Genomic DNA, 56,132 nt, shown 5'->3' with positions numbered 1-56,132 from the left:
TGAGGCGTCACAAGTGTTGGGGATATGTCATATTGTCATCTATTTGCAAATTAAGGCACAGGAGGCGATGCGTGTGCTCGCCGTCCGCTTGGCGAACTGAAGTAGGGGTCTTTGGAGCCCAAGGGCACGTGTCGTTGGCTAAGTCATCATAGCGGAAAAGCTGTGGTGATCGCCTTGAAGCACAATTTCCATCGAGCGATGGATAGAATTCTGTGCAAACGACTTAAATACACAACGAGATATTGTAAGTGGCAGAGTGATCTTGCTGCCACAATCTACTAAGATTCAGACCTTTATTGCTCTGATTCATCAGGAGAAAAAAAAATAGGCTCACTAATGTAATTAATTCAATTTATGATCTAATGCCTGGGATCAACTTCACAGATCTGAAATACATGTCCAAATGTTACTCCTTTTTCTCATATTTTGATGAGCTTGCTCTTCCCTTGAGGAAGCTGCATGCAGTTTATAAGAATATGTTCCATGAGCTTTCAGCTTTGTTATTGTCAGCAGTCAACAAGCCTTACTTGAGCATAGTACTTTGATTGATATTTATAGTGTTTGTGTTAATACTAGAAGTTGATTGGCCCGTGGCAGCATGGGTCCAACAATATAGAAGTTGTAATTTTTATTTTTGATTAGCTTTGTTTTAATATGTAATTGCAAATAATAAAAAATTGATACACATGGCAAATAATAAAGACGATACTGTATACCAACTGCTGGATATTATTTACATCCATAAAGGACAGATGTTCATTGTTGGTTGTAACGTGGCTCCCGAACGGCATATTCTTTTTCATCTATGGGAGATTAGTTCACTTATATACTATTTGCAGATTTACAAAATGAAGTGCAGCCACCATGTTGTGGTTAGGCTCCAGTCTTGTCTGCCTTCGTCAAAAACATTGGTACCTGTTGTTGTGTTTTTGCTTTAAAGGATGTGAATGGAAAATGGAAGAGGCATCTTTTGGGTTGCACCTTTCCATCTCACTTTTTCTTTGTCTATAAATTTAGAGGCTTGGCCTCATCTTAAGACATGGAAAATCTGAAAATCTTCTCCCATCTTTTCTACATTGTTGCATTATTTTCTAAACATAAGTGTCAAGTGTGATTTTCTCCGTTTGTTGAGTTCGCTGAAGTTATGTGATTTGAAGTGCCGCTATCGCAGAATAGTTATTCCGTTCTATCATGGGAGGAATTAATCCGTGTACCTTGGGCAACAGTGAGGGGATTAAATTCCTTAAGGATATACTGTGAATTCAATGAGCTCGGAATTATTTTACGATTTGTTTATTAAACGAACGTTTGTTTGCTTATCTGATTTTCTGATTTTGAACACCATAATTCCAACATTCTTAAGGAATCTAATTGTATCTTCTGATTGCGTTTTTCAATCATATATAACGCAATGTTGGTGCACTGTTATTGGAAAATGAATTTCAAAGATGGTTTTTGACATTTGATCGTGGCTCTTTAAGTTTGGACTTCTGGTTGATCACATTCTAGTTACTAGAACTCAAGGAAGTCAAGTGAAATTCTCCAAGCATAATTGATGTCGACGGACATGTCAGGGAAGCAAATTAAAATTACATTCCTTACTTCTCTTCTGTGATATCAATTGTTATTTGTTAGTGAACACAACGAATCACCATGTGGGATTAACAATGTTCAAATGGTTGGTGTCTTTGTCTCTTATAGAAGATATTTTTCTGTAACGGTGCATTTAACCGTCCGCACCCATTGAGACCCTCTTCTAATGGGATTAAATCAAGATTCTAGGGGCATGATATTTCTTGCCTTAGAGAACGGTGGTTGTGATTTGCTCTAGAAAAGGTATAATATCACAAACCAACAGAAGGGGGATTTATTTTCCTTTGTGATTTATTAAATTAAGTTTCTATAAATTTGAGGGTAGATCTTTATTACATGATGATCTCATATTAAATATTTGGAGTTATATGCATGCTTTGGAGTAACATATACTTTCTAGTGAAGAACGGTTCGTAACATGCATAAACTAAGTGGAAGATTATTTTCAATGTTGTAAGATATGAATTAGGCTTACATTGATACTTAAAAGTATTTTTGAGATCATGAATGTACGTAATATATATAAAGATTAGAGAAAGTGCTATAATGGTTTAGTTGAAAAACCATGTGGAAAGGGAATTAAAATTCTCATGATTTTCTATACTCTTTATGGAGACTAAAATCTTTGTGGTTTTTCTACTCATGCTTCGAGATCAAAATCTGCATAATTTTTACTCGTTCGTTGAGATTAAAGTCTTTGTGACTTTCTACTCATTTATCGGAAATTAAAGTCTAAGTGACTTTATACTCGTTCTGGAGATTAAAATCTTAGTGATTTTCAACCCCAATTTATTATTCGGTTTGAAGATTAAAAACTTCACCGTTTATGAATTCTGAATGTGTCAGATTGCTTTGAAGATTAAAAACTTCACCATTTATAAATTCTGGCTCTGTCGTGATACAAACAACAGTTCTTATGGTTGGCTCTACAAAGTAAAAGGGCGGTGAATGTGAGTCTTCTTTTGAAAAAATATATTTGGAATATGGTATTATTCATCAAACGACAACCCCTTAGTTACCGCAATCTAGTGGAATTGCAGAAAGAATAAAATGTTAAAGGAGAGGATGAACGCCTTGTTGATAAGTTCTGATTTACCCCAGAACTTGTATGGAGAAAGTTATTCTGACAGATAACCGTATACTCAGTCGAGTTCCTGTAACGGCCTGATCGGTCGTTCTGAGCAATTGCACTTCGCTCGCCAGTTTTCGGGCATGAGTAGCCCCGTATGATGTATTATGACTCATGTAAATCGCCGATTTTGGTTTTCAGGATAATCGGAATTGATATGGAAGAATGATTCTCAGCTTGAAGTTGTAAATTTGAAAGGTTTGACCCAATCTTGACTTTTTAGTATTCGATCTCGGAATTTAACTTTTATGATTTGGTTAGCTCCATTGGGTGATTTTGGACTTAGGAGCATGTTCGGAATATATTTTGGACGTCTGTAGTAGATTTAGGCTTGAATTGGCGAAATTGAAAATTTGACATTTTCCAGTCGGCAATGGAAATCTTGATATCGGAGTTGGAATGGAATTCTGGAAATTGGAGTAGGTCCGTTGTGTCATTTGTGACATGTGTGCAAAATTTTAGGTCATTCGGAAGAGGTTTGATAAGTTTTTACATCGTTTGCGGAACTCGGAAGTTTTGGAATTCTTAGACTTGAATCCGAGGGGGATTTGGTATTTCAGTGTTGTTTTGACTGTTCCGAAGGTTGGAATAAGTTTAAATAGTGGTATGTGACTTGTTCGTATTTTTGGTTGGGGTCCCGAGGGCCTCGGGATAACTTTGGATGGTTTTCGGAAAAGTTTAGACTTGAGGAAATGCAGCTGGTGTGCTGCTTCTGTCAAATCCGCACCTGCGGAATGGGGACCGTAGGTGCGAGCTTCGCAGGAGAAGTCTTGAGGTGCAGGTGCGTAGAGGAACCACAGGTGCAGCTAGGTCCCCGCATCTACGTGACCGCAGGTGCGGTTAAGCGACCACAGAAGCGGAGTTTGGCTGGTTAATGAAAATCCGTAGAAGCGGAGATGTGTTCGCAAGTGCGGACCACAGATGCGACGTTGGTACCGCAGGTGCGGTTTTGCTGGGCAGAAAGTATAAATAAAGGGCTTCGCAAAATTTTAGTTATTTTCACCATTTTTCATCCGGTTTTGGAGCTTCTTGGAGGGTTTTGAAGAGGGATTCAAGGGAAAACTTGTTGAGGTAAGATTTTAGAACCTAATACGTGTATCTATGGTGGATTTCAGTTGATTAAACATGGAAATTGAAGAGAATAGGGGTGAAAACTTGGGAAATTAGGGCTTGAGATTGGAGAGTTTAAATTGAGAATTTGAGGTCCGATTTCAATATTTTTGGTATGTATAGACTCGTGGAAGGATAAGGATTCTAATGATGTGATTTTTATCGAATTTTCGAGACGTGGGCCCGGGGGTCGGGTTTAGCCAATTTAGGGATTTTTGAGTTAATTTGATAATTTTCGCATAGGCTTTGTTCCTTTAGTGTGTATTGATGATAATATACTGATTTTGGTTAGACTCGGAGCTTTTGGATGCCGAATCAAGAGGCAAGGGCATTGCGGGCTAGAGTTTTGGCTTGGTTTGAGGTAAGTAACGCTTCCAAACTTGGTTATGAGGATTCGAAACCCCGAACTATGTGTTCTATGATTACTATTGAGGTGACGCAAATGCCAAGTGGCAGGCGTGTGGGCGTGAGAATTGCGGCCTATATTATTCCATGGCACCGCTTAGTGGCTCTTTCTTGCTGATATCTGTGTTGTGATCATATGACTAAGTTAATGAGCTATAAATCATGCTAAATATCATGTTAAGGCTTCACGTTGATACTGTTAAGACCCGAGAGATCGTTTCTTGCTGTCATATCATTAGTTTCAATGATATTCTGCACTAAGTCCTGTTCATGCATATTATATCATGTCTCAGTCTCGATTATTATTATTTGGCATATCATATCATTGTTTCGGGCTAGTATCACGGCATTTTGAGCCCGTGTGTGTGTGACTGGAGAGTGATGACTAAGTGAGGCCGAGAGCTTGATATTGAGTGACAATATGGGATCGGGCTGCAGGCCGCTACAAGATATTGATTATGCCTTTGTTGGCTTGTTATAGTGCTTGGGCTGGAAGGAGCCCCTCCGGAGTCTTTACACCCCCAGTGAGCGCAGTTGATATTTGTTTACCTCGAAAAACGTGAGTAACAATTAAAGATAATTTGTAGTTTTAAAGATATGAGATATATTTTAATACTAGTGATTAAACAAGTAATATTGAGCTTAAATAAGAAGAAATAATGAACCAAATCAATATTGTCGATACAGTAGGGGCCTCGAGCTCGTCTATCCAGGGACCTCGAGGTCAGCTAAGACCAAAAAAGTATGAACAATAAAGTAAAGGCAATAAAGCTGAAGAGTAATTGCTGAGCACGTTAAACAAGAAAAGGATAAGAATGTTCTATTGTTGTCAATCGTCACTGCACTCAGACCTTATTTACTTTAGTTACTTACTGAGTTGACGTACTTACGTTACTCCCTGCATCTTGTGTGCAGATCTAGGTGCCCGAGCAGCAGAGTAAGGGTCCCTAGCACTCTCAGAGTTTACGGAAAACTGCAAGGTAGCTGCACAACGTTCACAGCCCTACTTTCCTCCTTCCTATTTTAGTTTTATGCATTTTTAGACTTATGACGTATTAGTTAGTCAGATTGGGTTGTATTTAGAGGCTTTTGATTTGTGACACCAGATTGTTAGGCTGTGCTGGTATATTTTGTACTGTTTTCCGCACCTTTCAGTTGATTTAAATATTTCTTATGAGAATTTGAGACTCAACCAGTTTTAGAAAATGGTTTTATAAAAAGAATTCACTGTGGTTACTTGTTTGGTTGGCTTGCCTAGTACTGTGATAGGCGCCATCACGACCGGGGTATTTGGGGTTGTGATAGTAAAGTCAAGAGATAACGTGTCAGATCCACTTACAAAAGGCATATCTAGATAGGCAGTTGAAAGATCATCGAAGGGAATGGGGCTAAGACCTAGGACAAGTCATCATGGCGGTAACTCTACCTAGCAGACTAGAGATCCCAAGAGCTAGGTTCAAAGAGATCAAACAAAGTTATGAATGACGGTTCAATATTGTCAAATAACTCAACCCATTCTTGTGTGAAGACAATATTCAGAAATCAAGGTAAAGTATTAAGGCTTTTGATGAGTCAATAAAGCTTAAAGCTTTTTAATGATTTGCTAAGTCCGGTAGGATATGACCAGATAGTGTGTCTATAGGATTACACGTTTAGAAATCACCTATGTGAGTGTGAAGTATAAGCCGCTTTAAGGGGAATGAAAGTAAAGGCCCATTCTCTAAGCACTCATGAAATCAGGCGGTGTTCATGGCTGAAACGAACACAACCGTGAGAACCAAAAACGGTTAAGGATTGATTGTATGACTTATGATTTTCTAGGTATACACCAAAGCTCGACAGTTTAAAGATATCAAATCTACCGATTGACCGAGTATATCCGACATAAGTTCACTACGGAAAGTTCAAAGGGAAACCTACTTATCCAGATGCGATTAATCCTTACTTGCAAATCACACAGTATTTTCATGCATGTTTTTCACATATGTCCATTCCTCATTCATGTGGGGAATTATTGTGTTTTTGCTCTAAAGGGTGTGAATGAGAAATGGAAGAGGCACCTTTTGGGTTGCACCTCTCCATCTCACCCTTCCTTTGTCTATAAATTTAGAGGGTTGGCTTCATCTTTAAGACATGAAAAATCTGAAATCTTCTCCCCTATTTTCTACATTGTTGCATTATTTTTTAAATAAACATAAGTGTCAAGTGTGATTTGCTCTGTTTGTTGAGTTCACTGAAGTTCTGTGATTTGAAGTGTCGCTTTCACAGAATTGTTATTTCGTTCTATCCTGGAAGGAATTAATCCGTACACCTTTGGCAATAGTGAGGGAATTAAATTCCTTAAGGATACACTGTGAATTCAGTGGGCTCGGAATTATTTTACGATTTGTTTATTGAACGAACGTTTGTTTGCTTATCTGATTTTTTGATTTTGAACCCCGTAATACCAACACATGTAGGGGTTATTTATTAGTCTAGCCCATCTTATTTTTTTCAAAAGTAAATAGAGAAAAGGAATAGAAGCAAGAGAACTAAATTGTTATGCTTCTCTAAATCGTATCTGTATATATCCCTATTTGTGCTTTATTGTACCTTTCAAAAAACCATAGACTCAAATTTAGCATGCTCCAAAAGACTCCAGCAAGTAAACAGAGATGCGAGTACACATGAATACTCCACATAGCTCCACAACATGCATTAAATACCTCATAATCAAAAATCTTCTTCCACTCTAACAAGATTTAGTTCACTAATACAACATAATTATGTCAAAAACACAGAATAATAGGCAGTCGCAGACAAACCCCCATAATTGTAGCAGCCATGAAGGAATTTAAGAGTATTGAGCACATATACGTAATGAATTCAAGGAATTGGCTAATCATGGTTAATCTCTTTCTTTCCATTTTCCAGAAACAAATAAAAGGTTTTTATGGAGCAAGTTACAATGTCAGTAATGTTGAGACACTACTGACATCCAACATTCTACATTGAAAATAATAATCACAGAATATTGTCACCGACTAAAATTCTATTTCATGTCTAAAGGAGTAAACATAGAACGAACCATGTGAAGTTTCATCAGACATTATAGGACGGGAAATTTAGTCTAAGTTGCTAGCTAGATTTCCATCTTTTTATGTATAAGAGTAATGGGGTACATGAGGGACAAGAAGAGGAAAAAACTCATTTACTTAATTAAAAAAAAAAAAGGAAACAAACTCATTTTTTATGGTCAAATTGAACGCAGACTCTAGGTAGTACCTGGTATGTTTCTAGGGAAGCAACACACTGCACAAGTAATGCAAAATAGAATTCAATACGATACATTCTTAAAGGATCATTTGTTCAACAATTCAAATAAAAATTCAGAGGAAAAAAAATGAATTCATGAGATTTTACTAAGTTCCAGCTTTATTATATATATATATATATATATATATATATATATATATATATATATATATATATATATATATATATATATATATATATATGAAGATAAAAGAAGAGAACAAATTTACTGAGCTTATACATAAGATTTTACCACACTGAATTGTCTTGTTTCAATTCTATCAGCGATATAACTATCTCAAATCCTTTACCAAGATACTACAACCTTTAAATGTTCCCTATATTATACAATGTCAAGGCGCATAAACCAATGCCGAGGTTTTCTAAGACACTAATTAAACAGCTTTTGAAGATGGAATATAAATAAATCCACGATTGAGAGATTTGATGGACAATATGGAATGAATGAATTTCAGATGTTTTGAGGATCAAAGAAATTCCATCCAGAGAATAAAATTGAATTTTACATTACTATTTTTATTTTGGTATAAGAGCAACCCTGTTAAATAATTGTTAATCTATACTCTAAATCATAGAGTCCCGGTAAGTTTTTGTCTAGGGGGTTTCTTTTATTTTACCAATCTGGGTATGTTTGCTCTCAATATATGGAACAACCTAAAAAAATATAAATAATTTTACGACCAGAATAATTTAATCGCTATGCATAGCAAGTCATCTTCTATTTGATATTTCGATTTGTGCATCAGTAAAAAAAAACATATTTTTTGAGAAGAGATACTATTAGGTATCTTATATATTCATAAAAAAATTCAGACAACATAAATTGCACAAAATCACCATTCTGATTAACTCGTCCTAATCTCCATCCTTGATAATTACCTTAGCGGATTAATCATATAGTGGCGGTTTCTCTAAGGGATTGTAAAATTTTAATTCAAGTTCCGAAAATCAAAGCATAAGACCTTCGGGTGTGCAGCAACCCAAAAACAATGATGATCCATGCGCTTTTGCCTTGAATGCCGAAACAAAAGTAGCCTGCCAAATACCAAAGTAAGAAGATTCAGTATTAATGAACAATACCCCAATAAAATATTAAAGAAATTTAAAAGAATTTAATCACTTAAAGGACATCAAGGAAAAAGGAATAAGCCGGAAGGGATAATGCCAATAAGTTGCCAGAAAATAGTGATATTTTTTGGGGCATTTCCCCGAATTCCAAAATAAGAACAATTTAGAGAATGGAGAGGAAAGGAGACAATCAAAAAGAAACCCAGCAAGAAAGGACTCAAAAGAACGGAGAAACAAATAGAAAAATTAACACTTCATCAAATACTTATTATGAAGAAACAAAAGGAAGAACAGAGAAATACTCACTAGAACCCAGAAATAAAACGAAGGCCAAGGATTAATTGAAATCCAAATAAAAAATTTGTTGAAAAAAAAAAACACCCCAAAAATGTACAGAGGAGAGAGCAAGAGAAACATAACTCCAGAGCAGAAAATGAAGCTAAAAAAGAAGAAGAAAATCTGCACAAATACAACTACGTATATGTTGGCAGCAAGAAAAAAGCCACGTAAAATCATAGTGATTATCAAAATTGTAACACATGTACACGTAAAAAAACCTAAAAAAATCTAAGAGATGTAATGACTGAACTACCCTCGGCTTTGATTGTAATTCCTTTAAGCACATAGGTCGAAACCTGTTGCTCTTCTATATATATAAATTTCGAGTTCTAATTGATCTATTTTTTGGCACAGGGTGGAATGGTCGATCGGGGAACTTTGAGTTATTATAGCTTAGATTCTTATATTAGACGGAGGATAATCTTAACGTGGTACTTGTCACGGGGCGTTTTTGGTCAGTCCAAAGTCACACCCGCGCGGCAGTCAAGTTGCGCACTTGACTTAGCCTTTCCCAACACTTAGCCAAATTTTCAGCAAGTTTGGCCTTAAATGAATTTTGGCAGCAAATTAAAAAGAACACAATCAAATACGGGGAAATCCTAACCTTTGTAATAATTTCGAAAACTTACAAAGGAACCCTCACTTGACTATGATCACAATTCGACCGCAGCCCCACTTTTGACAAAGAACACAAGTTGTTCTTTAGCCAACACTAAGACATGTCCAATGCCTAGCCTTAGTTCCTTTTGATACACTTAGAAACCCTCACGTTTCATTCTTGTTTCCCACTTAAACGTCACACGAAATTGTACTTAAAATCTGACTAAGTCCAAAGACACCTATTTATAGGACATAGGCAGCCTTTAGGACTTGACAACACATGGATACTTGTTGTCTATAGTTTTTGCCACTTGTCGGGCTAAGACTAGCCTGTTCCTATCTTGTAGTTGACATCCCCAACTACATAGTCCATTTTCTACAGAAATTATAGTGGATACAAGCATAAATCAGACATGGCTAAAGGTGGTTACAAAAAGGAAACCGCCAACTGCTTTGGCATGTGCACTCCATGTGCCTTTTGACTTGGTCAGCCAATGCACGCCCAAGGATGGCATTGCGCCCAGCCTTGGCTCATTTTGACATTGCTCCACACTAGTGCCTTGCCCGCAATCTCCCGCCTATGATTTTCCGCACATGCTCGACGCCACTGCCGCCCGCACATGCCTTGGCCGAGTTTCTGCCTTGCCCATGTCAACCCTTATTTCACTCGTGCCATTGCTTATATTTTCCTTCACATAGCCTTTTCTTAGCTATTGAAAGCCTTTGCCATCATCCCGCACTATTGTACTTTAGCTTAGCCCACACTTGGCGCTGCCACAACCCGAAGTGTTTGTGCCACTGACTTTGGCGCGCATGTCGTGCCATGCTGCCCCAACTTTGCTCACACTACTTTGTCAAGCCTTTGCCAAGCATGTCTTGCCTTCCCCAAGACCTTGGCCAATACTTGCCCGCAACGGCCCACATGAAATTGTCTTGTTCATTGCCTGCATGATCGTTTTGCCCACACATAGGCCAATAGCAAGGCCATCACGCCCAATCCTTGCCACAGCCGCGCCGCACTCGAAGTCAAAGAGTCAGGCCCCTAACAAAACACATGTACCCTTTGAAATCGACGTCGTCGTCGAGCTAACTCAATTAATCAGCCCCAAGTAGTTGTTGACATACAACGCCCCTGTTGATCCATTTGCATCTACCACAATAGCATTTGCCTCCGCCACATGTTCTTGTTTTTTCGCAGGCAGCATAGCATTCACCCTAGCCTGCACCAGACATTCCTTGTGTGCGATCCACCAGAAGTAAAGCAGCCTTTGAACTTGCCGCTTCTTTCCTTGCCATTGGAAGTCTCCACTTGCCTCCCATTCTTGGCAAATCCTTCATCTTCGGAAGCTTGGCCTTTCCCACTTTTCTTCCATTCCTTTGCTTTGTCTTTCATTCTTTCAGACTTTGAATGCGAAGATTCAGCAAGGTCATCACCTATATTGAAGTCAGGCAATGCATCTGTCGCGGCAATAGAAATAAAAAGGCATTGAACATTCTGCCTTCTCAACTCCAATTGCGCCCAGCCCTTCAATCCGCTCATGAAGTAATGCAGCTTGTCTTCCTCTGCCATATTACTTACATTCAACATTAAGGATGAGAATTCCTTGACATACTCCCTCACTGTGCCACTTAGCTTCAAGCAGCGTAGTCCATCTCTTGCAACCCATGACGAGTTGGTTGGAAGGAAGTGAGATTTTAATTCCTTCTTCAATATCTCCCAAGATTCAATCTTAGGCAGTCCAGCACTTTCCACCTTCGCAACTCATGTACGCCACCAAACTTTCGCATTATCAGTCAAATACATAGGTGTAATGATCACATTTTCGTCACTCGGCACATGAACAGCCTCGAAATACTGCTCCATATCCCATAAGAAATTTTTCTATTCTTTTGCACTTCTTAAACCACCATAAGCTTTTGGCTCCATAATTTTCACTTTGGAGCGATCATTGCTTCTACGGGTAGTAGTTTGTGATGCCCTTCGAAATTGAACCACCTCCTAACGCAATTCTTCCTTTTCCTTGCATATCAAGACCGTTTCTGCCATCGTAGTTTCATGCCTCGCTGCATAATCTACCTCCAAACATATCAATCTTGCAAGAACAGAAGAATCATCACCTACTTAAAGAGCCTGCCCAACGAGTGCTTCCAACTGTTCCACCCTTTGGCGTAGTTCAGCATTTGTGCCACCAGCCATTTTCTCAAATAACAACACGAAATCAGCTACTGGTTGTCTTACCACCGCCACGAACCTTGCTCCGCTCTGATACAAGTTGTCACGGTGGCGTTTTTGGTCAGTCCAAAGTCACACCCGCGCGACAGTCAAGTTGCGCACTTGACCTAGCCTTTCCCAACACTTAGTCAAATTTTCAGCAAGTTTGGCTTTAAACGAATTTTGGAAGCAAATTGAAAAGAACACAATCAAATACAGGAAAATCCCAACCTTTGTATTAATTTTGAAAACTTACAAAGGAACCTTAACTTGACTATGATCACAATTCAACCACAAACCCACTTTTGACAAAGAACACAAGTCGTTCTTTAGCCAATACTAAGACCTCCCCAATGCCTAACCTTAGTCCCTTTTGAAACACTTAGAAACCCTCACGTTTCACTCTTGTTTCCCACTTAAACTTCACACGAAGTTGCACTTGAAATCTGACTAAGTCCAAAGGCACATATTTATAGCACATAGGCAGCCTTTAGGACTTGACAGCACATGAACACTTGTTGTCTACAACTTTTGCCACTTGTCGGGCTAAGACTAAGTCTGTTCCTATCTTGTAGTTGACATACCCAACTACATAGGTCATGTTCTACACTAAATGATAGTGGATACAAGCATAAATCAGATATAGGTAAATGTGGTTACGAAAAGGAAACCGCCAACTACTTTGGCATGTGCATTGCATGTGCCCTTTGATTTGGTCAGCTGATGCACGCCCAAAGCTGGCATTGCACCCAGCCTTGGCTCATTTTGACATTGCTCCACACTAATGCTTTGCCCGCAATCTGCCGCCCATGATTTTTCCGTACACGCTCGACGTCACTGCCACCCGCACATGCCTTGGTCGAGTTTCTGTCTTGCCCATGTCAATCCTTATTTTACCCATGCCATTGTTTGTATTTTCCTTCACATAGCCTTGCCTTAGCTATTGAATGCCTTTGCCATCATCCCGCACTGCCGTACTTTAGCTTAGCCCGCACTTGGCGCTGCCACAACCCGAAGTGCCCGTGCCACTGACTTTGGCGCGCATGTTGTGCCATGCCGCCCCAACTTTGCCCATACTGCTTTGTCAAGTCTTTGCCAAGTATGTCTTGTCTGCCCCAAGACCTTGGTCAATACTTGCCCGCAACAATCCACATGATATTGTCTTGTCCATTGCCCGCATGATTGTTTTGCCCTGTATAGACCAATGGCAAGGCCATCACACCCAATCCTTGCCACAGCCGCACCGCGCCCGATGTCAAAGAGTCGGGTCCCTAACAGTACCTATCAGAGAATCATTATATTCGCAAAACATGAACTTTAAAATACAACTGATAAATTTACTCGTGCATATTCAAATTCAAATAGGGAAGAAAAGAAATCTAGGATGCCTAGATCATATTCTGGAACATATTTGTTGTTACGAAGAAAAATGAAGCCCGGCTTGCGCACGGGCCCAACATAATACCGACAGATTTACAGTGTCATTTATATAAATGTATTCAAATCTTTTTTTGAGGTTAACAACAAATTAGTTTGATTCAGTTTAGTTGATTTTATTTTGAAAATATTTTTGGCGTTCCTAGTCATAAACTCCTTTTCCACTTCTAACATCGAATTCTAAAATTAATATATACGGATTTTTTAAAAAAATCTCAATGATGTAAACAAAAAAGTTTTTTCTTTTATAAATATTTTAGTGTTAAATTTTCTTTTTCGTTTCCTTCCGTGAATCATGTGGCTCGTGATTCTTGGAGTAACTTTTTCAGTTTACAGTATTCAAAGAAGATACCAAGTCTACCATAAGATTTAAACAAAAGTATATGTGCCATCACTTATATGCACGTGACAATTTTTCCTTAAAATCGAAAGGGATAATACAGTAAACTCATATGAAAGTTAATAAATCAGCTACGATAAATCATACATGCTAGTCAATGAAAATGCATAGTCTGGAGCAAGACGGCCCAAGAATAGTAAAACTATCAAGTGTTTATTATAAAGTGTCAATATATTACAATTTGATCAATTCAAATAGAAGTATTGTAATATCATTAATAACAAAATTATTTGACTAACACTAATAATTTTACAAAATTATTTCTCTTAACATTACCTATTCATTGGTGGTGCAGTTTTTTTATAAGCATTATCTAATGCCACAGTGTATTTAATGTGTTATTTCAAGTGAAATAATGAATTTTACTTGCAAATTTTTAAAATTTGTTTCTGGTTATTAAATTAATATATAAGTGCAACTTTAACTTTCGAATACTATTTTGTAATTTCTACTTCAAATATTTTATTTTCAGAGTGCCTGCTAAGATTATATAAAATCCAAAGTGATACAAAATTTCGTTAGAAAGTTAATATTATTGAGAATAATTTAGGACTACCAAGTCAAATAGGTTTTCTCGATTAATTTCCAACAAAAAGTTAAAGAGGTAAATCCTATACCTTCCTAATATATTTGACCGGTTGATAATCTATACTATATTAAAAGCACGAAGGCCCTTAGCGAAATGTCGTTCGCCTTTTTTACCCTCTAAAAGTAGATTTTATGTAGGACAAAATTGTAATTTAAGTTTTTCCTAATTTTTAGGAGTTCTAAATCAACTAAAATTTTGGTTTAAAATATATTCCTTATTTGAATATGTAGAAAGTTCTATATTTTGAAATCGATTAAAACTTTACTTTATATAAACACTTCCCTAAGAAGGTAACAAAACTTTCCATGTTTATTTTTTTTAATATTAATTTTCAGAATAAGGAAATAAAGAAAAATAAATGAAAGGGAAAGAAGTAAAGGATTTACGTTTCTTTGCGTTTTTAACTCCTTTTCAAATCGATTCTTCCGCCTAGAGGCTATAGGAATAGAACTTTAGTGGATAAAATTATATTATAGTTAAATATTTAAAATTGGAGATGAACAATATTAATAATTTAAATCAACAAGGAAGTAAATTATTTCCTTTAATGTTGACAATAAATTATTAAATCTTTGAATTAATTAGTTAGCTAAAAATCTAATTCAAATCTTTTCTAAATTATGAATGGTCTTATCAAAATGTTATTCGCCTTTTTTACTTTTTAAAAATAGAGCTCACACCAAACAAAGTAGTCATTTAATATTTTTCCTAATATTTAGGACATTGAAAACTACTAAAAATATAATTATTAAATCTTTTCTTATTAGATAGAAAGTCTAAAATTTGTGGCTTTCAATTAATTAAGATTTTACTTTATAAAAATTCTTTTCTTATAACAAACTATATGAACAACCAATACTCATATAAAGACTTTGAAGTCAATTAAAATATTTATTCAAAAGAAAGTTTGTTTATCATATATTTTATTTTTCTAGCGACACAAGCATTTTTAGACCGAAACTATGGCATATTTGTCTTTAACGATGATATTATTATTTTAAGAGTAAATTCAAAAAGAAATCTGCCAATTATATTTTTAAAAGGCAATAACAATCATAACATGAAAAAATGCACAAAGTTATTCTTAAAATGTGAGTCATAATGCGAATGTTCTTTCAAAATTTGGTCTTTGAATTCCAAAATGAATTTAACTTGTACATAATAAATATGACATTACGATGTAGAGAAAAATTAAATTGAATGCCACAAACGCAAAATGAGAATTACGGCTAAAAATCAACATTCAACATTTTCATGAACATATATTTTTTATTTAATCTTCATTTATAACACAAGCAAATTATTATTTAAGTGATTTTAAAAAAATATATATTTATTAGTATAGAATATACGTGCAACACGCGTACCCTAAGACTAGCATCAAGATAAATTTCAGCATCAAGCACCCAAGACATGTAGCTTTTGCCCGATATATCCAGGGCTACAAATTCAAGTTTAGAAAGATTTGACATTATTTAGGAAAAGAAAGTTCTTACCTCAGATACTTTCAAAATATTTGCTCGAGATGGTAGAGCTTCGTGCTGATAACGTGTTATGAAATAAAGACTATAAAGTAAAGACAAGTATAGAGAGAAACTGATATATTATTCGAATTCAAACTAATGTACATAATGAACTGAAATCTCTTCTATTTATAGAAGAAAGGAAGCTGCTCCGTAAGCTGCTACTACAAGCTGCTGTGTAAGCTGCTACTACAAGCTGCAGTGTAAGCTACTATAAGCTGCTGTGTAAGCTGCTACTACAAGCTGTTGTGTAAGCTGCTACAAGCTGCTGTGTAAGCTGTTGTTGTACCATATATGGATAATCTTCTACTGAGAGCAATATTTATCCATAACGGAGTACTGAATGGATAAGCTTATTATACCCGGTATGGATAATCTTCTACCGGGGGTAATGTTTATCCATAACTGGGTACTGAAAAGATAAGCTTATTATACCCGATATGGATAAACTTCTACTGGGGGTAATGTTTATCCATAACCGGGTACCGAAGTGATAAGCTTCTTCAGGAAGCTTATTTCCAATATAGTACTAAATAGATAAACATATTTACGGTGGAGTCCCATATGGATAAGCTTCTTCAGGAAGCTTATTTACAACGGAGTACTAAATGAACATCCATAATATAATATATTTATAACATTCCCCTTGGATGTTCATTAAAAGATAATGTGCCTTATTAAAACCTTACTAGGAAAAACCACGTGGGAAAAAAAATCCCAGTGAAGGAAAAAGAGTACACATATTTAGTAAGACGCATTGCTAGGTGCCTCATTAAAAACCTTATAAGAAAAACCCCATGGGAAAAACCTTAGTAAGGGAAAAAGAGTGCATCGCGTATTTTACTCCCCCTGATGAAAACCTTGTTTCAAATATTTGAGTCTCCGTGTAGGAGAAGAACTATATCTTGCTAGTAAATTAACAGAAAATGCTATGTCAGGCCTTGTAGCATTAGCAAGATACATTAGTGCACCAATTGCACTGAGATAGGGTACTTCGTGACCAAGGAGTTCCTCGTCCTCTTCTGGAGGTCGGAACAAATCTTTATTCACTTCAAGTGATCGAACAATCATTGGTGTACTCAATGAGTGCGCTTTGTCCATGTAAAAGCGTTTTAAGACTCTTTCTGTATAGGCAGATTGATGGATAAAGATCTCGTCTGCTAAATGTTCAATTTGCAGACCAAGACAAAGTTTTGTCTTTGCAAGATCTTTCATCTCAAATTCTTTCTTAAGATATTCAATTGCCTTTTGGAGCTCTTCTGGAGTTCCAACAAGATTTATGTCATCAACAAAAACAGCAAGTATAATAAATTCTGATGCCATTTTCTTTATAAAAATACATGGACAAATAACATCATTTATGTAACCTTATTTCAGCAAATATTCACTAAGGCGATTATACCACATGCGCCCAAATTGCTTTAAACCGTACAAAGATCTTTATAATTTGATCGAGTACATTTCTCAAGACTTTGAATTATATGCTTCGGGCATTTTCAATCCTTCAAGGATCTTCATATAGATTTAGCCAAATAAGTCATATAGGTTAAGACTTGTATCTAAATGGTACGACATCTTCAAGTGTCTGGACTGCTAGTCCGATCCTCACAATCGTTTACAATATTGTGCACTATATTGTATTAAATGTACCATCGACGATCATTTTGTGTCAGTTCCGAAGCGACATAACTTGTGGAGATCTCATCACTTTCTTTATTTTCAGGTACCTGAACCTTTTCGGGAGTTTCATGAAATGTTATGTCGTGGGCTCTTCTAGAGCTTATTTCCTCCTCATTATGATCATTTCGATCATTAGCTCCTACTATTTTTCAAGGATTGTTACCTTTGGAACCGATTGGTCTACCACGCTTCATGCGTACAGTAAACTCTATCCTTCAGGGACTTTAATTTTAATAGGAGCATTTGCAGCTGAAATATGAATCAACAAATGCTTCTGGCATTCGACTTGAATTATCTTCTAAGTGAGGATCATGATAATTCGATTCATATAACATATTTTTCAACTGTTTATTCCATCCCCTAAATGTTAGAAAAACTAACATATATCCCCAATCATCTTTGGGAAACATATCTTTGTGTATTATGGTAGAGAAATTAATCATATACCACGCAGCAAAAGATAGTAAAAATATTTGGTTTCTGATCCTAAACCAATTGTGAAGGGAGGACTTATCATATATTGTTGATCTGATGCATACGAGTGCTGCTATATGCAATTTAGAAAATCTTAGACCAACACATGAAGTTTTGTTCTTATAAGCAATGGTTTAGACATTAATAGGAGGTATTCAATGCTAAACCAGCTTGGATATAAACTAGCATTATCAAGATGAACTGTCTTGATTTCATAATCTGAAAATTATGCTCTTAATCGAGAAAAGCAATTCCAAATGCCAAACTGCAGGTTGACAATAATTACACATGTAACCATCTCATATATGCACCTATAAGTGGTTCACATGATAGGTGAACGGGCCCATATTCACCTTTTATATATTTCAGAATCAGGGGTCTTAGTCCCAACTTTAGCTGGTATAATCAATTCATTATGAGAACAAGCAACACATGAGAATTCCTGAAGAATCTTCTAGTTCTTTAGTATATGCTTATCTGAATTCTCAAATAGCTCATTTAAAAATGGCAAATGAAAACTTCAAGTTTATCATGTCATGTGCTATCTCTTAGTAAACTTCTGGTTTACTATGGCATAAACTTTTGCTTTAGTAAACTTCTGGTTTACTGTGATACATGATATAGTACAAATTAAAGAATAAGGCAGGTAACTTCTCACATACATATTATTTTACCCCCTATGATTGTGGAAACATGAAGATTATCAATCTTCCAATCATTTGTAGTCTCAATATGATAGCCATTTGTATTAGTAAACTTCAGGTTTACTACAACATATGTTTTGACCATAATCATATAATATGAATGACATATTTGTATATAAGCTCTTCGAGAGCCTTAATTTTTTATCCACAATCTAATATTTATCTGGCACTACTGGTGTCATGTATTCTTTAGGCAAACATTTAGCTCTTCAGGAGTTATTGATACATTTTGTACTATCAAATATTGCTCAGACACTGTTGGTATCATGAGAGAAAATCACAATCAAATAAACAATGTATAACAATTGTTTAAGCACACGAAAACTCTTCTTCATAATATTTTTCCACTTCAGGAGGCAATTTCAACTGTGTTACTTCATCAAGAGCAAATTTAAAATACAAAATATTGAGTATATATTCTCTCAATTATATTAACTCTTCTGGAGGTGAATTGTAATGTATTCACATCAAGAGCGCGTTCATATTTACTCGACTTATTAGTATTGTCATATTCACATCAGGGAATGGATTAATATTATCAAAAGTTCTCATCCTTCAGGAAATCGAACATAATTATCTGAATGCGCATTAATCACATCAAATTGTGATGCCTCAACCTCTTTTAAAATATTTACTACTTCAGGAGCAAATCGAGGCGTGCATTTAATATAGAGAATATTTATGTAGCTTATCTTCAATTGTAACTATAGAAAGCCTAAATTATCACTTCTGGTGATCATAGACATATACCACTTCTGGTGGTTAACAAAATATAATTACAATAAGATGTATGAAATATAACTACTTCTGGTGGTTGTATATTTCTTGCAAACTCTGCTAGAGTTTAAGTTGATCTAATAATATTATCTATATTCTTTAAAATGACATAAATAAGATATATTATAGTAAACATCATTATCAAATCATAATTTTTCTTTATGTACAACAATTACATAACCATACTATCTATTACAAATAACAGAAATTAAAATATTTACATTTCTACAGATTCACCACCGATTACATGACTTGTTTCTCCTTCTGGGAGTGCAAAGTAATCAGCTACATCCAAATGCATGAAGTCTAAATTATCTTCAGAAATAAAATTTGCTTCAGCATTTTTCTCTGTCTTCTTCAGAGAGGCTTGATAAAGCTCAACCAGGTGCTTTGGCGTACGACAGGTACGTGACCAGTGCCCTTTTCCTCCACATCTATAGCATGCATTTTCTACATTTGGCGCTTGCACCGCTTCATGCTTTTGTTCCTTCCTTTTCCACTGCCGGTGGTGAGAAGGCTTCTTTGGTGCATTATTATTACCATGATTAGGGTTTCTTCCCCGACCACGGTCATGACCACGACTGGGGCCACGACCTCTTCCACGTTTAGCTTGGTGGAAGTTCGTCTCATTCACTTCAGGGAATGGACAAGAACCAATAGGTCGGTTTTCATGATTTTTCATTAATAGCCCATTATGTTGCTCTGCTATAAGAAGATGTGAGATAAGTTCAGAATACTTTTTAAATCTCATCTCTCGATATTGCTGCTGCATGAGCATATTCGAGGCATGAAAAGTGGTGAAAGTTTTCTCCAACATATCATGATCAGTAATATTATCACCACATAATTTTAATTGGGAAATAATTCTGAACATAGCAGAATTATACTCACTGATAGATTTAAAATCTTGTAGCCTTAGATGAGTCCAATCATAACGTGCCTGTGGAAGAACGACCATCTTCAGGTGGTCATATCTATCTTTCAAATTATTCTACAGTATGACTGGATCTTTAATAGTGAGATATTCCATTTTCAGACCCTCATCAAGGTGATGGCGTAGGAATATCATTGCTTTGGCACGGTCTTGGTTTGATGCCTGATTTTTATCCTTGATGGTGTCTGCCAGACCCATCGCATCAAGATGAATTTCAGCATCAAGCACCAAAGACATGTAGCTTTTGCCCGATATATCCAGGGCTACAAATTCAAGTTTAGAAAGATTTGACATTATTTAGGAAAAGAAAGTTCTCACCTCAGATACTTTCAAAATATTTGCTCGAGATGGTAGAGCTTCGTGCTGATAACGTGTTATGAAATAAAGACTATAAAGTAAAGACAAGTATAGAGAGAAACTGATATATTATTCAAATTCAAACTAATGTACATAATGAACTGAAATCTCTTCTATTTATAGAAGAAAGGAAGCTGCTCCGTAAGCTGCTACTACAAGCTGCTCCGTAAGCTGCTACTACAAGTTGCAGTGTAAGCTACTACTACAAGTTGCAGTGTAAGCTACTATAAGCTGTTGTGTAAGCTGCTACTACAAGCTGTTGTGTAAGCTGCTACAAGCTGCTGCTGTACCAGATATGGATAATCTTCTACTGAGAGCAATATTTATCCATAACGTAGTACTGAATGGATAAGCTTATTATACCCGGTATGGATAATCTTCTACCGGGGGTAATGTTTATCCATAACTGGGTACTGAAAAGATAAGCTTATTATACCCGATATGGATAAACTTCTATTGGGGTAATATTTATCCATAACCGGGTACCAAAGTGATAAGCTTCTTCAGGAAGCTTATTTCCAATATAGTATTAAATAGATAAACATATTTACGGTGGAGTCTCATATGGATAAGCTTCTTCAGGAAGCTTATTTATAACGGAGTACTAAATGAACATCCATAATATAATATATTTATAACAATACTATCTTTTTCCCAACATAAAATGATCGACCGCTTCCTTTTCTAATGAGTCCAAAAGAAACCTATTTTGTTAGATGAAAACTCTTTCGTTTTACTAACAATTCTAATTTAATATTTGGTTTTGGTTTCTGTGTATTTTCACTTACATGTGATTTCTTGTCTGCTTTCGTTCAGAAATCAAAGCATCACTTTTTAAAGAAAATCCATAGATGAATTGTCACAATGTAGTCTCTCTTTTTAGAAGAGGGAACAATTAATATTTAGGATCAGCAGATAATAACCATTTTAGATGAGCCAGTTAAATACAAATTTATTATAGGCGAGTTAAGCGGGTCATGAAATGTATTTTTGATCGATATTGTTACCACTAATTATGATTACGTGACAGAGATCTGATCAGTCCCCAGAATAATTTCTTCTATTTTTCTTGAATCATCAAGTGCGGGTGTAGAGTAGCGGAGTCGGGTTCATTATTGAACTCGGTGTTTTAATGCGAAACATAAATTTATATATAAAAGTTCACTAAAATTATTATAAATTGTAGGTATGAACACATAAGTTTACAGACACAACGAGTTCAATTCTAAAAACCTTAATGGTTGAACCCATAAAATTTGAATTCTGGATCTGCCTCCGGGATCTAGGTTAATGCATATGATACTCCTCTCTCTAAACCATGTAGAACAATGTTATATTTCTTCAAAACTACTACTTAAATATATGTACATGCACCCGCGCTCAAAGACTCTTATGGTGCAATAATTACTAGATGCACCTCTACAAGTAAAATTGGCAGTTCAAATTTCACTCTAGACAGCCTTATTTTCGACACGGAATATAGATATATTAATGAAAATCACTAAAAATTTAAAAACGATATAATTTCGAACCTATAATTTTAAAAGTGTAGTGAGTTCATGGTAAAGAGACTATAGTTAAATCCGTCAACTATAAATTCTAGATTCGCCTCTTCAAAATAATGCACTCATTCTTTTGAAATCCTGGATCCGCCTCCTTCTGCCTCTGAATCATCACCTTTCGCCCGTAAATTTAATGGGCTACAGAAAGAACAAGCTAAGTGCATGAAATTGTCATCTATGATGCGATCAGAAAAAGTAGAGTTACATTGAGTTTGTTAGACTATACCCCCGAGAAATGCTCTCAGAGGAGCTTAGTGTACATTTTCCATTGTTGTGGTTGCTGGAGATATTCATCGTTCATGTTTAATTTGCTGTAAAACGATATGCAAGAAACAACTTCTCCTTTTTCTTTTTTCTTCTTTTTCCGATAACTCAACTCATTAGTAAAGGTTACATTGAGACGATAACTAGTCTTTCATCCTTAATAAGAGATTTTAAGTTCGAGTTTTTGATATAACTCACCTTTTATTAGAAGGTGTTTTACCTCTAACATTTAGATTTTACATTCAGATTTTTCAGCACGAATTCAAATTTAATCGGTCCAGTATAAGTACCTGACATGAATTAAAAAAAAATAATAGACTCAAGGAAGCTGTATCCTATGGCCACCAGAGTGCCCACGTAGCCTCACATGAGGTCACAACATCGTGGATGACAGAGAATAGAATTGAAGAAGACTGTTATTTTTAGATTTTCGTACTGTCTAGATTCTGCAAGGGGTGGCAAACGGACGGTCGGATCGGAGATGGGACGGTTTAAAGTAGGTAACAAAAAAACGGATAAAGCATCTGACCCGATCCATATTTAATACGGATAAAAAATGGATTAATCGACGGATAATATGGATAACCATAACATATTATCCATGGCTTCTTGAATATGATCACTTTTGGAAGAATTCTTAGTCTCCCAAACTTGAGGAACTTCCAATATGAGGTTTTACAAATATTATTTTTAGTGGATAATATATATGGTTAACTGTTTTCTTTTACCTATTTTGCCACCACTAATTTTGTTGATACTTTCCTTTTAAGAAAGCTATTGTTTCAGATTGAGCCATAAAAGAAAAGAATTTTGTGCGATTTTCACAAATTGGATCATTTGGTACCAAGAAAATTATCTCGTGTTAGAACTTTGAAACATACTGTAAGAATTTTTAGAGTTCGCTATTAGAATTTTGAAGTATATTGTTATAATTTTAAAGTATGTTGTCAGAATTTTAAAATATGATGTCAGATTTCTAATACTTCAAAATTATGGCCCAAGACTATTTTTTCAAGACTTTTCTTAACATATTTAGTTATAAACGATAGTTCTAAAAAAGTTCATCTAGCTTAATTTCTTGAATAACTTTTTCAGTTCAGAGGTTGGATATTTTAGTACTAAATTCGTGTGAGAAGCGTGGCTTTTATAATCTCTTCATCCAACTCCTATTTCTATTTCCCTCCAGATCCCAAGGAAAAGAAAGCAGCTTATAAATTTCTAAATTTCCTTAATTCATTATCTTTTTCTTACAAAAAGTTCCTTATCACTTGAAAAATTAATAAATTAACTCCAAAATGTGGTATATGAAATTTTAAAAATACTCCCTCTGTTCATAGGGATCCGAAGCATGAGTATTAGGTCTCGTTTATTTTTTTCAAGGATTATCACGTCTGAATTTGAATGCACATTTGTATATTAAGATGTGTATTAAAAATAAAACAAATGAATCTATATGCGCATTTGAATATTTAAGATGTGTATTAATATCTGAATACTAATTAAATAATAGGGTGATGGTGGGTGGTAGTAGTCGATAATGATGGGGTTGGAGATGATAATAGTCGATAATGCGGTGACGGCTAAGGTTGGGGATGGAGGTGGTCGGTGGTGGTGTTTGAGTTTGGTGGTAGTCGGTGGTGGTAGTTGACAATGGTTGGCGGTGACGGCGGTTAGTAGTAAATGTGGATAATATCATCTTAACAAAATTAAGTCTTTGTTATAAATCTTAATCATTAAGACCTATTCGTTTTTAATTTGATTATACATGTTATAAATTTATTAAAATAAAAATTATACATTTAAAAATTATAAAAAATACGATAAATCAGCATAATTAATAACTTAAATATTTAAAATTATTTGAAAAATTGCTAACCAAATGAACATACTGTTTTACTCCCAAATAATAATCGGGTTATATAAAAAAGTGACGTTGGAAGTGACATTTTCCGATTCCTGACTAGAAGACGCTTTGTATTGGTCCTGGACGTTTGCCAGCTTAGTTCTTTTGTTTCAGTGTAGCCGCATAATGTGGTCTTGGTACTTTCTTATAGTAAATGACGTAACCAAATATGTACTATATTCCAAAGTCCAATTGTTCAAATTGAAACAAAAACCCGATTTACAAGATAGATATTTTTGAATTTTTCTTTATAATAAATGTATTCTTTCTGTTCAAGTTGACGTGAACCTATTTTTTTTAATCTGTTTCAAAAAGAATGATTCTTTTTTAAATTTGGAAACAATTTAGTTTAAACTTACAATTCTACCCTTGAAAGCTTTTATAACTGCACAAATAATCTGGACCTTTTTTTAACTTGTTTAGGATCATAAATTCTAAAAATCTTCATTTTTTCTAAAATTTCGTACTCGATCAAACAAGTTCAGATGAATTAGAACAGAGAGAGTAAAAACATGACGAAACAAGGCATAATTCCAAAATTGTTCAAATTGGAAAGGAAAAAAATAAAATAAAAAAAATACAAAGCCGAAACTTGTAAATCCTCGAAATTGTGACCAAAATTAACATTATATCAACCCCCTTTCAGGGGCTAGCTTCCTCTTGGCGCCCAGATGCCACGTGGAAATTACCTTTTGGTCCCACGACATATTATAAATAGTCCAATATTTAAATTCAACAAAGGGGAATACAGTCACACACACAGCTACAAAAGCCTTTCTCACCTCCATCCAAAACCACCACCACCATCACTACCACCTCCGCATTCCGCCGTCATGGACGATTATGGTTCCGACGATAAACAGTTGGCTATTTCCCGAGTTTTCTCTGAGCGATTGCGAGGTTTAGAAACGAGTTATGTGAGACTCAGGGAACAATTTAACTTGCTCTTGGAAGAAAAATGTAGTAACGAATCAGATGCCGATAATACGACGTCGTACTGCGGTCCCGGAGTGTTCTACTCGGGGACTCCGTACAGAAATGTGTTGGAGGATATGGGTCATGCACTTTACGTTACCAAAGTTGGTACGGGGGAAATAATTTACTGGTAAGTACTGCTAATTTTCAGCTCCTATTAATGAAATCTTTATCATTTTTATTCTTTAATTGTTCTTGGACGAGCTTAGGCGCAACGGTAGAGTTACTTCAACAGCTTCAAGCACAAAACAATTTTAAGAGCAGCCCAGTGCACGAAGCATTCCGCATTTACGCAGGGTCCGGGGAAGGGTCGCGTCCCTACTGTAGGCACTAAGCAGCTTACCATGATGCAAGCATAAGTGGTTGATTCCACGGCTAAAACTGGTGACCTATAGGTCACAAAGACAACTTTACCATTGCTCCCAGGGGCGGAGCTAGAGTGTCGGAACCGGGTTCCACCGAACCCAGTAGCTTTGGTTCGAACCCTCTATTGACTTAAAAAATCTATTAAATATATATAAATTATTAATTTAGAACCTAGTAACTTAAAATGATTAGAATTCAGAATCCATAAGCTTGAAATCTTGTCTCCGCCCTCTGATTGCTCCAAGGCTTCCATTCCCATCATGGAACAATCTCTTTGCAAAAATACAAGGGATGGCTTCATTCTCTCCTCTGCACTATAAGTCGTTTTGAGGAAATAAATAAATACTAATAAAATGATAGTGTACTTTCTAACCAAGTTCTAAGACAATTCAATATGGTACGAGAGCATGAAAATATCTTGATTTCATGTCTAATTATATTCTTTCGGGAAATTTTCATGGCCAATGAAAAAGGATCTGATTGGAGCTAGACGGATCGTGTTAAGACATCAATAAGTATATAAAGTGTGCGCTTTTCAGATGCTAAGATTAGGTGCAGCAATTGGCTATGAGTCGCGTAGCAATCTTTTCCTACTATTATAGCAAGTAGTGAAGCAAATAGGCATTAGTATCAATTATCGGTTTACTTCTTTGTAGATGCGGATGCTCGGATGTACTACATCCACATTTACTGTAACCAAATCCCCTTTCCATTGACTCATATTGTGACTATAAACTTACTCATTGCTCCATCGCTTATTTTATTAACGGAAGAAAGGAAAAGGGTAAATAATAAAAGGAATAAGAAAATGAAAGAGTCTCGGCTATCTCCCCTCCTGTGAACTTGCACATAACACAAGCGAGTTTTCTGTTGCAGGAATCAAGCTGCTGAGAAACTTTATGGTTATAAAAACTATGAAGTAGTTGAACATAGGTGTACTGAACTGCTTATTTGTGAAGAATATCATGAATTGGCTAGGAATGCCGTGAAAAAATTGAGCTGCGGACAATCATGGTCGGGTCAGTTTCCTTTTAAGAAGAGGACTGGTCAGATCTTTATGGCAATTGTGACAAAGAGCCTATGGTACGAAGACGGTGAGATTTTTGGTGTTATCACTGTCTCAAGTGATGCAGCTTTTTTAAATAAGATAAACTCAGAAAAAACAAGAAGCTCTCAGGCTAATGGACAACCTGGAAAGCAAGGAATAAATTTCAAAAGTATTCAATGGCATCCACCGCCACAAACTGCATCATCTGTTTCCAATCTGGTGCTTATTATTGCTTTATTACTGGCTTATTAACATTTTGAGTTAGTTTCCTGCGTAAGTTATTCATCGTTTGTGTTCTATATTTTCAGGCCTCAAAAGTGTTCCCACTTAAACGTGGAGAGGATGCACGCAATGCATCTGCAAATGTGAGAGACAGGAAGGAGGCTGAACTAGACAAAATAGGAGGGCAATCGCAAAAGCCACCAAAAGCACCTGTAAGTGTTTAGGTTCTAAGGTTCTGTCACGTCCGAACTACCCCTGACGTGACTGGCACCCAGCTAACACCACCTGCCAGGCGAATCCCTTTCTCTAACATTTAACCATTTACACAAACACTGAGAAAAGAAAATGCAAGCCTAACAGTATTATTAATAATTAAAGAGGAAACGATTATCGCACAATACCTTAGTCAATCGATAGAAAAACCAACAATCACTCAAATAATAAAACTCTAGCTCAAATCCCACACTAAAACCATGGAGTATCTAACAGAGTAACATGAGTTTATTGACGGGTATGCAAACCCCAAAGAAAAAGGAAATAACTAACACGAGCTAGGTAAGTCTGAAACGAAAGCCTCCACAAACAATACGGTGGCTCACCTCAGCAATAGGATCCACTCGAACAAACTCGTCGGCCACTAGCTCTATCTCCCGTAATAGTATCTGAATAGAGATGCAGGTAAGGAGTGAATTATACGTAAATATAATTCAGTAAGATCCTCGATCCGCCACTTTAAATACATTTGGAACAAGTGTTGGAAAATACAAAAACACCCAACACGGATGATATAGTAAATATGATAATTATACAATAACTCAATATATGTGTATCAACAGAGATATTAAGAATTAACCAACAAGGATACACACTAAGGACTTATCATAATTGCAGTGAAAGAAATTTACCAACAGACCACGAGTCCACAACGGCACCACAATGCCTCAAATATGTAACAGAGCATACACAATGCACGGGTGATGTACAAAGGCATACACAATACCCCAACATCATGGCGCACAGATGTATCAAACTCAACATCATGGCGCACAGCCGTATAAAACTCAACATCATGGCGCACAGCCGTATCAAACTCAACATTATATCATGGCGCACGGCCGTATCAAACTCAGTATAATGGCGCATAACCGTATCAAACTCAATATGATGGCGCACAGCCGTATCAAACTATAAAACTCAACCTTATGGCGCACAGCTGTATCACACTATCAAACAACTTATAAAATGATTTTTTTTTCATAAAATAATATATTTGCGGCTAGTCTAAGACCACCAACTCTGCCAAGCGCACGTTTGTCCCAACACATGGACCAGGCAGAGAAAACACACTTTCAAAATGGGTTTTAGAAAAAGTATCAAAGCTTAAAATCTCACTTACCTCAAAATCCTTCCTTTTAAATACCTTTGTTGCTCCAGTCCGAAATTCAACTCACCAAACCAATCTCTTGATTTACAAAATCCTAAGTAGAGGAAAACCTTGTTTATTAATATTATTTAATGTTTGTTTGCAACTTTCTTCTCGAACGGCCAACAAAATCAAGGGGTTCAAGAAAATTACATATAGGCTACTCCATATACACTAGAATATATCTTATACACTACAGGTTGAAAACGTACCATGAATTAGGAAGAAGGATTAACATTGTTGTACAAAAGCAAAGTCACTTTGTTCATCTCCAATTAAAGAAACCCATTGGATCAGCTACTCTATAGCGTTTTGTTGGCTCAATAATCAAGCAGTTTCTTGATTCCTCAATCCCTTATGTTTTTTCTTTTTCGAGTAAAGTTACAGTAGCACACGTTTTTTTCTTCTTTTGTAGCGTCTTCATGGTTTTAAGCAGCATGGCTCATGCTGCGCTTTTCTTCGTAAAGTTCATAAGGAGCAATTGCTGACTTTTTCCCTAACACTTTAAAATATATTATTTTAAATATATTTGTTTTCTTGGGCTTCGGCCCATATTATATAATGATTATTATTATTATTATTTTTAAATCAAAGGCAATGTTCTAATGCCTTAATCCACATGAAAGTGAGTCTGCAATTGGAATTTTTACCGTTTGCATATTTCTTCATTTTTATATACCAAATCCAACCTAATTACCTCAACCAATAATATTCTATATGTCCACTAGCTGCTTTAAATAATTCTTCAACTCGTATTTTATATGGTTAATTTATAAAAAAAATAAAATCAACTATTAAGAAATAATCCAACAAAAATCAGTTTAAAAGCAATTTACGACAATTAATTAAGGCAACTCAAACATGAAGATGCATTTAAGTTAACGAAAATTCTACGCGCCGTCACAGGTTCCTTGCTTTTTGTTAATTATTAATGAGATGTATGAGAAATGTTATCAACATTTCAGGCTGCACGGCTGAATTTCAGTTTGCTAGGTAGGAAGATTAGAGCTAATTCAGAAAGCTCAGAGACGGATGAGTCTAAATTTGATATTGCTCAGCCTTCTAAACTAGTACGGTTTCTTCTTCCTTTCATGCATAGGATAATTTTTCTCTAGATATGTCCTGTTCTTGGCCTTCAGCCTACTTTACTGGCTTTCATTAATTTCTTTTAGAGGTGGGATGGCCATTGTTATTCTAGTCTTACCTGTTTTTGTCAATATGGTAGGTGGCAAAGGTTATGTCAAAGCTTCAAATTACAGGATTTGGAAATACTAGGGAAGAAATGTGTGGAAATATTCAACCGAATGGACGCGATAAAACTTCTATTAGTGAGGATGTCACGGGACCTTATTTGCCATCAGCTTCAGAGGGAAAGTATAGTCATGTTCTTGATGCCTATCATGATTTCCAGAATATACTGAAGACATCTTGTTTTACTCGAAGAACGTTTGCACCTGAAAATGCACAAATAGCGCCCACTGATGTTGCAGAGGGTCCAATAGCTAACTGCTCCAGAAAGTTTGATGAATGTTCTAAGGCATTCAGATCTCCTGAACAGTTGCCAAGATCATGTTTCGAAAACAACGATAAATATCTCAAGTCACAGATGGGAAATTCAAAACTTTCAGCGATGGAAGATTCTTCTCGACAACAGTTAGAAAATCAACAGTCACGGAAGTCAGGGGAGAGCACTAGAAGCAGCCAGGGAAATTCACAGAAATATGAGAACGGGATAAGCTTGACAGCACATTGTGAAATATCTTGGGAAGACATCAGCCTAAGGGAAGAAATTGGACGAGGTAAATCTTGAGAATATTGTACCAATGTTATTGACATGGTGCACTTTGGCTATCTGCAGATATGTAATGTCGGTCAAATTTGGTTGAGAAGAAACTCCCTAGCTGTTAGAGATCTATTTGTACATTCATTGCCTCAATTTGTAAAAGCATTAAAAGCTGAATATCTTGTTAATCACTGTCTGTGAGGGAGCTAGAATATTACTCACCATAATATTTCCTTTTTTAGGTGCATATGCCCTTGTGTATCATGGAATCTGGAAAGGATCGGTACTGTCCTAATTCACAATAATCTTTTCACATTCTGATGGTAGACTGAAATGATATCTCATCATCGTGGTATTTGTGTCTTCTCGCCTTTTTGGTCCTTCAGGATGTTGCTGTAAAGGTTTATTTTGGGAACCAATGTGGTGAGACAACTTTGCTTGACTACAAAAAGGAGGTATGTGATGCCATCAAACGGTCATTGACTTATCATATACTTAAAGAGAATTCTAATTGATTTTCAACACTTCTTCAGATTGACATAATGAAAAGACTTAGACATCCAAGCGTGCTATTATTTATGGGAGCAGTATGTTCCCAAGAAAAGCTTGCCATTGTCACAGAGTATTTACCCAGGTAATGAAAGTATGTCATTTCATCAGACATGGTTCTGGTTATGAAAGTTAGCAGTCAAACTAGAGACACAAATGATTAGACACTGCATATAGTAGCTGAATTAAAATTTTCTGTGAAAATGCTGTTTCATCATATGTTTCAGGGGAAGTCTTTTTAAAGCACTTCACAGGAATAATCAGCCGCTAGACCTCAAAAGGCGTCTTAGAATGGCTCTTGACGTGGTCTGTTATCCGCTTGGACTCGTCTATTTGCTTTGAGTAATTAGTTTTTAAGTGTAGCGCATTACCGTAACGAGAACTCATGTTGTTTCTCACACTTCTTCTGTTTGCTTTAGGCTAGGGGTATGAATTACTTGCACCGACGAAACCCTCCAATAGTACATAGAGACCTGAAATCTTCAAACCTGCTTGTGGATAAAAGCTGGACTGTCAAGGTTTTGATTTCTCTGTGGAACCTTAAAATTATTCTTAAATAGTGAAGCCCTTTAACTAGACAAGTTTATTGGTGATTCCCTCCTCAGGTTGCAGATTTTGGCCTTTCAAAACTGAAACATGCTACCTTTTTAACAGCAAATTCTGGACGAGGGACGGTATGCTGCTTAGCCTTTTGTTTTGCTCTTTTTTGTGGTCGCATCAGATGGGCTAATGCTGTTACCTCTCTCTCACAATATTTTACTACATTTTACCATTGCAGCCTCAGTGGATGGCTCCTGAAGTACTTAGAAATGAACCTTCAACAGAGAAGTAAGCTTCACAACCTTTACTTTCTGTATTTTTTTGTTTCTGTTAGTTAACCTTGATGGTGTAATGCAAAACCGATCGTAGAACTTGAGACATTGCTCCTTGTGCCTTTTCTCTAGGAGGAAAGGAGCATATCGGTGGGACCATTCTTTTGTGAGTATTGGGCTAAACCGGCCCAAAGATATTCTTAACATGGGTGTGATATTGTCCGTTTTGGGCCAAACTCGTATGGTTTTCTCCAAAACGTCTCAGACGATTAAGAAATCTTTATACCTTATATGAATGCTACCAATATTTTCAGCTACCAATATGTGATTTTATTCGTACATCCAACAATAGTGAATAAAGTATCGCCTAGTAATGTATTTGCGGACAAATAATGCTGGATTTTTATGCGATGACCATAATCACTGGATTATGTTGTAGTTTTGCAGATGCTTGGTTAATACTATTAAAATTTGGATAAAAAGTGTATAAAGCATGAGAATGCTTAAAATTGGATAAAGATTAATTTGTTTCTAATAATACCATTGACTGATCTTGCATAGTTTATCCTATTTATTCAACTTAATATTTTTACACTCAGACTGGTGGTGTGGTTTAGTTCTCAATTCTCAGAAATACAGTTAAAGATCAACCCCTTAAAATTGCAAAAAAAGGTTTTTAGGCATGTTGTTTCATCCTGCTGCACATTGTACATAATTAGCATCGCTTACATGGGTATCTTGATGAAATTCTTCCACTGTTGTGCAGATCTGATGTCTTTAGTTTCGGTGTGATCTTATGGGAGCTAATGACTGAATCGATTCCGTGGAAAAACCTTAATCCCTTACAGGTACCTCAATGTTTCTTTTCACTATATCGATGTATATGCACGTGTTATGACCAAAATAATTACGTGTCATGCGGCAGCTAGTAAAATAAACCTTAAATGATGATAAATCAGATAACAAGAGAGAAATATACCAAAAAGACATATACCAAAAAGACACAAATATTTAACGTGGTTCGGTCTTTTGACCTATACCCACAAGCGGAGATGAGTAATTCGTTGTATAAAAGACAGTACAAAATATCGAGAGAACGACCTCACATAAAGACAAACACAAGTGGCATGCTAACACTTGTCTCACAAATTCTCCCCGTAAACAAGACTTTCAAATTCTTTAAGGCTACATTGTGGATGCTAAGTTAAGACCTTTTCCTCCCAAAAAAAAAAGGACTAGCCAAATATATATGGAAGAACTAGATTTTCCTTTTAGTAATAGGAAAAAACTAATTATGTTAAATATGTTGTCCTTCTTTAAAGAGATAGGGAGATTAAATATGGTAAGAAAATCAGGACAAACGCCTAAAACACGTGTGTAGTGTGCAAATGCTGATAGCAAGTTAGATTTGTTAGTTTGCTTCTCGATAGTCAGTAGTGGTACCAAAAGGAGTTTGTTTATTTGAAGGTTGTTGGAATTGTTGGCTTCATGGATAGCAGACTGGACATTCCACAAAATCTTGATTCCCGAGTTTCAGCTATTATACATGATTGTTGGCAAAGGTGATTTCCTCTCCTTTTGTTTGATATAAATTCTGATCAAGAAGTATTGTTACTGTAGTTGAATTGAGCCTTTGTTTCTTGACTACAAACAGCAAACCAGAACTTCGTCCATCATTTGAAGACCTGAGCAGAAGAATGACAGAAATAATTCTCTCATTTGGAGGACTGACATCTAGGAAGAACTCAGGGCTTTGATATCAAACACTGTTCGACAGGCAAATCAAGATGAATAACCTATATAAATACACAAGCGGATAAAGTGAATCACGATGGAAAGCGCCTTTCGTTTTAATTTAATGGAGAGTATGGATTCATATAGCGGGCTCCAACTTGTTTCGAATTGGGTGTAATTGTTGTTGTTGTTGTTAAATCTTTCTTTATTGTTTTACATTTCGCTTTAAATTGAAGGAGTGTATTACGAGCATAATGTAGTATCCTTGTACAGGAAGATGCTTTTGCTTAGTTTGCTGTTTTAGAAATAAATATAAATAATTTGAGGCGTTCCTGCGCAAATTGGTTAATTTTCCATATTTTAGTACTCAGAATTGTGTACATTTTGTAGCACTAGTATTAGCACCCGCGCATATGCGCGGACACTAATCATGTTAAATATTTATTTATTTGAATTATGTGTCAATAGTCTTAGAATTTAAACCTTCTTGATAAATATAGATAATTATTGGATATAAATTAAGAAACACTACATGGAAAATATTAACCATTTCTCAAATTTCCTAGTTATAATTCTATTTTCTTTTTTGGTATCATTCTCAGCGGTGTCATTGGATCCTGAAAATAGTCAGGAAGCAAAATAATAACTCATATCTATGGCAAAACAATCAAAGGTTGAGACTATGAAGGATTCTTTGGATACGGCTTGACTCTCGTATTACTACTTGAACTCTTATTTGGTGTATTGATATCTTTCAAAAAATATTTATATTTTAAAATTTCAGTTTCTAAAATTTTATTTTTCAATAATAATTATGTTTATAGTAATGGAAGTAAAAATATTATCCTTAATTCAAAAACTCAGTTTAGTCGGGTCTCTAAAAATTTAAATAATTCTTTAGCCAGTGAATTTATTTTTTCCAGTATGACTCCATTTTGATATTTGACACTAACCATATTAAACATTTGAGTTATTTGAATTATATATAAATAACCTTAAAATTTAAACCTTCTATATAATTATAGATAATCGTTACATATTAATTAAGAAATACTACATGAAAAAAAACTAATATTTTTTCAAATCTCGTATTGATTTTTTTTTGCACCATTCTTATTGGAGTCATTGGAACCTAAAAATAGTCACGAAGCGAAATAATAACTCGTATTTATGGCAAAGCACAAAGGCTGACACACTATGAACGACTTTTTGGTTACGACATGACTCTTTTACTATGACTTGAACTCTTCTTTGGTATGTTGTTATCTTTCAAAAAATATTTTATTTTAAAATTCTAATTTTATTTGGTATATTGTTATCTTTCAATAATGATTAGCTTTATAATGATACAAGTGAAGATATCATCCTTAATTTAAAATCCACTTTAATAGACTATCTAAAAATTTAAATAATTTTTTAGCCAGCGAAACTTTATTTCAGTATGGCTCTATTTTGAGTTTATTGATTCTCTAGCCACAGATTTTAAATTTTGAATATCCTATATATACAAAAAAAATTCTTTGAATCATTAAATGTTAAATTAGTTGATTGTAATTATATAACATTGCACATATTCTCTTAAAATTATCAAGTAGTTTTTTCTCGATACTATACATGGTTAACATCAATGCAAACTTCTCAAATTGCAACTATATTCATATATAAATATCATATGAGTTTATTAGTAATAGTAATTTTTTGAAAACGACACACAAGGTAAATTAGAAAAAAAAATTCTAAGATATCCTTATCTTATAATCTATATATTTGAGTTGAAAAAATATTTTAAATCGATGAGATCAGCTTCCAAATTTCTTATACTCAACAGAGATAAAGAGAAGAAGAAATCCGTTGTCATCTCTATTTTCTGGTTCTTAGGTTTTCCATATATTTTTTCTATATTTATTTTCTTTTATCTTATTTTTTATGTCTTTCTTTCTTTTGTAACAAAAAATTAATTTATTTCGCTATAAAAGGATAATTTTTAATAGAAATTGTCTACATAAGAAATTTATTTATATTTTTAGTCTTTGGTTAACGTTATTTCATATTTTTCTTTTGACTTTATCTAATCAACCTAAATATGTGCTCACTCAACCACTTAAATTAAAAAATTAAAGAATGTGTAATTTATATATAATACGTGTATAATCATGTATCGTCAGTATATCATCTATGTATATCAGCTATAAAAGATCAACGATGAATTTGGTCGGACATTTATGTAAATATTACATAAGATTTCGGTTACTTGATTTCTTCCATGATATGACTTCTATTATAATAATTTTAAAATTCCCTATTAAAATTTAAAAATATCTTATCTTTTTATTTTTAAAAATACATTATATTTTAAAAAATAATCACATTTTGAAATAATTTTTTTACATTTTAAAAAAAAATATTTGGCGTCATACCATTTATTTTCAAAATATTTTTTTTGTTATACTTGAAAATCGATATAGAAACTACCAATTAGAAACCAATATTCCTCTTGTTGAAATTCGAGAAACCTTTCACATAATTTAATGATTCAAAACTAATATTCTTCAACGAAAAAAATATTATACCCCTGCAATGTTGGCTTGACTGCAGCTAAATGAAAAGGTTTCAACTTATACCCTTTAATTCCTAAAAGGTGCTAAATTAAAAGTAATGGTAGCAATTGTACCAATATTTTGTTATTTTTTTTATGTCCATTTATACAATTTGACTCTTCAAAAAAAGAAAGAAAAATAACTTTTTTTGAATATTAACACATTATTGTGATGTTTCTTTCTATACCATGTAGTTTTACTTCATTATATATGAAAGTAAACTTTTATTTGATTTTTAAACTCTTTTTTGTTATTTGAATAAACATAGACATGTACCCTATATATTATATTTATTTTAAAAGAAATCTGCTTTATTCAAATCCAGCTATAGTGTATTAAAGAACTATAATTATAGCGTTTTAGATGTGAAAGAGTTTAGAATTATATGGAGATTGTTTATTTTATTTTTTGCCCCGAGGCAAAGTAATATTTAGATAATTATAAAAAATTAACAAAAGTTCTTAACATTATTGCATATGATCATTAACTGAATTAAGCATGATAACATAATAACAAAAGATAAATTTCTTTTATTTTTATTTTAATTCAAATTTTAAAACTTTATAGAATAAAATTACCATATATTATTAACATTTATTAGCTTGCCACTTGTCTTAACCACAATGTTAATTATATTTGGTAACTTTATTCCTTTAATATATATAGATTTTAAAACTTTATATATAAAATTCAAAATTATCTTTTAATTCAAATTCAATTATGTGTGTGTGTGTATATATATATATATATATATATTTGTATTTAACTAACATAATCAAATATAGAATAAAGTTACCATACATAATTAGTATTTATTAGCTTGTCACTTGGCTTAACCACAATGCTAATTATATTTGGTAACTTTATTACTTTAATATATATTGATAGGTTCCCAAACATATGTAGAGGGAAACTTTTGACATTCTTCTGTAGATCTAAATATAAGAAGCTTAAATAACACATTTTCTAAAATTTATGGTCATTTTTGCAAGTAATGTACAATAATATTCATGCACAAGCATGCCCGTTTGGACATACATAAGATTCCAAATAATTGAGACAATATTTGGAAATAGTTCTCAAGTTTTATGTATCAAAATCCTGTAAACGGAATTGGGCAGAAAAGTGCAGATTGGAAATGGGCTCGCGATCATTACCAATGGCCCATGAGGCCGGCTCTTAATATAAATGAAACCAGTTAGCCACTCTAAAGTCTGAAGTGCTGTTATTTAGGAGTATATCCTGAATTTTAGTGTTTTGTTTAAATTTTCATGACAAAAATATACTGAATTGCCCGAAAGTTACAATATCCTAATTAGTTTAAAATATATGTATAATGGTGTATAATTACTTAATTAGTATATACTCTGTGTATATCGACTATAAAAAATAAACATTAAATTCAATCGCTATTTGTTATAAAGATAGAATAACTTTCGTTCAAACCTTCAATGGTTTTTGTTCTGAAGATAATAAGTAGTACATGATAAGCAATCTACTTGCACGTGATATTTATACCAAATTAATTTATGCAAGTGTAAATAAACTTGTATTAGTTGTTGCCAGCAAGTAATATAGCAGTCTTGAGAGCAGAGGAAGAAAGAGCATGAAAAAGACAGGAGACTATCAAAATGCAACAGCAGTATGCTGTGGGCAGCAAATAGCAAAGACTTTAGCACGTGAATACTGATTGATCAGTCCTTTACTCTTAATAAAATATAGAGATAGATTATGTTTAGTCATTTCATACAGAGGCTAATTTTGCCGTCTAAGACAAGTTAACTAATCAGTACCCACTGACAACATGTACTAATTACTAAACTGCTCATTACAAAAGCCAAAAAGAAATGAAAATGGATACTGCTTTTACCTAATCACAGGGTAGGTGTCTTTTCCAGAACTTGGATACTCTATTATCAACCCCTATAACCTAATATATCACCTCTTTGACTCTTTGTCCCAATGGACATAAAACTCCATTCGCAGTACAAAATCCTTAGATGGAAGAGAATCCACGCTTGTGCATGCATAGAAACAAATACTATTTTTATTTGGTCTTAACAATTATTTTATTATTTCAATAAAATATATATGGCATATTAATATTTGTTTCAAAATTTGGTAATAGTTTATTAAAATAAAGAATTTAAAATAAAATAAAAATATTATGAAAATATTCAAGTGATGAAATAATAATTTTCACTCACAAAATTACAACTTCTTGCAAGTGAATTTTATGTTCAAACACAACAACAAATATTGTCAAACGCCTTTATACCACCATCAGTCTCGAATCAACAGGGGCGGAGGCAGGGTATAATTAACGGGTTCGGCCGAACCCAGTACCTTTTGCATAGGCCCTTGTATTTATATTAGAAAGCGTATTAAGTTTATATTAATATATAATTGTGAACCTAGTACCTAAAACATGCTATGGGTTCGGTGCCAAGTTCAGAACCCGCAAACTTTCAATCTTAGTTCCGCCTATGCGAATCAAACGTACTATAAAACAAATGTGATGATGTCACGACCCCAAACCGGACCCGGTCGTGATGTCGCATCTCGTGAAAAAACAAGGTCAACCGACACGATTTCCAAATCAACCATTCTCCATTAAAAGTGATTTTTATATCATTTATAAACCAATAATCTCATAATGAACATTTAAAAGAAAAATACGGAATAATTATACAAGCCCGATATCGGGGTGTCACTAGTCATGAGCATCTACCAAGGTCTGATTACAACAACAGTCAAAAGTGTACTAAGTACAGTAATGAAAATGAGAGGAATGAAGCAGAGCTGCGAACGTCGTGCAGCCACCTTGCTAACTCTAATGACTCTGCGTCTGAGCAATCAACACCCGCTACCGGGTTCCGAAATACCTGAATCTGCACACGAGGTGCAGGGAGTAATATGAGTACTCTAACCCAGTAAATAATAAGAGTAAATAAAGGCTGAGCAGTAGGAAACGATGAATCCACAAATATGATAACTCAATAAGCACAACAGGCTTTCAATCAGAATACGAGTCAATCGTCTCATTTAAAATCCAGCTTTTGGTAAAAATTATTTAAAACGCTTTCCAACAGTTCCAATAGGGTTCGATACCATTTATAATAAAAGAGAAGAAAACCATAACCTGCCCCTCGGGCAAAAACTTAGTTCGTATACAGCCCCCTCGGCATAACAGAATTTCACCACCTTTTTTGTAACTTAAAAACTTCAGTTTAAATGAAAGATTATTTAAATCATTTGTTCAACATTTCCAATAGAGGCTCGGTCTAAAGATGAGTGAAAGCAGTAATTAAATCAACATATTCAATAGAAACTCACTTTAAGGAGGAGCAAAAAAATAGTAAGTTCATAAACAGGCCCCTCAGGCAAAGCATCACTCATGTACATGTATATCTATAGCCCCTCGGGCAAGCCTCTTAGTCACTCGTGACTCAACTCTTACCAATCAGCGTTCACACTCAGCACTCACATTCAATATGTACCATATAGTAATCGTTGCGGCGTGCAGCCCGATCCATATATATAGTCGACTGCGCTTACTGGGGGTGTGCAGACTCCGGAGGGGCTCCTACAGCCCAAGCGCTATATCGCTGCGGAGCGCAACCCGATCCAATATATATATCGCTGCGGAGTGCAGCCCGATCCATATAAGTATCATTGCGCCATGCAACCCGATCCATATATATATATATATATATATATATATATATATATATATATATATATATATATATATATATATATATATATATATATATATATTGTTGCGGCGTGCAGCCCAATCCATAAATATATAATCCTCACAATCAGGCCCTCAGCCTCTCTCAGTCATTAACCTCACAATCAGACCATCGATCTATCTCAGTCATCAACCTCACAATCAGACCCTCGGTCTATCTCAGCCCAACCAGTTTTCACAATTAGGAGTAGAGTAATAAAATCAGTTTTAAACATTTAAGCAGGTAAAACATGACTGAGGATTGGCTTCTAGCAAGTAAAGTGGGAAAAATAGTCAAAATGCCCATAAAGGTCTCAATAGGTCGGCACAAGGACCCAAACATGGCATACCGCCCAAATATAATATCAATCTCTAAAAAGTGGAATATCATAAGATTTTCAAATCAAATACGCGAATTAGCAGTTATACGGGACGGACCAAGTCACAATCCTCAACGGTGCACGGCCCCACGCTCGTCATCTAGCGTGCGCATCACCTCAAGTAGCACAAGAATGTGAAATTTGGGGATTCAAACCCTCGTAATAGCATTTACAATCATTACTTACCTCAATCCGGTCCAAACTCTATCCCGATATGCCTTCGCCCTCACGAATTGACCTCCGGATGCTCCAAATCTATCCACAATCAGTACATAACTATTAAAATATGCTAAGGGAACAAAACCCACTCGAAAATATCTAATTTACATCAAAAATCTCGAAATTAAACCCGGCCCCCGGGCCCACGTCTCGAAATCCGATAAAAGTTACATCAGTAGAATTCTCATTCTCTCACGAGTCTATACATACCAAGAACATTAAAATCGGACCTCAAATGGCCCCTCAAATCCTAATTTCTAGGTCTCTAATTACAAGCTCTAATTCCCCAATTTTAGGCTTTAATTTCCGCATATTTCATGATTAAACAAGTCGGAATTAACATAGGATCGAATATAGAGTTCAAAAATCTTACCTCCAAGTGTTACCCTTCGATTCCCTCTTCAATCTTTCTCAAAAGCTCCAAAAATCGTTCAACAATGGAGAAAATAGACCAAAGCTCGCGAAACTCATTTTTAAGCATTCTGCACCGGGCTTTTCCGCATCTGCGGTCCAAAACTTGCTTCTGCGGTACCGCATATGCGGTCTAATCCTCCGTTTTTGTGAAATTTACTTACCGGACCAAATACCGCATCTGCGGTCCACTAGCCGCATCTGCGACTCCGCAGGTGCGGTCCCTCTACTGCATTTGCGGTTCCTGACTCTACCTCACCATTCCGCATCTGTGAGCCTCCCTCCGCATATGCGATTCCACAGATGCGTTCCCACTAGCTGCTTCTGCGATTTCCTGTTCCTCAAGCCTCTCCCGCTTTTGCGGCTAAATCTCCGCTTATGAGGCACCGCACCTGCGGCCCCCAAACTCTAGGTGCGAAAATACCAGAAGCAATAATATTAGCTGCTGCAACAAGATTCCAACCTCTCCGTTAACCATCCGAAGTCACCTCGAGGCCCCCAGGACCTCAACCAGAAGCACAAACATAACCCAATACCTTATACAAACTTGAACCAACCTTCAAAACACCTCAAGCAATATCAAATCAACCAAAACACATCAGCTTCAAGCCAAACTTTCTAAAATCTTCCGAATTTCGTTTTTGATCAAAACCCAACCAAACCACGTTCGAACTACCTATATTTTGCACACACGTCACAAATGACACAACGAAGCTATTGCAACTTCCGGAATTCCATTCCGACCCCTATATCAAAATCTCATCTATCAACCAGAAAACGCCAAAATCTCAATTTCGCCAATTCAGCCTAAACCTTCCACGGACTTCCAAAATGTATTCCGATCACGCTCCTATGTCCCAAATCACCTAACGGAGCTAACAAATCATAAAAATTCTGATCCGAGATCATATACAAACAAGCCAAATCTTGGTCAAACTTTTTCACATTTTAAGCTTCAAACTGAGAATTATTCTTCCAAATTCATTCCAAATACCCTAAAAACCAAAACCAACGATTTACATAAGTTATAATACACCACACGGGGCAAGTCATGCCTGAGAACTGGCGAGCAAAGTGCAAAAACTCAAACCGACCGGTCGAATCGTTACAAAGGATGGTAGAGAAACGAACGTGTGAGAGTAAGCTTGTCAAAAGGTGACTCGTAATATCTATGAAAGAGTCTAGTATTAGAGTTAAAATTTTAAGATTATTTGTGAAGTCACTCAAGCTTTAATATGTTCCTTTCATTACAACAAATTTGATTATTAGTGATAAATTATTTTGTCACCTAAAATTCATATTTCGTCACAAAAGTAGTTGGTGACAAAAAAAAAATTGTCAATCTTTCGTCCTTAAAACAACGTCACTAATAATATACAAAGATAACTTTGTGTTTCGTTACTAAATAAAGTTATATTAACTACGAAATCATTTTTTGTCCCTAAATTAATAGAATTTATGACGAACTTGTTCGTCAAAAAAATACAAAAAATTTGTAGTTGATAATGCATTTTCGTCATTGAAAAGGTCATTAATGCCGACAAAACTGCTTTGTCACTGTCTATTTAGTTTAATTAATGACGACATAAATTGTCTATAAAATTATATATATTTCGTAGTTGAACAGTTGCAATATCGTCACTAAAGAATGCCTTTTATATACAAACAGATACTTTGTCCCTAATTGTATAAATTAGTGACAACTCAGCTCTTATAAATAAGGTTTACAATTACATAGTTAAATTATCATTTCGTCACTAAAAATATTAATTTTACTGACAAAACAAAAACGTTACTACAAATCATCATGATTAGTGACAATTACAATTCTCAAAAATACAAAGATAATTCATTGTCAAATAAAATATTATATATTATTGATAAGAAAATTCTAGGACAAAATCTATTTTTTGTCGCATTTATGACGAACTAATGTCCTTCAATAAAAGTATGATTGTCTAAAAAAATACAATGTAATCACTACCTTGATTGATCTCCATTTACCAACTAGGATTTCTAGTATCATCTTTTCTCCCGAAGAGTTCTTTATTTCTCAATACCCTATTTTAGTTTGTCCACAACCTTCCTTGATTCCAAGTGAATCTGCACCTATTTATAAAAAAAGTCAATTCAAAATACTATTTAACATATATACTAATATAGATATTAAAATGCAAAAAAATATGGAGCATATATATTAGTAGTAATTTCTAAATTACAACTCAACTTTATCATTACAGCTTTAACATAAGTGAAAGTTCACTGAAGTATATCAACATAATGTTTACATCCTGTGACGACCCGGTCAGTCGTCTCATGAGTTACCACTCCATTTCCTCCATTTTAGCTTCTTTACGCTTCGTTATCCGTGTTTTATGGGATCGAGATGATTAGTTCGAGTTCGGAGAGGATTTGGTAAGAAATGAGACACTTAGTCTCTTTTAAGAAGGCTTAAGTTGGAAAAGTCAATCGGATGTTGACTTATGTGTTAAAGGGTTCGGATGTAAGTTCCGATGGTTCGGTTAGCTTCGGGAGGTGATTTGTGACTTAGGAGAGTGATCGGAAGTGGTTTTGGAGGTACGGTGTAGAATTAGGCTTGAATTGGCGAAGTTAGTATTTTGGCGAATTCCGGTTGATATGTGAGATTTTGATCCGAGGATCGGAATGGAATTCCGAGAGTTTATGTAGCTTCGTTATGTCATTTTGGACTTTTCTGCAAAATTTGAGGTCATTCAACGTGGTTTGGTTGGGTTTTTGATCAAAAATAAAATTTGGAAGTTCTTGAGATTCATAGGCTTGAATTCGATGTGATTTGATGATTTTGGTATTAGTCGAGTTGTTTTGATTATTGGAACGAGGTTGAATAATGTTTAGGATGCATTGGTGCTTTAGGTTGAGGTCCCGGGGGCCTCGGGTGTGTTTCGGGTGAGTTTTGAGCGAGTACGGACACCCCGAAACTTAGAAAAATGGAGGGAGCAGCAGTTTTGGCCCGGACCGCGCTCCTTTTCGCGCTGGGCGCGTTGGCCTAGTGCTGGCCGCGTCAAAGTGGCCGCGGCCGTGGTCGTGAAGATTGCAGGTTGCTGGTCCTACTTCGGAAGCTCATATCTTTTGATCCACAAGGGATTTTGAGGTGATTCAAAAACGAAAGTTGTAGCCCTTCGTGTCTAGTTTCCAGAAAGGTAAAGATATTGCAATATGGACATCTGTAGCAAAAGTTATGGCCAAATTACTAAAGCTTGTCCCTGCATAGCAAGACCTGCGCGACCGCGGTCGTTTTTGCACGGACCCCACTAGTTTTGTGCCGACCGCGGTCATTTTTGTGCGGTCAGCGGTGTCGGAATCCGAGGGGTACTCTATAAATACGAGGTTTTGGGTTTTATTTGATATTTTGATCTAGAGAGCTCGAATTTTGGCGACGATTTTTCGAAGGTTTTTCAAGAAATTAGTCGGGGTAAGTGATTCTAACTCAGATTTGGTTAGAGTACATGAATCTATCACTGAATTCATCATTTAATTGGTGATTTGAGATGGAATTTGGGAAGAAAATTGTGGAACCTTTCAAAAATGTAAAATGATGATTTGAAGGACCAAATGGTATCAGAATTGGATAATTTTGGTATGGTTAGACTCGTGAGGGTATGAGGATTCTGAAAATGTAAATTTTACCCAATTTCGAGACGTGGGCCCAGGGCTCGAGTTTTGCTAATTTCGAGATTTTTGATATTTTTCGAATGTTTTCGCTTGGGCTTTGTTCCCTTATCATATTGTGATGTATTCGTTCTGATTTTGGATAGATTCGACGCGCGTGGAGGCCAATTCAAGGGGCAAAAGCGTCGTGAGCTAGAGAATTAGCAGTTCGAGGTGAGTAATGGTTGTAAATGATGTCCTGAGGGTTTGAAACCCCGGACTGCACATCGTAGTGCTATATTGAGGCAAGATACGCGCTGGATGATGAGCGTGGGGTCTTTCACTACTGGGGATTGTGACTTGGTCCATCCCGATGGATGACTTTACTGAATATTTGACTAAAATTCATTTGTTATCATCATGATTTGGGCTGATTGCCATATTTGGGCTTCGTGCCAACTATTTGAACCCTCCGGGGATTTTTATCACTATTTCCTTACTGCTTGACTTATTATTTGAACTCAGTCCTGTTGATATCTACTGTTTTACAAACTCAGCCACTTTTACTCAGATTTGAAACTTAAATGATATTTCTACATTATGTTTTGGGTTGAGAACTACTGTTTTACTAATGCCCAAGGGGCTTATGATGATTTCTGGACTGAGTGAGGCCGAGGGCCATATGTGAGGATATGTTGAGTGATATGAGGTCGAGGGTCTGAGATACTTTATATGCACGCGGTGGCTTGAGTGATGTGAGGATATGCTGAGTGATGATGCCACGAGGTGGCTTGATATAGCGCTTGGGCTGTAAGGGGCCCCTCCGGAGTCTGCACACCCACAGTGAGTGCGGGTACCCATGTGATTTGAAAGAGTGGTAACAATGACACTGTTTGATGAAAGTTGGTCAAGTAACAATGGCTGACCATTATGATGAGTGATTGTGAGGTAGCCCGCGGGGCTGATACTGTACTGAGAGTCAGCCGAGGGGCTGCTACTATGCTGAGCGATTGATACTGTGCCCGAGGGGCGGATTTCTACTTGTTAATTACCTGTTTTACTTGTTTTAAAAAGGAATATCATTTGATTTCTTCACTGATTTACTGCTTTAAGTGATTCTACTACTTGATATGGAATTGCTTTGTCTTTACGTGTTTTCATACTTTCAGCCATTATTTGTAATTATTACTCACTGAGTCGGAGTAATCACATTACTCCCTGCACCATGTGTGTAGATTCAGGTATAGCAGAGTCCGCACCTGAGCGTTGATTCCTTCCAGGCTAGGCAGTGATTTGGAGTTACGAGGTAGTTGTTGACGTCCGCAGCCCTTTGACTCTCTTATCCTCTATCATTTATGTTTTCTTCAAACTGTTGTATCGGATTCCGTACTTTGTAGACCTATAGTAGATTCTGTAGTAGCTCATGACTTGTGACACCCCGGTTTGGGCTGTGTCGGGATGGTTCCTACTGTTATTATCGTTAAATTCCGCAATTTATGAGCATTATATTATATGTTATTACTATTTATGATGATTAACTGTTTAAAAGAGGTGTTCCGTTTTGGTTTGGCTGGCCTTGTCTTCGCGAGAGGCGCCATCACGACCGGGTTCGGGGATCGGGTCGTGACACATCCACAAACTAATCTATGTGACAGCATGAACTCTGTTCATATATATGTAATTACTAACTATCAAAATGTAAAGTAAACTATGTAGGCTTTCTCACATTAGAATCAGACCTGCCGTGAATTGAACGAGCAATTACATGTAGTTATTTTTTATATCCTCATTCATTCATTTCACTGACAGGAAAAAAAAAATAGAAGTTTCAGAAAATAAAATCCAAGAAATCCTTTCAAACATCATAGAAACAAGGCACCTACTTGTATAACAAACAGCTGTGATTAGGTAATAACACGGATGAAGTAGCCAGAAGGTCCTTATTATCAAGAAGCTAGTAGGCAAATAGTTTGTGAAAATCCAAGTCTTCTTTACTCACTCATTTATACATTCACTATTAAAATATTATGCTCGTTAGTGGATGTTATTGTATGCAACGTTAATACTAACATTATAATTCACATTCATTGTCCTAAGGATTCACTGTCATTATAGTTTCAGTAATTTACCAACTCTATTTTTTGTATCCAAACATCAAATAAGCAAACCGCAAAGAACCTGTCAATTAAGATGCAATAAGCGTAGTTTTAGTTGGGTTCATCGTTTTTTCCTTTTTCGTTCAAAGTGAAAGTAGCTAAATTATTTTCATAAATCCAAAGGTCAAGAAGACATGAACACATCTAGCTTTTCAAATTAGGAGAAAGAAAAAGTAGAAGTACTCTGTTAATCCCTTACACCAGTTCTCAGTTTTAAAGGCACTTAAAATATTTAGCAGTCCTATTTTCATACTTCTTCTTCAACTTATAATAGCAACTATATATGGTTAGCAATTCTTTGATGATTATATATATATATATATATAATATCAAATCAATCCTTCAACCATGGATACTATATCAAATTAAAAATAATACTTTATAGAATAGTAACTAGTAGTAAATTTACCTAATTGATTCGAGAGTTGGAAAAACTAGGTGGCAGTTGACCTCCAATGTTGAACAATAAAATCCATTTATTGGAGCTGATAATAACAAGAAAAACAGAATGATTAGAATATAAAAATCAAGAACAGTAGGAAGCTGATAGTAATACCTACTACATATCTCACTTGAGCACCAAAATGGAGCTGATAATGGTTTTCTTGTCCCTACTTCCAAGCATCTTACACACAATGACTATAATTTTTCTTCATTGCAAATGTAACTACAGTTGATTGTAAATTATTATTGCATATAAATCACATAACCAGAGTATAAGTCCAGAAACATTAAAGTGAAACAAAAATTGTGAGGGGCTCTTGGACTTGTTATATTTTGTTCACCTTCACTTTCTAAGAGACTAAATTGGAAGCAACTATTTCAATGACTGTAACTAATGATGCAAACTACAATAAAATTTAGCGGAAAAGAGGACTTAAAATATTAATAAGAATTAGCCACTTCCAAATCAATCTTTTGCATTTATACCCTATTTTATGCATTATGCAATTAAAAACAGAAAAATGGAAGAATAAAAATAGCATTTTTCAAGAAAACAGAGATACAATCCGAAAAGATTCATCTAAAAGCACTTGATGATTAATAGATAATCCAATGGTGGCGATGAGCTTGTAGAGCAAAAGTGTGATAACAACTGCTGCTAAACCTCCTCCGAACAGTGCCTAAGGATCTCAAGAATGAGATTTTCTCAAAATATTATCTTTTCCTTCTAAAAATAATCCTGATATGAATTGGTGATTGGTGTTAACTTTCAATTGTAATCTATAGCTAGACTACTAAGCTTATAGAGAGAGCTGTCAAAGGAAGACCGATGGCAATTCAACTCTGGCTTATAGGATACCTGATTCCAAGTTTACTAGAAAAGTTATGTCGGTATAACTATTATAGTTCTAACTTTTCTAATATGGATGACTAGTACCTAGTAATTGGCAAAGTATAAAATAAAACTATGAACATGTTCTGCAATTATAATAAGTTACACAAGATAATTTTGTTTTCCTCATATTTTTAATCGGAATACACATTGCAAGTTCCATCGTAAACTACCAAAATACACTAAATAAAGTTAGAAAATGTTGAAAGTAAACTTTATTCTAAAAAACTGAAAGATTATACTTCAAATATATTCAACTACTCAATACTCATCTTGATAAATCATATGCTTAACAAGGAAATACCAAAAAGAAATTCAGGAAGAGCTAAAGAAAGAATAAAGATTTCTTGAACTTACCCACTACCCATATCAATACGATAGGGGAATTCTGGAAAGTGAAAACTAGCAAAGCAAGGCATTTGTCATATTCACATAAGAGCATGATAGAGAAATTCTTAAAATTAGCATAAATGCTCGATTCGTGTTTACCCTATTCCTCATTTTCTCAAAAGCAAGATGGTTATCACAAATTAAAATTACTTACTTACTGAATAGAAAGACAACGATTCAGAGCAAGAAACCCTAACACAAACGTTGGAGTAAAAAGTAGGTGTAGCTGCTTTATACATATCTTCGATGGACTTTGGATGATTAAAATCTGCTAAAAAACACAAAAGGAAGAACAAAAACCCCTAAATAAATAAGATTGTAAAGAATTTGAGTGATTGTTTGAATTCCTAAAATAATTCTTCAATGTAAATACAGTAACAAAAGAGGAGATAAATTAACCTTCAGATGTAATTTAAATTTTGAGGTGGGAACATGCTTACCGAAGAGCGATACCAAACAAAGATTTCAATTGTAACAGTCTAATTGAAAGGAGAAAACCTAGAGCCAAAGTGAAAAATAAATGAGGAAATTTTTTCTTTTTGCCGCGTTTGCTTTTTGGCGGAAAGTTGAAAAGAAACAAAAAAAATTACTCCAAAAATTAGGTACTAATTTTTTTTCTTCAATATACAAGTTTATGAGTTCCTACAACTAGCTTAAGTAAATTTATGATTATAATTAATTTTACCGTCAAATATTTATAAAGTTTTAGTAAATTATCTAATATATATATACTGTCACGGTAGCCCCTGAATATGCGTAATTAGTTGTAGAGAAAATCAAGTGTTTCACCAACAATACTAGACATTTTGGCAACAATAAAAATGTATCGTTGCCAATTTATTATATTTAAAATTTTATTAAATAACCAACAAAATATGTCATTCAAATTTTTTAACTACAGTCAAACCTCTCTGTAATAATATTGTTTGTCTACATATCCTTTAGCGAAATGATTATTATACACTTGTAATATTATTTTACATTTAGATCTTGTTTGACTGTTATATACAAAATTATAAAAATGGTCATTTTTCCAAACTTTTTATGTAATAAAAGAAAATAAAATATTTAAATTTAAAATCTCAAAAGATATTAATATTTTATCAATTAAATTTTAAAAAAAGCTAATGTATTATTAAAATTCATAATAACTAGTTTTATTGTACCTACAAACAATTAAACTCTCTAATACACATATATATTGGAAAACTAATTGGATACAAAAAAATTCAAATTTAATGAAAGAAATCTATAATTGTGCTTTTACTCTCAATCCTCACCATGCAATCAATAATAGAAATGTGCACGACATCACCCTTCATGCTTTATCACTCTTCCTTATCATATGAATAGCATAAATGTGCATGACATCACCCTAAGTGTTTTATCTCTCTTCCTCGCCGTATGTATTAATATAAATGTAAATGTGCATGACATCACCCTCCGTGCTTTATCACTCTTTCCTCACCATATGCATAAGTATGAATGTGCACGGTATCACCATTCGTGCTTATCACTCTTTCCGCACCCAAACAATAGAAACAATAACATTCCGGCAAGGGAATCAACAATAGAGACAATAACATCCCGGCAAAGGAATCAACAATAGAAACAATAACATCCCGGCAAGGGAATCAGCTATAATCAATCTTGTTTCAACAGTTAACTTCACAAAAATAAATCTCAACTTGAGCCAATACTCAACAATGGTCAATTACAAAGAAATTATCATAAGTCTTGTTCAACGTGGATAATCATCAATTTAAGCATGGACAGTACATAATAAGAGTCACAACAGTCACAGTATAAGACTCACAGGCATGCTCGACACCAACGTATAGATATTCGTCACCACATCTATACGTCGTACTCAACACTAACACGTAGCAAACAAGACAACATATATTCCCTCAAGGTAAGGTTAGGCCAAACACTTACCTGGATTCCACAGCCAAAAATCAAGCCTCAAATATCGCTTTCCCACTATATTTCACCTCCAATTCACTTGTATCTAGTCATAATTAACTTAATAACATCAATAAATGCTAAAGAACTCAAATCCAATGCTTAATTATAGGGTTCCCAACATTTTTCCCAAAAAGTCAAAAATCAATCCCGAGCCCGCTTGGTCAAAACCCGAAGTTCGGACCAAAACCCGATTACCAATTCACCCCCGAGCCCGGATATGCAATTGATTTTGGAATCCGACCTCAATTTGAGGTCTAAATCCCCAAATTTCCAAATTTCACCCAAAAACATCCAATTTCCCATGAAAATTCCTAGATTTTGTGATGAAATCTTGTAAAATGATGAAGTAGATTGAAACAAATGAGTTAGAGATTGTTTACCTATGATTTGGGGAAGAACCTTTCTTTGGAAAATCGCCCATGGGAGCTTAGAGTTTGAAAATTTGAAAGAATGAGTTGAAATCCCGTCTAAAACTCTTTTTGAACAATCGCAGTTATCGCATTTGTGATATTGCGAACACCTCAAATGCAAACATTACATCGCAATTGCGAAGAATGCTCAGGCCTGCTATTATCGCAAATGTGAACATTTGCTCGCAATTGCGACCTGATGTTATCGCAAATACGATGATGAACTTCGCAATTGCGAAGGTCCCTGCTCAGCCTTTTTATCGCAAATGCAAAGGGTCTTCGCAAATGCGAGCATCGTAGCTCGCATTTGCGAGCCAGGCTTCGCAATTGTAGACCTGAAACACACCAGCAAATTTTCTTAAGTTCAAAACAATCTGCGGCCTATCCAAAACTCACCTGAGCCCTCGGGGCTCCAAACCAAACATGCACATAAATCTAAAAACATCGTATGAACTTGCTCATGCGAAAAATCACCAAAATAACATCTTAAACAACGAATTTAGCATCAAAATCATTGAAATTCTCAAGAACACCTAAAGTTACTATTTTCACAACCAAGGGTCCGAATCACGTCATATGAATTCCGTTTCTTACCAAATTTTACAGATATAACTTAAATACCATATTAAATATGTACCGGGCTCCAGAACCAAATTACGGGCCCGATACCATCAAATTCAAACATTATTCAATTTCTAAACTCCTTATATTTTTCAGTTAAACAATTTTCTTCAAAAATTCATTTCTCGGGCTAGGGACCTCGGAATTCAGTTCCGGGCATACGCTCAAGTCCCATATTTTCCTACGGACCCTTTTGGAGCGTTCAATTACCGGACCGGGTCCGTTTACCCAAAAATATTGACCGAAATCAACTTAATTCAATTTTAAAGGCAAAATTTAGCATTTTTCTTAAATTTTCACATAAAGGCTTTCCGAATATACACCCGGACTGCGCACGCAAATCGAGGTGAGAAAAATAAGGTTTTTATGGCCTCGGAACACAGATTTAACTTCTAAAACAAGAGATAACCTTTTGGGTCTTCACCATTTACGAACTTAACAATTGAATCTTTTATCTCAACCAAATAGCAGTTATTTTGAAAAATTTACTAAAATTAACTAGAACTAGCATTATACAGTAAAATGCAAAATTAGTTAATATTTGGGTAGAGCTGCTAGCAAGAAATAATTTTATAAAAAATATATTGGTATAGTGATGATCGCTATTGTTATTTGTAAAATGTGGTTATAGAGGGTTAACATATAACATGATAAATTGATTAAAAAAAGTTAGCTGCTATAGTGTGTTATAGAGTATGCGCTTGTGATAGAGATGTTTGACTGTATATAGTTATATGCCAAACTGTTTGCAATGTCGCCAGTTTACAGTCAATTTTGAGACTTTTCTGTTGCAAAAAATAAAAATAAAAATCACGTGCTGGACAACTTCCGTCATTACTGAATAAGCGTATATTTAAACCAATTTAACAACATGGAGTATATTTGACCTCAGCTATTGACACATAATATATTTGGGTCTTTCTCAAAGTTCAGTGGCATATTTGAATTATTTTTTATACTTTTATAGTTTTAGAAATTCTAGTTTTGGTTAATTAGACACATAATTTTGCGACAATACATTTTATATTTCTGTGAAATAATGCAATCATTTCCCCCAAAATGTTTAGATAAATTATACCCACAATTATCACCACGAATAAGTACAAGATTTTTTCATGGCAAATAAACGCACAATTTAACTATAAATTCTAATTATCATTATATAAAAACCAAATACGTGGTTACTGACCCTTTTTCTTCTTTTCTGAATGTAATTTTAACAACTTAGAGACAATTATTTTAATTTTCATCACAAATCGTACACAAGGTCAACGATAAAATAATGTGTCATCAGCAATTTCATTTTTGTAGCTAAATATTATTCCGTAAATGGTGTTTAATATTTTTTGTTGGGAAATCTTATTAGAAAAAGTTTGTTATAAAATTTGAATATCATCTCTAAATTAGTACATCCAAATATAAAATCTAATATTTATCACAAAAAATGAGTGATGTGTGACGAATTTTTAGTTGTAGCAAGACACTATTTTTTTTAGACAAAACGCCATCGTGGCTAAATTAAGTATTAAATAGGGACAACAGAATGATCGCCGTAAATTATCTACCTTATTAGTGACAAAAACTATGATCACAAATAAGTACAATATTTTGTAGCTAAAGTTCGCATTATTTAGCTACAGATTTTTAATTGTTGCTATTTTAACAATTTTTTTGTGACGAAACTTTTTTGTATCTAAATTTAAGCATTTATTAAGACAAAAGATATTTAGTCACAAATGGTATACAACGTCAATGACAAATTTTTTTGTCATTAATAGCATTATCTTTGTAGCTAATATTTCTCAGTAAATGGCGCCAACTCATTTTTTGGTGGGAAACTTTAGTAGACAAAACTTTGCTACAAAATTTTGTATTTCGTCACTAAAAATATGTGACTCGCGTATTTAGACACAAAAGGTAATTTTTATCACGAAAAGTTAGCAATTAGTGACAAATTTTGTGTCGTAGCTAAAAAATTTGTAGCTAAATATCATATTTGTTGTAGTGTTTGAAACTTCTTTGACAAAAATACTACGTAACTTATCAAGACTACAGTTTATTATTTAGTATCTAAAATTAAATTGCAAATACTAGTTTAGTACTTATGGGTTTCCCCGAAGACGGAAGTAAATCTGCAGCAATCACGACTTGTGTCATCGATCGCCGAAAATCCTCACGAAATAAATGAACTCTCTTTATCCATAACATGTTAATTCATTCTAAGATGCAGAGAAGATTTTCTCATAGAAACCCTAGCCATCATATATTGATGGGAAAATCTGTTTTTGGCAACACCCTTAGAGGTCGTTTGGTATGATAGATAAAGCAAAAATAATTATGGAATAAAAATTTAGTACTGTCTTATTCCTTTTTGGTTAATACAACATACCAAACAGTTAATAAGAAATAATTTTAGGATAATTAATCACAGAATAACTAATCCCAATATAAGTAACCCAACATAAATAATTCTCACATAACTTGTCTTCACACTAAACGACCCCTAAACGGTGTGTGTACTATATATATATATATATATATATATATATACTAAACATTTACTTCATTCCAGTGCATAACCAATGTAATTTGCACATTCGAATTGACCACCGTTGATCTACCAATCGCCATTGCTATCTATAATTGACCAGAGAGTCAATGCATGCGAATCTATACTGTTGAAATGTCATCGGAAATGGGGACAGTAATTGGACGGTTATCGTTCATAAGGCCCTCTTTTGTTGACCAAGTTCTTCCTTTGTGTGCGACTCGTGTCCCTCAATTTTGACATTCCTCCCCGTATATTTTGTGCCGTTTTTTCTTCTTCCCTTCCACCTACTCCTTATTTGTTGTTTCCTTCAATTATGAAACGGCACAAATGTTCGGAGTAATTTACGAGCATCAATTTTTGGTCCCTATGGAAATAATTTTCAGCTAAGTATTATATATAATTAAAGAATTATCATGTAAGGTCAACCATGACCTAAGAAGAATTAAAGGCTTGATTACCAACTAATCACATATTCACATACAGTAGCACTTGTGTTGCAAACAAACGATGTCATGTTGGCTCTCTCTGCATACATATAATATAGGAAACAAAAAAGATTTTTTATGTCACATGATAATTATTTAATCTAAAAACTTACACTTTATGTAAATCATTTTGTATTAGGGTGGAAGGTTAATACGTAGAGAGTCAAGCATTTTGCTTTGCCATACCTATAGTTCTGGTATATATTATCCTCATATCTTTTTATTCTTATAAGATTTTTATCACTTCGTGTCTTTCTCTTGCTTTGATTACCTTATTATCTTATTGTTGTTGTTGTTGTCCATGCCTCTTTTTTATGGCTTTTTCTCTATTGTATCTATTTTAATCATTGTTATTGTGACTGTACTTTGCTTGAGACGAGGGTCTATCGGAAACAAACTATTTATCTTCGCAAGGTAAGAGTAAGACTCGTACGCACTACTGTATTGGGGAAAATCGTCTTTTCACATGGAATTAATTATGTGAATGGCATAGCAAGACACATGGATTAATAAAAGAGTGACAATTGACAAAGAGTATTTAAAGAGACACGAGTATTAATAGGTACGGGCAAAAGGTCAGAAAAACAAGAAGGAACAGTTATGCAGGTCTCTTTATAATTTGAAGAGACACCGGTGGAATGAACCAAGACAGCAAAAAGTACAAATTCGTAACATCTACAATTAATGAGCGTAAGTGATGGAGAAACGTTATAGAATCTTCACGAAACAGTTACGATTGCCAATTATAACATTCCATTAATGTCATTAATTGCTCATAATGATTCTATTATGAGAGAAAGGAAACGTAGTACTTAGAAATAGCTATAAAAGGGGGAGAAATAACATTTGTATAGGCACACTGATTATCATTGGAATATACTTATTTATATTATATTGCTTACTCGACTATTTCTCAGTCCAATTTTTCTTTTCTTGTTACACAATTATTTCCTTATTTGATTATCAATAACCCGAGTTCTTCTAAAAATACGCTTTGACTCGAAATTTCTATTTTCTGGTTAAACAACTATCCTTTCTAAACCTTACTTATGGAATTATATTGGATTTATTATTGTTAAGTAGATTATTTTATATTTCGTCACATCCTTGATATAACAGGACGGAAGCTTTACTCAAAGAAAATTACAAAGAGAGACTGTAAAAGATACTCTAAAAACAAATTGAACTCAATTAAAATGTATAAAAGAAAAAACTCAATTACATTAACGAAGAAAATATGGTTGAACAAGTTAATGATATTCAGAAGAGCTTGGAGAGAAAGACACCGAAGGTATATTGGAAATAATCTCTCTACTCCAGGGTAGAGGTAAGGTCTGTATACACACTATCCTGCCAGATTTCATTAAATGAGTTGTTGTTGTATTCAAAAGAGCACGTCAGGACTATACTTGAATTTGTCTTCTACTGTCCTAAGTTGTGAGATATAGTAGGGCACTCATGGAAAAATATAGAAGGTGTGTGTGTGTGCGGGGGGGGGGGGGGGGGGTCTAAACTCTAGTGGAATATTTATGTCAGTTCTACTAAGATTTGCAAGATTTGTTAGCAGTTGCCAGGAATCTCTCTCTGCTCACCAGCCACAGCCGAAAGTTAGTATAAACTTTTGGTAATTTTAGCACCTCTAATTCACCATTAATTCTAACTATCTTGGGATTGAAAGTTAGTGGAGTAATTTAATGTGTTTCGAATTAAGTGTCAAAATATTCTCTTGATACTGTGAATTTGATGTAATTTGACTGAATATGAAGTTTTACATACTAATTTGACTTAAAATAATTATTGGAACAACATATATCACTATAGAAAATAAAAAATAAAAGGATGGTTGCTTGAGATTGCTTAGGTAAAAATATTCAAAATCGTTGTGTGTTTTTCCTTTCCGACTGAGAATAGATATGAAATAATCTAAAAGGAAGGATCAGTACTCTATGTTTTATTAA

At 34.8% G+C, this 56,132-nt stretch overlaps 1 protein-coding gene and 1 long non-coding RNA gene across 6 annotated transcripts; one reads left to right on the top strand and one right to left on the bottom strand.

The window, feature by feature from the left end:
* The first annotated feature begins 25,094 nt into the window (after positions 1-25,094).
* Positions 25,095-33,619, top strand: LOC107812640 (uncharacterized). Its single transcript, XM_016637785.2, has 15 exons — positions 25,095-25,480; positions 26,593-26,983; positions 27,073-27,198; positions 29,375-29,479; positions 29,635-30,208; positions 30,435-30,475; positions 30,579-30,647; positions 30,726-30,826; positions 30,969-31,047; positions 31,161-31,259; positions 31,347-31,415; positions 31,520-31,569; positions 32,320-32,401; positions 33,021-33,115; positions 33,208-33,619. Exons 1-15 carry the CDS (start codon positions 25,209-25,211, stop codon positions 33,308-33,310), a joined length of 2,256 nt encoding a protein of 751 aa, XP_016493271.2. The 5' UTR covers positions 25,095-25,208; the 3' UTR covers positions 33,311-33,619.
* Positions 33,620-42,283: 8,664 nt separating this feature from the next.
* Positions 42,284-48,735, bottom strand: LOC107812638 (uncharacterized). 5 transcript variants are annotated; one of them, XR_001654154.2, is made up of 4 exons: positions 48,580-48,735; positions 48,294-48,407; positions 46,823-46,898; positions 42,284-42,739 (listed from the first exon to the last, which is right to left on the bottom strand). It is a non-coding gene; the product is annotated as an uncharacterized LOC107812638 (long non-coding RNA). The 5 variants fall into 5 exon arrangements; XR_001654157.2 differs by having other exon boundaries at positions 48,298-48,407; XR_001654156.2 differs by having other exon boundaries at positions 48,294-48,410; positions 48,580-48,712.
* Between the last annotated feature and the right edge of the window lie 7,397 nt (positions 48,736-56,132).

Source organism: Nicotiana tabacum, chromosome 1, assembly GCF_000715075.1.
Source record: "Nicotiana tabacum cultivar K326 chromosome 1, ASM71507v2, whole genome shotgun sequence".
NCBI lineage: Eukaryota > Viridiplantae > Streptophyta > Magnoliopsida > Solanales > Solanaceae > Nicotiana > Nicotiana tabacum.
The sequence above is the reverse complement of the archived record's forward strand: the minus strand, read 5'-3'. Positions and strand labels throughout refer to the sequence as shown.

Bases quoted from the DNA above. Each gene is read 5' to 3' on its own strand.
- LOC107812640 (XM_016637785.2), top strand. From the start codon at position 25,209: ATGGACGATTATGGTTCCGACGATAAACAGTTGGCTATTTCCCGAGTT. The intron at 30,648-30,725 runs GTATGTGATGCC...ACACTTCTTCAG, and splicing joins TGCTTGACTACAAAAAGGAG to ATTGACATAATGAAAAGACT. The intron at 32,402-33,020 runs GTACCTCAATGT...GTTTATTTGAAG, and splicing joins AAAACCTTAATCCCTTACAG to GTTGTTGGAATTGTTGGCTT.